This window comes from Sarcophilus harrisii, chromosome X, assembly GCF_902635505.1.
Source record: "Sarcophilus harrisii chromosome X, mSarHar1.11, whole genome shotgun sequence".
Lineage (NCBI taxonomy): Eukaryota > Metazoa > Chordata > Mammalia > Dasyuromorphia > Dasyuridae > Sarcophilus > Sarcophilus harrisii.
This window is the reverse complement of record NC_045432.1, coordinates 79797870-79859120: the sequence shown is the minus strand read 5'-3', so window position 1 is coordinate 79859120 and position 61251 is coordinate 79797870. Positions and strand designations below refer to the sequence as shown.

Below are 61251 nucleotides of genomic sequence, written 5' to 3'. Positions count from 1 at the left end.
CCTTTAAATACCAGCCGTCTTGTCCCTTCATTATCCTTTAAGTCCTACTTCCTGTTTCTGCTTTTGGATCCTAGGGACCAGGCTTTGCTGAGAGAACAGCACAGAACAGAGAGAACAAAACAGAAGAAATTCAAACACAACCACAGAGCACCCGTGTGGCCCAGCTAGCAGCTCAGACGGGCCAGACCAGCAGGAGGAAGGTAGTCACTAGAGCAGGGGAAACTGAGGCCCGATACTCCGTGGGAAGTGGGGGGTGGGGGAAGGCGCTGGCGCAGGTCTCCTCCTCTGCCCTGGGCACCTCCCTCTTGACCCCTCCTCCACATCTCCAGGCCAGCCCGAGAAGGGGGCAGAGGTACATCTGACCTAAAGGTTCTGCGCAGAGCCCGAGAGACTCCCGGGCCGGGGCTAGGGGACACACTAGCGGTAGAAAGCGCCAATTACCCGTCCTAATACCCGCAGAAATAACGCCTTTAGGCAGGACCCCCCGACCGGAGCCCCTCCCACAAGTTCCACGGCCCTCCTCGGGACCTGGGGGAGCCCATTCCTGGTGACCCCAAGAAGGGCTCCCGCTCTCTGGCCATGGCGGTTCCTCAAGAAAGTGCCCCTGGCCAGGGTATAAAATGCTGGGAAGCCTATTCATCGTGGGAGAACAGAGGGAATTCTGGGGGCTTCCCCTCTTGTCGGCCCACCCTCGGATGCCCTCTCTCCTCGACCCGGCCTTCGATCTGCCGTCTAAACTTTCCCGTGTACATGCTCAGAGCAGGCCAGCACCCAGTAAGACAGCACAGCGAGAGGTAGAAACCCTAGAGGAGAGAAACCCCTCCAGGCCCTCTAACCGCCAACCTCATAAGCATGACCAGAATCCCAGGAAAAGAGGACACAGCGAGCCCCCGAAGCAGGCATCATCCAGACCAAGAAATGACAGTGTCGGATCGTGCCCAGACCCCAAGCCAGGCTCCCGTGGACAGGCGAGAAGCCCTTCCAGGCCAAGCGCTCACCCGAGCCGAGAAGATCACCTTCTGGTGCCTGTGTTCCTATGCTTAAGGAAGGGGCCGGGTCCCGCGCCCTTGGGAGCTCGCCACACACCAGGGCCAGAGCTGCTGTAGCGGACCAGCAAGACGGAAGGGACGTCCTAAATGTCGGAGCTTTCTCTAGCACCAGAGCCCTCTTCAGTCACTCACAGGACAGAGCTCCCCAAACTTGGAAATATTCTTTCTTTGAAAGGGATCTCTTGCCCTTCCCAAACTGTCTTTCTCAGCATACAGGGGACCCGTTCTAGTAAGAAACAAGAAACACAGCTGAACCTTAGTGCCTTGAAACCACGAAGATCCCAGAAACATCAGTGCCCAGAAGTACCCCTTCTTCAACCCACAGAAGTCCCCTCCCTAATCACTACTAAAACCCGACTCCCTAGCTCATCCAGAAGCTCCCTCAGGAACCAAACACAAACTTCCCGAGATAAAAATACTCCCAGAAAACTTTCCAATTAAAGCAGCCCCCAACAGAAACCCCCAAATCTAAGTAAAAGAAACACCACAAAGAACAACTCCCAAACCCAACACTCCAAAACCTCAAACTACTACTCTACCTACCAACTACCAACATTATGCTATATGTAAGGAAAAATTCGCTACAAACTCAACAAAAATCGAGAAAAACAAACCAAAGAAACAAAAACACAAAAACTCCAAAGTCAAACACTTCAACCAAAACCTAAACATTAAAACTAAAGAAAAACCTTCTAAAACCCATTAAATCCAACGCCCTAAAACTACTAAGGCAGAAAATCAGCAAACTTTAACCTCAAATCCACAACTAAAACTCCAAAAAGTACTAGTTTCCCCTATGCCATACAGAAACTCCAAGTACCCATTATACCCGAATAATATCTCTAGAAACCACATATTGCCCCCCACCCCAACCAAACAAAGAAACCAGAAAGAACTACCTCTTCCCAACACTCAACCTCTGCCTTATTTCCATTACAGAAAAAACGTAGCAATTTTAACCTTATCCCAGAAAAGCCAAAACACTACTACAAACAACTCCCTAAAAGTAGAAACCTCCCTCTTCCGTCTCAATAAAAAAATAGTAAACTCCATAGTCGTAAAAACCCCTTCCTAACACTCAACTCCCCAAGCTCTCGCCCAGCTTGAAACCGCCAACCCCACTCTAGTACCCCACTAATCCTACTTTCTCTCTATAGCCCCACAGAAACGCCCCTCCACTTTACCTGGCAGAAAAGCAAAGAGAAAACAAAATCCAAATAAGAAACAGAAATAAAAACAAAATCACCACCCGTATATGAAAACACACCCTCCAAACACTAACCAAAAACAAAACACAAATTTCTCCAACTACTTTCAACCACTTCTTTACTATGTATAATTTCCCCACCTCATTTATAAGTAAACACATCACCCCACACAACTTCCTTTCTACATAAAATCATGAAAACATACAAACCATGCCCAGAAAAACTCTCAATAGCCCAGAAATTCTCAAAACACAACCTCCCTCCACACAACACCCAAAACTACCCTACAGAACACAACACAAAGTAGAGAACGAGAAAATTTGCTTTAAACACTCCAATTTCACAACCACCAGAAAACTCCAACCAGAAACAAAAGGCAAGCACTCACTTCTACCACCATCCCCATCAAGCCCCAAAAAACCCTATCCCTAAAACCAAACCCCAAAACAAAAGGCAAAAATACTCACCCCACCCCTTCCAAAACAACAAAAATCGCAAAACGCCCAGCAGCAGCAACAACCTCCCATCTCTCTCTCTCTCCCTCAGCAACTACTTCCTACCTCCTTTTCTCTGAAATTTTCTTGTTAGGTTTAGCGCATTCACCATCCCTTTGCAAATAAAACAAAAACAAAAAAAAAACAAGAAACCCTCAGGCAAGAAACATACCCCACCCAAACCTCTAAACACAGCAGCACACACCAGCAAAACCTAACCCCGCCATCTCACTCCCTTTCTAGCAGTAACCCGTAAACAAAAATCCTCATCAGAACACGCCACTGCCTGCACCCCTCCCATCCCACAATACCCCACCCCCCACGCCCAGCCAGTGCCTCTTGGGGCAAATGGGGGGGGGTTGGGGGAAGGCCTCGGTCGAGCCGGCATCCTCCCGAGGGCGGCCGTCGGCGGTGACCCTCGCTTCCCCAGAAGACCTCCCCCAACACACACCAGCAGCACAGCTCAGGGCCCAGCCGGTCCGCATCCCGGGGCCCGGCCCGGCTCCCCGCCGGGGCCGGCATCTCTCCCAGCACCAGGGGCCGGCCCGATCTCGAGGGGGGAGGGAGGGGCCGGGGGAGGAAGGCTGATGAAGGGAAGGAGGAGACAGGGGAGAGAGGAGCGGGACCCAAGCAGTGATGGCGAGAAGCATCCGCACACGGCTAGCGAGTCATGCTGCAGGGCACACACGGGCATGCTGGCCTCCAACACAGAAGGGCGGGTGCCCGGGAGGTGTGGGCGAGGGCACCAGGGGACCAGGGACGGGAGCAGGTGGAAGAGGAGGGGGAGGGAGAGGAGGGAGAAAGAGAGGAGGAGGGGGAGAAGGAAAGGGGAGGGAAGAGGAGGAGAGAAGGGAGGAGGGGGGAGAGAGGAAAGAGAAGAAAGAAAGAAAGAAAGAAAGAAAGAAAAACAAAAGAAAGAAAGAAAAAGAAAAAATAAAAGAAAAAAAGAAAAAGCCAAAAGAAAAGAAAAAGAAAAAGAAAGAAAGAAAAAGAAAGAAAAATAAAAAAAAAAACAAAAGAAAAAATAAAAAAGCCCCAATACCAAAACCACCCACCACCACTCCCTCACAACAACACATAAACATTCCAAACAAAAACATCATTTCCCGCTCCCTAAACCACCATGCCACAATACCATAACAATAAACCACACCAACCTCCGCTTGCCGTCTTCCACAAAAACACCGCTCGCCGCATTCCAAACCACCACCGCGCCACCAATAAAACACCAATACGCCACCACCGCCGTCCACTAAACACCAAAAACCCCTAACCCCGTAAGCCTTAACCGCCGCCACCGCTTACCACGCCGCCAAAAATCCCCACCACACCGCTTTCGCCGCTTAAACAACACGCGAAAAACACCTACGTCACAAAACGCCACCACACCCCACCACACTTTACTTTACACGCCCTAACCACCCCAAAAACCCACATACGCCCACCGCACCAGCAAAACACCCTCCAACTCTACTCACCAAAAAACACCCCAAACTCGCTTCCGCTTCGCAAAAAAGCTCCGCCAAAACCAAACGCCCGCCACCAAAACACAAAACCAAAACCACCACACCACCACCATTCAAACACTCCCGTCTCCACACCGCCCACATCCAAAACCGCCATTCACCACCGCACCGCACCACTCCAACCACCACTCCCACTTCGCCGCACCACCATCTGGTCCCTTTACGCCACTTTAAACACCACTATAACACGTCCATCCCAACAAATCTTTACCTTTAACGTCTGTTATCCGCACCACTTAAACCAAAACCGTCTAACCACCAACTAACCCCACCCCCATCGCGGCCAACCCCTTCCCCACCACACACCGCGAAAGCCCACCACCCGCACTCGCCCCGCCGCCTCCCACCACTCACATCACCACCACACCACCAAAACGCATTTCATCCCCATTCACAAAGCCACCGCTTTAAACCACTTTCCACCAGCTACCCCGCACCCATCGGCCCGCTCCGCCAAAAACACCACGCGCCGCAAAAAACAAGCCAAACGAAATACACAACAAAAACCGGCCATTTTCGCCCCCACCACCACACACACCACACACAAACACACCCCACCCACGCACACCACCACCCCACACACACACACATCGCCACACACACACACCAACGCGCTTAACCGCATCCACTACACACTTTCTACCCGCCGCCACTAACCTACCACCCACCGTCCACCACCCCCACCTCCCATTTTACCACCGCTCCCGCCCCGCTTACGCACCCCGCTTAACCGAAAGCCCAAAAACACAAACGCAACATCGCGGCAAAAATAAAAATGTATCGCCAAAACACTAACAAAACAACATATCATCCGAAAATACCGCCCAAAAACCAAAAAACACAACAAAACCAGCAAAAGCAAACAAACAAGCAACACGTAAAAACACTGCTTAACCACACAATCCCCATTCCGCATCACCGCACCCTCCAGCACAAACACTCATTCACGCTCCCTCCACCAAACGCTTCGCTTAACCCCCACCAACACCCACCCCATCCCAGCTCCCCACCGCCGCTTTCCATGCCGCACCACCACAACACCCCAACATCAACGCTTCACACCACCCGTCCAAACCGAAATAGCCGCTTTCGCAAAACGAAAAACCAAAATAAAAACTTCCACAGCAATACCACCACCAAACACAAAACCAATAACTTTCTTTAGTAACTCACCACCAGCACTGGCCGCAAAAACCACCGCAACACCTCTCACCAACGCTACACCAAACGCACCAACATCCGCCATGGCCGTAACACTTTACCGTGCTACCACCAACGCCACCACTCCACAGCAGCCCGCCATCACCACCCGCTTGCCACTTACCCACCACACACACCAACACCATAAAAACGAAACGCACCGCGCTAAGCAAAAGTCCCCACCATGCTCACCGTGCAAAACACACCACTTCCACCACACCCTCCCACAGCAAAACGAAAGAAAAACTTCAAAACCCATAACCCCGTACCAAAACGCCCGTCCACCACCATCCACTAACCTACCACCACCGCGAAAAAACATCCGTCTCCCTCCCTCCACTTTCACTTATCTTTCACGCCGCGAAAGTCACCACCACCAGTACCACCAGCTTCGCCATCGCCACGCCGCCCGCCGCCCCCACCGGCCACCACGCCCGCCCCACCGCCGCCGCCGCCACACCGCATCCGCCCGCATCGCTTCACCACCCACGCATCCGCCACCGCCGCCCGCCACGCATCCATCCGCCCGCTGTCACCATCCGCCCCGCTTCCCGCTTTACCCACCGCATCATCCACCGCCATTTCCACGCGCCATCACGCTTTATCCACCACCGCATCCGCCACCGCCCGCCGCCGCCCCATCCGCCCCGCATCATCCATCGCTATCCCCGCCACCGCATCCATCCACATCCGCACCGCCCATCACCCGCTCCATCCCGCTCCCGCTTTATCCACCACCGCCACATCCATCCGCATCATCCATCCGCTATCCCGCCACCGCATCCATCCACCATCCGCTTTCCCATCCCAGCATCCGCCACCGCATCCATCCATCCACTTCTCCACCACCGCATCATCCCCATCGCCAGCATCGCCATGTCCGCTTCATCGCTTACACTTCCATCCACCACGCCCGCATCCATCCCACCACCATTTCCATCCGCTGCTCCATCACGCGCCACCCGCATTTCGCCACACGCTCCATTTCCACGCCCCTTATCCCCGCATCCATCCATCAACATCCACATCGCTCCATCCCCATCCAGCACCGCCACCACCATCCACCCACCAGCATCCATCCCTTTATCCACCGCAGCATCCGCCACCACCGCCATCCATCCACCGCATCATCCCGCTCAACTATCGCCCGCATCCGCCACCCATCCGCACCACGCCCTTTATCCATCACCACCGCATCCATCCATCCCGCTATCCCCACACCGCATCCATCCGCTTCCCCGCTCCATACCCCACCCCACACCCCATCCACCACGCATCTATCCGCCATCACAACACGGCATCCATCCCGCCCGCCCGCCGCCCGCCGCTTCTCCGCCATCCCCACCGCACATCCATCCATCCCCACCACACCATCCATCCGCCCGCCCCACTTCCGCCACCACCATTTCGCTCGCTTGCTCCATCTACGCTTCTCCGCCACCGCATCCACCCATCCATTTCCCCATCCAGCATCCCCATCCCCGCCGCATCCATCTTCCAACTATACCACCATCCACCACTCCCCACCCCACTTCTCCAACATCGCTCCTCACCGCCACTTCCATCCACCGGATACCCATCTATCCATCCATCCGCTAGTCAAGATGGAAGTCTGCTGACCTCCAAATCACTCTGAGCCCACCATTTCCAAGCTGACCTTCCGTCTCCCAACAAGTCCGGGATGTTGGCCCACACCACGGGAGGGATGGAAGGCCATACCTGTTCACAAGTACCCGGTGCTCCGGAGGGCAGACACTACCCCACCCCTCCCACCTTGTGTACACTGTTTTCCAAGATGCTCCCAAAAGGGTCATATGATCTCCATGAGTGATGACTCCCGATTTCTAAATCTTGTCTTTTTCAATGATTCCAGTGCCGGATCTGAGTCTTCCCCTCCGGTCTCCCAACCCTTCCCATTAGTGTGGGTTGGCTCTGGGGTCTGGATGGTGTTTGCTCACTCGAGGTCATTTCCCAAAGGTGCCATCAGCCCTAGCCCACCATCCCCGGGCCTTGGGGCTGGCCGGGGACTCATCGGGGAAAGAGGCCGAGATGTGGCAGGCTGGGCGGCTACCATGGCGGCCCGCTTCTGGCCCCATCTAGCTCTCCCCTCGCTTCTGTGCACAAGAACCAGGTCTAGCCTTAACCAAGCCGTCAGCCCATGGCCACGGCTCAGGAAGGCATCACGAAATGTGACCATGAGATCCATCCACCGACAGAGCAGAGGACAGAAGCCAGTCTGCCTCTCATTCGGGGACCGCCACAGCCCCTGCTGGGCCAGGCCTCTCAGAACCTCCTGCCATGGGGGAGGGGTGCACCCTGCTCTGTAAGACTGAGCCTTGAGCCCTGTGGGCCTCTGCCCACCCTAGACTCACACAGGGCAGATCTCTACTCCCGCTTAAGAGGTTGTGGGGCAGGCCGAGGGCCATTCCTCAGCTGGGGAAGAAGATGGGCTTAGACTTCAGTCCTGGCTCTGAATTCTGCCCCAGACACAGTATGGTTCTAGCCAAGTCATTTAACCCTTCTGCCCCCTCCCTCCTTTGAAAAATATAAAGAGCTTGGGCTTGCCGGCTCCCCAAGGTTCAGCTTGAAATCTTTGATTCTACGGGCAAGGGAAAGACCCGAACGGGCCAAAGGTCTGGGCGTCGGGCTCAGTGACAACGGCCCCTTGGGGACCAGGTCCCGGGTCGCGTGTTCCGTGACTCTCACGTCTTCTGTGGAGCCCCGGCCCCCCGTCCCGCCCCAACAAACACAGAGCCTGAACACTCCCTTTGCAAAGAGGCGCTGTGTATTGGGTGCTGAGCCAGCCCCGGATGTCTGTATAAATAGCGTACAAAACCTGACAGTGCGGCAGCCTCATCTTAACAAAAATACTAAAAACTCATTAAAAATGGAGGCCGAGGAAGGGGCCAGGGCAGGGCGGGCAGCTCTTCGGGCGGCTTAGTAGCGTCCAAACATGTTGGTGTTGGGCTGAGGCTGGGTATCTGCAGAGATGAGAGATGATCAGGGCTGGGGCACCGGGGGGCAGAGGCTCAGAGGGCACAGGGGGCAGAGGATCAAGGGGGCATGGGGGGCAGAGGCTCGAGGGACACACGCTGGGGGGACATCGAGGGGGACAAAAACTTGGAGGGCACTGGGGGGGGGTCAGAAGCTCAGGGGACACCGGGAAGCACCAAGGGGGGGGATGCCTGACTTCTCCTCTCCCGCCCCCCCCCCCCCCAGGGGGCCTGCCCCTATAACCCAAGGCCAGGGCGGGATGGCTTACTGGAGAGCTGCTGCTGCAGTTGTCGGACCAGTGCCGCCGTCTGCTGCTGCTGCTGGGTCTGCTGGAGGCCCTGTCGCTGGAACTGAGGGGCGGCAGAGAGATGCCCATCACGCGTGTCCTCCCCGATCCTCCTGCTGCCCGGCACTTGGCACTCCCCGGCCTCTGGCCCACGCCTCCTCCCGAGCTTCCCCCCCGCTCCTCCCTGGCCCTGTCCCTGTCCCACTCACAATGGGCTGCATGCCCAGCCCGGGCGGCTGTCCCTGAGCCTGGGGCTGTGGCACGGCGGCTACCTGGGGCTGCGGCTGCGGCTGGGGCGGCGGGGGTGCAGCCTGCTGCTGTTGCTGCTGCTGCTGCTGCTGCTGCTGTTGCTGCTGCTGCTGCTGTTGCTGTTGCTGCTACAGGGATAGAGAGAGGGGCCATGATTGACACGGATTTGGGGGCTGAGGGGAGAGGGCCAAGTGAAAGGGAGTGGATGGGGAGCTGGGAGGAATCTCCATTTTGCCCTTCGCCGGGGCTTTCGAGAGTGCCTAACGAGTAGTTCCTTGGGGACTCCCTCTTCCCAGAACCCCTAGGGAGCCTAGCCAGGACCTACGGGCTAGTCTCTGAGCCTCAGAGCCCTGGCCTTGATTCATCCTGGCGGGTAGGACGGGGTAGAGAGAAGTTGCTAAGATCAAGGTCCCCACAGACTCAGCTGAAAGCCTAGGCCCGAGGCCAGCCCCAGTGCCCACTCACCCTCAGTATCTGCTGCTGCTGCTGCTGCTGCCGAATGTGGTACTGCTGTTGCTGTTGCTGCTGCTGTTGCTGTTGCTGCTGCTGCTGCTGTTGCTGTTGCTGCTGTTGCTGCTGCTGCTGCTGCTGCTCAGGCAGGATGGGGCTGGGTCGGACCCCAGCGGGGACCCCCTGAGCACTCAAGGGGGTCATGGTCCCCATCATGGATGTTTGCTGTAGTGACTGGTGGGCAAACCTGCAGGGCAGAGAGCCAAGGAGAGGAAAAGGCTATGGTCGCCTAGAGCCCAAAGGACTTCCAGGGTCATTTTATCCATCCCCCTGTCTCCCAGAAGCAGTCTTCCTGGCCTCACAGACAGAGCAGCCTCTTGCTCTTAAGAGACCTCCAGGGGGAGAGAGAGACTGCATTCTGGCACCTCTGCATTGTCTGCCCGAAGTCCACACAATTCTTCCCAGTGGCCGGCTGCAGCCAGTTTTGTGTCTGAGCTTTTGGGGGGGGGGGGGGCGTGGTAAGGAAAGCAGGCCTTGGGAGTAGAGGCCGTGCACACATGGGAAGGGACATTCATCGAGCCCTTTTCTGGGGCCTTTCCCCCACCCCTCCTCCCTCTCTCCTTTCCAGACTAAGAAGCAGGAAGTTTTCACTTCATTTCCAGCCCTCCATGTATGCTCTTTCTTTGGCTCTTCTTCCTTCTGCTTCTCCTCTGACTGCCCCCCCTCTAGGAGCCCCAGGCCATTAGCCTTTTGCTCTTGCCTCTGACCCTTTCACTCCCTTAGAGGACTCGGCTATTTCCCAGCCTTCAACAGTCATGCCTACAGCGACCAGTCCCAAATAGAGCCCCAGCCCTGCGGCATCAAGCTTGTGCACATACCCCGGTTTTTGACTCCCGGTTTCCCCCCAAATAACCCCCTATCCCCAACTTATTGGCCGGCCCTTCAGAGGCCTGCCAGTAGAAGCCAGTTCCCTCCTTCCCCCCTCCCAGGAGAGTGGGGCCAAGCTACAGGACGGCCAGGTTCACTGTTGGCCACAGGCCCTCTGGGGGTCCGGGCACTGACGTATGCCGGCAACAGGACTCAGAAACATCCAGAATGCTTTGGAAAAGGCAAAGCGAACCCAATGCAAGCGGTCACTGTCCGCCTCCGAGCAGCCGCCATTTCTGTTAACGGGCCTCCCGGGCCTGAAAGGTCCAGCTCTCCTCAGCTTTCAGCCGTCGAAGCCTTAGTGTCCTGTATAGTTCTCAAAATCAACTCTCCCTTTTCCATATCTGCTGCTGCCCCAACTAGTCCCGATTGTCATCCCTTCCCTTTGGGCTCAATATGGCAGCTTCCTAGAGCTTCCCCCCCACCCCCCCACCGGCCACTGCCATCCTCTTTTTCCCATCAGCCCTCTTATGCATTACTGCTGGCATATTAATGTTCCTAAATTACTTATTTCTTCAGGTCATCACCCTCATCAAAAACTTCTCATGGCTCCCTTTTTCCTCCTGGATCAGGTCCAAATATTCAAGGCTGGCCTTCAAGGCCTTCAATCAAGAGATCCCGGCTTTCTTAGTCCATCTCCCAACTCTCCCCAAGACAATCCCTACCTCCAATTTACAGCCAACTGCTCTGCTGCCCAAGGCCCCTCTCCCCACTTCGGCCTCCAGGGGGACGGCCACTCCCATCTCTGGATGATGACGCCCACCACCTCCTCCTCCATGCTGCCCTACTATCAGCCAGATGCCACCCGTCCTCTCCCTGTCAGCCCCCAGGCTGCTCCAGGCCACGTTACTGACGTAGCACGGAACACGGGAGAGAGCTCCGGGTCGGGAGGCCCAGCTGGGGTTGGCATCCCAGCCTCAGTGCCTATCTGCCAGCACGGCCCCGGGCAAGTCTCCTGACATAGCTGGACCTCAATTTCCTTGTCTCCTGGAGGCTCCCCTCTAGTACTTCCTTCATGCTGGGGAGCCCCAGTTCCCAGACTCTCGGCTTTTTCCTTCCCTGCACTGGCCGGACCCACAAGGTTCCTGGACTTTGTGGACCCTCACTGGGATCTAGCCACCAGACTTAGTGGGGGCAGAGGGTTCACTTGCTTTCCTGTGTCCTGTGAAGTTGGTCTTCTCGGACTCACTGAGGCTAGGGTCACTCTGAATCTACTCCTCTCTTTTGAGAGACAGTGTGGTACAGCATAAGGACCCGAAGGCTTGGAGTCAGGCTCCAATCCCGCCATGGTCCTCAGGGTGGCCATGGTCGAGAGGCTTCCTTCCCTTCTCAGGTCCACACTTTCTTCATCTGAAAAATGGGGCCCGGGACGCCTCCCTCTCTCCCAGATGCTCTGACAGCGATCAATGGGGACAGTCGTGGGGGTCGTTAGATTCCTGCCATCACAGTGGCAGCTTGGACCCGGTGCTGCTGCCCAATCCGAGGGTGACTGGCTCAAGGCCTCCCCACGCCCGCACTCCAGCTGGCCCCCTTTTCCTTTCCCTTTCCGATCCCAGAACATCCCCAGGGCTCTTGGGGCTGGGGGCCTGCTCCTGGGGGGAGTCCGGCCAACCTTCGAACTCCCCACCCAAAGGCACGTCCGGGTTGGTATCTTTGCCCTACTCTAGGTGGCGTGGCCTCTGAGGGCGGGGACTGGGCCGGAGTTGTGCCCGATCTCATCCCAGTGCTGACCTAGCAGCATACAGGCCTGGGTGGACACTGGCTTGCACATGCGCACACACACACACACACACACACACACACACACACACACCCTTGGCAGCTCTCTAAGTCAAGAAACTCTTGGGCCATCAGCAGACTGCATGACCCCGGAGGCCCCTTTGAACTCTCAGATCCTGGGGCCGGAGGGCACATGAAGTTTATTGGAACTTTAAGGCCCACGACCGATAGTCCCGAGACCGCACAATACACACGTTCCTAAGCCAAAAGGACCTCTGCCATCAGGGGTTCCCCCACCTTACCCGTTTTTTCCCGGCCCCTGGTTGGGAGCCCCCGTCAATCCCCTAGCTACCTTTGAGTGGTGGGCAGTCCGTGCCCATAGCCTGGGGCCTGCTGGTGCACATAGCCACTGGGCCTCTGCTGGAGGTGGCGGGCAGGGTCCACGAGAGTGGGGTTGGCGGCAGGATGAGGGCTCTGATAGGGCTGGCTGGAGTAGCTGGGGGGCACCATCGTGCCTGCCGGCCCGGTGTGCTGCTGCAGTCCGATGTGGGAACCATAGGGAGTGTAGCCCTGGAGAGGAGGGCGAGATGGGTCACGGCCCAGAAAACTCCCCACTCTTTGGTCCCCTGGCCCCTCCTTCTTCCTCCTGCCTTACCTGGGAGGCCTGCAGTGAGCCATAGGAGGAATTCGGGGTCATCTGGCGAACAGGTGGTTGGCCTAACATCCCCTGACTCTGGAAGGGGAAAGGACATGGAGCCTTGACCTGCTGCCCCTCCCCTTTCCCCACGGTTCAAGGTCCTGTCTGGATGGCGCTGGGATGGCTCGGGGCCTGTTCCAACGCCCTCCCCGGCCCACGGACGCCTCTCCCTCACGCCCCTCTCACCAGCTTGGCCTGGAGCTGCTGACGTAGGAGTTGGCCCTGCGGCACCGGAGGCTGCTGTTGCCTGTACACGGGAGTCTTGTAGGAAGGGTCGATGCTGATGACCCCAGTTATGGGTGAAGGCAGCACCCCCGAGTACGATGGCCGGGTCTGGAGCTTGGGTACTGGCATCCTTACTGGGCGATATGTGGTATCCAGGCGGGGGCCCCCTGGCAAGGAGAAGAGCACGAGGCTCGGACGTATGCCCAGGGCTCTACTGGGGGTGGTGGGAGCAAACCGCAGCGGCCGACCACTTGGGCTCTCTGGCCTTTGCCTTGGGCTCCAGGGCCAGGCGGCTCCCAATTCTGCCAAGGGCAGGCGGGGGGCGGCCAGACAGCCTGCCAAAAGGCCCCATTCGGCCAGCTGCCATCACCACCACCCCCGCCCCTCCGAGGCCAGCACTCACCCGCAGGCAGAGGCTGGTTCTGGGTGTAGAGTGTCACGGGTGTCTGAGGGTAGCCAAAGCGAGAGATGGAGCTCCCGGGGGCGTGATGCAAGAGATCAGTAGGTACCGGAACATAGGAGCCGCTGCGTCCTGGGCCCAGCCCGTAGTCCTGTACGTGGTGGGGGAGAAGAGAGAGGTGGGATGAGGGGATGGAGAAGAGTGAAGCCATGACACCAGATTGTTTCGTGACTTAAGTGCCCTCCTCGCCTCCCCAAAGATCCTGACCCCGGGCCCCCAGCCTGACCTCCGTCTTGTTGGCTGCCTGAGGACGCTTCTTGCTCTTGGGGGGCTTCTTCTTGCGCTCCTCTGTGCTGGGGGGAGCCGGCCCAGTCTTGTCAGGCTTGGGGGGCTCAGGGGCCTTCTTGTCTGGCTCCAGAAGGACCGGGGCAGGTGGCTCCTCATCCTCCGGGGGCAGTGGCAACGGCTCCAAGTAGTAGGACCGGGGCCGAGGTCGAAGATGGGTGTGATAGAGCAAGAGGCGCTGCTGCTCCTCCCCCCTCGCCACCCGCCGGTCCACACGCACTGTCCCGAACCAGCCCCAGGATAGAGGGGCTGAGGGTTTCAGTCCTTCAAAGAGATCCCAGGGTGAGATCTTCTGCTTGGTGGAGACTTGGAGGCCCTGCCCAGACAGAAAGAAAACCCGGGTGAAACCCCAGAAACTCAGGGCACACCAAGGGGCAGAAAGCCGGCGACTCCGGGAGAGGTGGACCTGAGGCTACAGAAGTGGGCGGAAGCAGATGAGAAAACGTTGTCTGCCCATAACGGGAACCTCTTGCTCTGTGGGCACTTAGGAACTGCCTGCTGAATGGAACATTCCCTTCCATCTTGTTAGATCTGGCCCAGAACCGGGCCGTCTACCTGGGCCGGCTACGGCGAGGGTTGGGACGCAACTCACCTCGAGCAAGGGAGTTTGTGTGGGCCACAGAGGGGGATGGAGAGGGTGCCCAGATGTGTGTGTGTGGGGGGGGGGAGTGGGAGAGGGAGGGCGGGGGGTGATTGCCGTTCCGAGCAAGCACTGAGGCCACTGGGAAAGTCGGCAAGAGTGTCCTGCTGAGGCCAAGGCCAGGCAGGGGCTCACGGCCAGGGCGGGTGGGCGCGTGAAAGGGAGTGGGACGTGCCTCCTTCTTGAAGATGGAATCAAAGCCGGCGATCTTATTGCCTTTGGTGTCAATAAGGGAGCCCTGTGGCTCGCAGGTGATGACGTCCCGCGTTTGCTTGGGCAGCGGCAGGAGTTGGCGGACCTTCTCCAGACTGTCTGACTGGCGTTCTCCCAGCTCCTTCTGCAGGCGCGAGAAAAGCCAGAAGGGCACGGGGTCAGGAAGCACCCGGCCCCCCAGAGCCGGACCCAATGGCTTGGGGCGCCACAGCCGAAGCCCAAGCCCAAGTTCCGGGTCCCCACTCACCCGTAATTTCTTCACCAGATTCATGTATGCCCGTTTGTTTTCCTCCATGCTTCCCTGAGAGATGCTGGACATGTCCGCGGCCAGTGTTCCATTGATCAGCACGCTCAGCATGTCCAGCACGGTGGTGAAGAGCTCGCTGTGGGAGGGGGCAGCACACGCACACGCACGACACATGCACGACACACGCACGACACACACCCACAGAGCCAGAGAAGGGGGGCACAGGGGCAGGGTTAGCACAAGGCCCCTGCCAGAATCGCTGCAGTACCACCGGGGGGTCCCAGAGTCAAGGTGTCCGTGGGAGTCAGAAGGGCCCCTCACTCTCTCCCGGCTCAGCCCTGGCACAGAGCAGCGGCTCAGAGGATGCCCGGGGGGCAATCGGGCCAGGCGGGCATCAGACCAGGGCCATTGGGTACAAGGGCCGGGACCGGGGGGAGCCATTACTTGTTGGACTGCATATCCACGGTGCCGCTGATGATGATCTCCAGGAGCAGGACTGCCCATTCAGTCGTCTGCTGGGTGCTTCTCTGGACTGTGTCAAACATGCCCCCGACCTGCCGGGCAAAAGCTGATTGAGATGGCGGGCCCTCCCTGGCGGTGGGTTTAAGGCACAGCATGAAGCCTCGACTCCACCCCAGCCTGGCTGTCCCGCCTTGAGAATAAGGGAGCGGGGTGGGTGGGGGGATGCGGGGGGGAGGGCCTAGCAGATGCCCAAGTAGCCTCACTGTGCCTTGCATCATGTGGGCAGCACCCGACCTGGGCTCAAGCCTGCCAGCCCCTGCCAAACTAGCCCGGTGTGCCAACCCACCCTCTACCCCACTTGGGGGCAACTTGTGTTCCGGTCTGCCAGGGCTCCTGCTCCCTCAGTGTGAGTCCCAGCCCCGAACCCTGGCCCCCAGAGCTCACCAGGTTAAGCCTCAGCTTCAGGGCCTCATGCATCAGCTGCTTGGGCTTGCAGTTATCCAAGTACTGGTCATCCCGCCAGTTGTTAACGATCTAAGAAAAAGCCAAGGAGAGCCCCGCCATTGTGGAACAAGCGGGCGGGCAGAGGCCACCCCCGGGAAGCACGCCACGCGCCCCCCTGCCCCTCAAGCTGCCCATGGACAGCTGGCTTGGGCCCGCTCTGTGTCAGCGTGCGTACCTGGTGCACCTGGCTATAGAGGGAGGTCAGGAGGCCCTCCCGCTGCTCATCTTGCCCTTTCAGACAAGTCAGCACCAGCGACAAGAAGGGCTGCTGGCTCAGCAGAGACATGCTAGTGGAAGAAACGGGGGACGAGGGAAGGACAAGGGAACAGAGGCGGCTGATGGGGCTCCTGGGGCTCCCTGGCACAGCTCCCTCCTCAGAGCTGCCGGGCCAGGTCTGTCCCTTCATCTTATCTCCCACCCAGCTGCCAGCCCTGGATCAGTTCCCTTTAATCTCCTCCAGCCCAGGGCCAGCCCTGGATCCCCCCACCCCCCCCCCGGTCACCCACTCACCTCTTCTGCTTCTGCCGATCCCGTTCCTTTCGGGAGGAGGAGCCCAGGTGCTGCCCCTTCTCCAGCTCTTCCCCGGCAGCTTTGAGCACGTGGCCTTGCACGGAGGTGGGCAGCTTGGCAATGAGCGGGGCCACTAGCCACACCCCAGAACGCTCCAGGGAGCTGGGGCGGGGGGAGGAAGGCAGATATGGCTGCGGTGGGTCGGGGCGAGAGGAACGTGGCGCACAGGGCCGGCAGGGATCCCCCTCCCCCCCCCGGGCAGCCGTGCCAGGATCTTCCTGGGGCGGTCTGGGGCCCGAAAGGCTTTTCCCCCACCTGAGTACAGGCTTAGCCTTGTTGTTGCTGGGGGGCACCGTGGTGGCGGGGCCTCCTGCGGCCGCCCCCGTCTCCGCCGACTGCTGGAAAACCTCAATGGTGGCCTTGGCAATGTTCTCCAGGAGGGAGTTCATCTCCTGGGGAGGACGAGGGGGATGGGAGGGCTACATAGCCAGCTGGAGGCGCAGGAGGGCAGATGGTGGGAGGTGATGGCAGGGGTGGAGGAGGAGGAGGGCAGATGGCAGGGTGGGGGACAGGACTCCATTGGAAATCCTGCCCTCCAGCATGTCCGTTTTCTCCACCGCCCCCCCCCTGCTCTCAGCCTGGCCTCCCCACTTAGATCACCAGGCCCCGAAGCTGACACGCCTCAGGCCCGAGCCCCACTCGTGCCCATCGGCCCCCGTTTCTGTCCTTTCCCCTCCCCCTTTACCTCTCCCAGACCAGAAGCCCTGGAGTTGCCTCCCCCACAGGTGAGGGCAGGAAGGGGGAAAGGGGCGCTCCATCACTCACATTGTTGGGAGTCTGTTTGATCATGAGCTGCAGCTCCAAGGAGGACTGCCGCATGGTCCACTGGTCCAGATTCTGCAAGACAGGCCCGGGCCCAGCCCCACACCCCGGCCTCATTAGCCTCGGGCCTCTTCCTTCCGAACCCGGGCCTCCCACCAGCCCTCCCGGGAGCCTCACCCCCCTTCAGTCACAAACTTCCAAGTCTCAAGGGCAACGTGGGGGGGTTGAAATCTGCCCTCGGTACTCACTCAGCTTTGTGAACGTTCGATCTAGCCTCAGTTTCCTCGTCGATGAATGGGGCCTACATAAAAACTACCAAACCTCATGGGCTTTTACTGAAGTCAGGCTATTATAAAACCCTCAAGTCGGACCCAAATGGCAGCTGTTCTTGGTAAAGGAACCCAGAGGAGTGATCTCTTCTGCCCCTTCAGATAGAACAGCAGTAAACAGATAAACCCAGCAGCGCCATGAGGAGGGGCCGAAAGCGGGCCAGGAGACCCAAGCTGCAATCCCCACTCTGACCGGTCACTTGACCTCTACGTGTCTCAAGTTTCCTCATTTGTAAAGTGGGGATAACACTTGCAGTCCTATCTCTGAGGGGGAACGCCGAGGAACTGGGTTGGGGTCAAACAGCGCATTCACTCCGGGCATCCCGTGGGGGATGTGCTGTGCCGGGCCCAGAGTAGAAAGGGGAGCTGGAAGTGTACTTATCACAGCCCAAATTTAAGCCACTGGGGTAGGGGTGGGGGCCCGGGTCCAGGGGATAGTACCAGCCCTGCCTGGACCAGGAACGGCCTGAGGCAGTGTGATCCTGGGCGAGCCACAGTAGCTCTGTGCCCACCTGAGCTTCCTCAAGTGGAGAATGGGGACAAGATGAATCAAAATCGGCATTCACTCCCATGGCTACTGTGTGTGTGTGTGTGTGATCCCTACCAGCCCCGTGTCTGAGGGCACAAATGGCCTCTGTGTAAGTGTGACACGTGGGACCTAAGGCCACACCAGAGCCCGCTCACTCACTGACCACCGTGGTCCCTCACGGAGGGGGTGCCGCTGAGCCCCATCGGGCCCCCACCCCGGCATGGACGTCCTCCTCAGGCCAGGTGAGCCGCTTGCCCCTCAGCCTCGCTCTGCCCCTCCCCTCGGCCCCCACTGGCCCTTCCGTTGCTTCCAGGGGCACGGCCCGCTCTCCTCGCCCAGCACCTCGGCTGCCCCTCTCCCCTACCTGGAGAATCCGCTTAATGCGCTGCCGCTGGGGGTTGTCCCCGTCCTCGTTGTCCAGAAGCCGATGTGGGTAGCAGATGAGCTGCATGAGGCGCTGGGCCTGGGCACTGCTCAGCACGGGGTCCTGGAGGTCATTGCTGTCTTCACACAGGGATTTGAGGCAGCGTTCTCCTACCCACTCCTGGAGGAGAAAAGTCAGGGGGTGGGGAGTGGGGGAAGAAATGGTCATGGGGGGCACGGAACAGAATGAGAAAAGAATGAGTCAAGAGGACGAACCGTCGGATGGGCCAAGGCCTAAAGGGTGGCACTGACCTGCTGGCAGATGCTGCGCAGGACGTACTTGGCGTAAACATCCAGACTGGCCGTCTCCACCGAGAAGCTTCGACCCCCGGGCCTCCGGCCACCCCCGCCCTCCTCCTCGGGAAGCTCGTCCGCCCCCCCTGCCAGGGTGAAGCCCGAGCCCTTCAGCTCTGCGTCTCCTAGGAACCCAGGGAGAGGAAGGAACAAAGGTGGTCAGGCCGGAACACGGGCAAAAGGAAGGGACGTCCCCTCCCCTTGACCTGCCCTGGCTCCCCTTCAGCCTCCCCAAAGTAGCTACCCTGCAGAACAGGCCTTCTCAACCAGGGACCCCAGCACTGATTTCAGAAAACTTTCCGATGAGCCGATTTCAATCAATGGGGCTTCTCTGTAATTCTACGGGTTTCATTTTATGATTTCCAAGAAGGCAAGAAGGCGGGTGCACGGCCCACCCCAAACCGACTGTCCGAGGGGGTCCGTGATGCACGTGCTGGGCTCTGGGAGTGCCAAGACCAGCCTCTGCGGCTCAGCTGGGCCCGTGGCCACACTCCCCACACCCCCCACGCCGCCCCTGGCCCCTACCGAGCACAAACACGGCCTTGAGCACGGCAAACACAGCGCCATCCACGATGCGGTTCTGGGAGGCCGCCAACAGGTGCCGATCGCAGGAGGAGCGGATCCCGACGGCGGGCTTGTCTGCGGAGAGAAGGCTAGTCAATCTGAGAAGCAGGGACCAACCAAGTACCCACTGTGTGCCAGGCCCTGAGAACATACAGAAATAAAACCAGGCCCTACCCTCAAGAACCTTAAGGTCTACCGGGGGGAGATGCCTAAGGGAGGCCAAATACGTGCCAGGGCAGTGGCAGAAGCTGGAGAATACCAATGGGTGGGGAAGGGCCACACCTTGGGCCTGGCAGAGCTGAGGAGTCCCAGGGCGGAGGGGGAGATAGCACATGCCACGGGGAAATGCCCAAAGAGGGGACTAATGGGAAATGGGCCTTGCAAAAGCAGAGTGGAAACTCGAGGGGTTCACATCAGGGGGATTGTTCAGTTGGTTTCCAGTAATTCTCTGTGACCTCTTATGGGGTTCTTCCAGCTAAGACACTGGAGGGGTCTGACATTTCCTTCCCTGGCTCATTTTACAGATGAGGAAACTGAGGCAGACAGGGGGAAGTGACTTGGCCAGCTAGTAAGTATCTGAGGCCAGATCTGAAAACAGTAACTCTTGACTCAAGACACAGCACTGTGTACCTCACACCAGGGAACACCCAGCCGCCCTCACGACAGGGAACGGGATGGAACAAAGGAACAAAGTCAGTGGGATGCGCCAGGATGCCATCCCCAAAGCGTTAGCTAGCAAAGCCCAGCAGTCGGGCCCACTTACTACCATCGGCCTGGCAGGGGTTGAGTTGAGGCGTCTTAAAAAGATGGAGCAGGATTCGGCAGGTGAGGCGGGCACCCGGTTCGGAGTCCTGTTCACTGCAAGCTGGTAGGACAAAGCAACACTGCACTGAGAAAAACGCCAGAGGGCCCCAACCGGAGGGGAGGGCTGGGGCCGCAGGCTGTGGAAGCAGGGCGGGGCGACGAAGGGCACGGGGAATCCAGGAGCCAGGAGGCTGGCTCCCGGGGGTTTGGCAGGAGAGGTCTGGCCTCGAAGGCTGTGGGGAGTGCCTCTGGCCTGCTTAGTTACCAGCATTGAGCAGTGAGGGGATGGCTGCACAGCGGATGAGGTCCTCTAGGAGCAGGCACTGCCGGGCGATGAGGATGGCAACAAAGGTGGCGAGGGAGTCGTGAAAGGACAGGTCGCTGACCTGGGAAAGGAAGGGGAGCTCAGTGATCCAAAGTGACGGAAGAGCCAGGCCCGGCTGGTTGCCCTGCTCTGGCCCCTCACCAGGCTTAGCTAAGCGCTCTCTCTAGGCCCCCATCAGGCTTAGCTAGTTGTCCCCTCAGGCCTGTCTAGTCACCCCTTCTGTCCTTCCCACCAGGCTTAGCTAGTCACCCCCTCTGCCCCTCCAGACTCACATCCACATTGCAGAGCAGGTCATTGAAGCCACAGGTGCCATTATTAGAGGAGCAGCACAAGGCCTTGAGTACCCCGAGCCACTCGGCACTCAGGGCCTTGCAGTAACCGGTCAGTTCGGCACACAGGATGGCAATGTCGTTCACCCTGGGGAAGAGGGGTGTTCCTTGAGAAAGGTCGGGGTTCCCCCTTCTTCCCCGAAGCGGCCCCCAAGCTCCCTATAATGGCTGAACGGGACGCCCCAGGCCCGGGCCATACCGGTCGGGGTCGTGGTGGCCCACGCAGACATGCATGAGGGCATTGCACACAAAGCTGTATCTGTTGGCGGGGTTCTCGCTGAGGCTCTTGCCCAGCCCGGTGTAGTAGGTGAAGGTGTGTGCCGCTGGGTTCTCCAGCGTGTCGATCATGAACTCAGGGGCCCACCGCATGTTCGACTCCGAGGGCTCCACATTGCAGTAGATGGTGTTCTTCACCTTGGAGCAAAAGTCACTGGGGGGGTAGGGGACAAGAAGAGGAGAGGAGAGCCAGGGTGAGGGAGACCTGGGAAAGAGAGGGATAGGGCCTGGGCCCAGGAAGGCCACCCCGGGCTGGACAGGTCCCCTCTCACCTGAAGAGCTCCCCAAACTTGCTCTTTAGGTGGCTGCAGGAAGTATACAGATCATACAGGTAGGCTAGGATGCAGCGCTCTGCGGAGGAGCCATCCGACCGGTTCATGCCGTGTTTCACCACTCCGCAAAGACTTATGGGAACGAGAGGGGAAAGCAGGGTTAGCTCACGGGAGCGCCCTGGCGTCGTGGCCCAGGGCGAGAGGCGAGGGGGCCCCCGGCCTGAGGACGGTCCCGATCCTCTCAGCTTACCCCTCGAAGACCTGCGCCATCTGGTCCTGGTTGAGGATGAGGCAGGCGTGGTAGTGCCTCAGCACGGCCACGATACACAGGCACAGGCTGGTGGTGTAGCTGCCCACGAGGTCGGAGGACTTGAGAAGCAGTTCTGCCTCCACCACACTCAGTTCGTTCAGCAACTGCCAATACAGGGCAGGGAGGAGTTGAGAGGAAGGCCCCGGCCACCCCGTCGATGCCCTATGCCCTCTCCTCAGACAGAGTCCGCCTGGGATCCTGGACTCCTCGGCCCGTGACTGCCATTCCCCAGTGACCGGGGACGCGGGGACCACCTCCAGGGGAGGCTTCTCCCTGGCGACCCTGTCGGGGAGAAGGTGGGGGGGGGGCCTTCGGCCCCTCCCTCTCCTCCCGTGGGGATTGTCACAAAGCATCAGGGGGAGGTGGCGTGGCAGCCTTGGAGCGAGAAGCCCAGGGTCCCAGTCCCGACTCTGCCATTCCCTTCCTAGCTGCGCGACCTCGGCCAGGTCCAGGGCCCGCGATCTGGAGCGAGATCGCCACCACCTACCTCAGTCGCTCGGGAGGAAAGTGCTTTGGCAAAGTTAAGAGCTGGGAGGAGCGAGAGCCACCCGGGCTCCCAGCGCTCTCCGTGCCTTGGACCTGGCCTGGCCTGCTGCATGTGACCTCTTGCCCTCCAGCCCGCCCGCCCCAACTCCCCACCTGGATAGCAAAGTCGATGAGGCCACTGATGCTGAGTGAATATTCCATGAGGTCGAAAATGAACTGTACGTGCTGTACCAGGGGCAGGTGGTATGACATGCCAAGGGCAAAGCTTGTGATCTGCTCCAGAACATTCCGGGAGACCTGGGGAGGGCAGGGCAATGAGGCTGAGCGGCTGAGCTGACAAGCACCGGGACACGGGGGGAGGCGCCAGGGAGCTTCGGCTTGCTCGAAAGAAAAGAAAAGAGGCAAAAGGAAGAGCCAGGAGGATGGAAATGAGTGTGAGGAGCAGGCCTCGAGGTGCCATGGCCCGGCCTGGGGCCCATACCTGCGCCGTGACTTGGTGCTGATCATAATGGGACAGGTGCTGAAACTTGGAGAAGATGTCCTCTGCTGTGGGAAAGGCTTCGGGCCGACTCCGTCTCCTCTTCTGCCCGTCTTCCCCGCCTGGGAGGAGAAGGGACAGACAGTCATGGGGCGGAACACAGCCCAAGGGAGGCCCTGGGCCGCATCCGGGGCCTGTTTTGGATACGGCAGACACCAGAAACGTTGACGGCCGAGAGGTCGGGCGATGGCTTTCGAGGAACGGGTGCTAATGGAAGGACACGAAAGAGGTCACAATGGAAGAAATATGATCAATAGCCATCTTAAAAAAAAAAAAAAAAAAAGAATTGACCAATCTGAGAACCACAGAGGGTCCTCAAGTATCCCCTCCCATCCCCTGACCAAGCGCAGCCAACGGGGCAGAGGTAGGCCAGCTCATGGTGGGAGGGGCCGCAGGAAGGTGCAATGGCAGAGACTTGATTGTTCTGGAAGACAATTGGAGAGTGGGCAAGAGAAACTGCCAACTGACCCACCCCATCATGACTCGAGAGAGACGGCCTTCTGGGGAGGCCCGGAGCGGACAAGTGTCCCATCTGTGATCAGAGGGAGCCACAGAAAGACCGGGAGCCACTGAAGGAGAAGTGACCGGGTCACCGGAATGGAATGGAATATACCCATGGGATGAGTGAGAAGGAATGAGGAGAACTCCGAGGCACACGGGAGGATCGGAACAGATCAAGAACAGGGCCAAGGAAGCCGAGGCCAGAGCACATCACGCGCCAGGAGAGGGACAAAGTAAAAAGGCAAGCTGTTCCACAGCTGCCCCCCAGCAGACCTCCCTGCCAGCTAGTTGAAGGACAGCCTCCCACAAACAACATACAATCTAACTATTCCTGCTTTCTCAAAGGGAACTTTGGAAGGGAGCCGAGGAGATGTAGCGACTGGGTCCTGAGAAAATGCAGTGCTCTGCCTTTTGGAGGTTATTTGTTTCTATTTGTCTCTAATCACAAGAAAAATGAATAGACAGGGAGGCAACAGCCTCCAGGAAATGTACTCCTCTGAGGGGAACCTTCTGTCCTGAACCTCCCCAAGGACCCAACTGTTCCTCCTAGGGACTCAACAACCTCCCAGATTCCAAACTTCTCCCAGGGATCCAACTGAACCTTTTAGGGATATAGCTGAACCTCCCAGAGACCCAACTAAACCTCCTGGGGATATAGCTGAAGCTCCCAGGGACCAGCTTCTCCTCTCAAAGACCCAACTGAACCTCCTAGGGATATAGCTGAACCTCCCAGGGACCCAATTGAACCTCTTAGGGATATAGCTGAACCTGCCAGAGACCCAGCTTCCCCTCCCAGGGACCCAACTGAACCTCCTAGGGACCAGCTTCTCCTCTTAGGGACTCAACTAAATCTCCCAGGACCCAGCTTCTCCTCTCAGGGACTCAACCGAACCTCCCAGGGACCCAACTAAACCTCCTGGGGATATAGCTGAACCTCCCAGAGACCCAACTGAACCTCCTAGGGACCAGCTTCTCTTCTTAGGGACTCAACTAAATATCCCAGGACCCAGCTTCTCCTCTCAGGGACTCAACCGAACCTCCCAGGGACCCAACCGAACCTCCCAGGGACCCAACTAAACCTCCTGGGGATATAGCTGAACCTCCCAGAGACCCAACTGAACCTCCTAGGGACCAGCTTCTCCTCTCAGGGACCCAATTGAACCTCCCAGGGACCCAACTAAATCTCCTAGGGATATAGCTGAACCTCCCAGAGACCCAATTGAACCTCTCAGGGACCCAACTGAGCCTCCTAGGGACCAGCTTCTCCTCTCAGGGACTCAACCGAACCTCCCAGGGACCCAACTGAACCTCCCAGGGACCCAACTAAACCTCCTGGGGATATAGCTGAACCTCCCAGAGATCCAACTGAACCTCCTAGGGACCAGCTTCTCCTCTCAGGGACCCAATTGAACCTCCCAGGGACCCAACTAAATCTCCTAGGGATATAGCTGAACCTCCCAGAGACCCAACTAAACCTCCTGGGGATATAGCTGAAGCTCCCAGGGACCAGCTTCTCCTCAAGGACCCAACTGAACCTCCTAGGGATATAGCTGAACCTCCCAGGGACCCAATTGAACCTCTTAGGGATATAGCTGAACCTCCCAGAGACCCAACTGAACCTCCCAGGGACCCAACTGAACTTCTTAGGGATATAGCTGAACCTGCCAGAGACCCAGCTTCTCCTCCCAGGGACCCAAATGAACCTCTTAGGGACCCAACTGAACCTCCTAGGGACCAGCTTCTCCTCTTAGGGACTCAACTAAATCTCCCAGGACCCAGCTTCTCCTCTCAGGGACTCAACCGAACCTCCCAGGGACCCAACCGAACCTCCCAGGGACCCAACTAAACCTCCTGGGGATATAGCTGAACCTCCCAGAGACCCAACTGAACCTCCCAGGAACCCAACTGAACCTCCCAGGGACCCAGCTTCTCTTCTCAAGGAACCAGCTAAACAGGGCAATGAGAAGGGATGTTTCAGGGGGCCTGCAGCTCTTCCTGAAGGTTCTTAATGAGGAGCCCTGACCCCAAGAGGTCCCCGTCTTGGGGAAGATGACGAAGCAAGCTGCTTCAAGGGCCTTGCCACCTCGCTCACCCGTCTCTGCCGTGCCCTTGCGATTCAGCACTTTCAGGATATCCTTGGTAATCTTCTTGATGGCGTGGCGGGCATCATCTCTCTGCTTTCCCACCCCGAACAGGACCACCAGTCGCTGGTTGCACTCGTGGCTGCATGACTCCTCCTGCACGGTCCCAAAAGTCCAGTCAGACTCACCCAACCCGGCCCTGAGGCCACCCTCGATCACGGCCAAGCTCTTCCCTACCCAGCCCACCCCCGGGCACACAAGGAGACCAGCAGGAGGTAGCAGGCAAGTACCTGGGGGATGGGGAAGTGGGTAGCATACTGCACGTGGCGTGGCTGCTCATAGAGGATGCCCAAGGTGCCCTCCACTTTCTCCTTCAGTAGTGGTTTCATCTCTTTTTCACCATCTGGTTTCTCAGGGGATGGGCTGCCTTTCCCTTCACAGTGCATTGTGGGAGAGAACATCTGAGGAAAGATGAGAGCACACATCTGGAGATGAGGAGGAAGGCCTGGGGAGAGAGAAAAGCCAGGCGTAGGGGAAGAAGAGCGGAGGAGCGGACCCCGCCACGACCAGAGCCCGACTTACCGGGAAGTCGGGCTTCTCCATGTCCTCAAAGAGTGTGCTGGATCCAGGGTCGATGTCCATAGACTCGGAGAGTCCGGGATCCTGAGGACACGAGCAGATGCAGCCCGTGAGGGTGAACACTTCCTTACCGCCCTGCTTCCAGGGGCACGTGCCCAGGTTCCAGGGGCAGCAGCCAAGGCCACGAAGCACGGGAGAGCCCACTCACCTCTAGCTTGCTGCTGCTACTGCCTTCGGTGTCCTTCCGTTCGGGGTCATCCGGGGGGTCATCGAAGGGAGAGGGCGGGCGGGGCCCCGGGGCTCCAAAGGCCAGGTCGCCTCGGGAGATGAGGGTGCAGGTGTAGATGTTGTGGGAGAAGACATCATGGCGGATCAGCTCACAGAACAGGAGCACCAGGTTGAAGAACTCCCCCTTCTCCTTCGCTTTGGATCAGCTGCAGAGAAGAAGGGGTGGAGGAGGAGGCCCAAGGAAGAGGGAAGGGGAAACAGGGGCAGAGGCACCCGGGGGCCCCCCGGTGCCGTTGGATCCACATCCAACAGGGAGAGTTCGGGTCACCGGACAGCCGGGCCCTTTCGGGATTCAACATTCCCCACATGGGTCTTTTCAAGGAAATTTTTAGTAATTCTGCATGCAGGATTAAACACAAATGGGTTTCTATTTGATAGATAGGGAAACTGAGGCAGACAGAGCTAAAGTCATTTGCCCAGGGTCCAAGATTCCCATGGTAAAATGAACTAGGATTCATTCCGCCTGGGGTTATCCATTGAACCCCCAGGCCCTAAATGTGCCTGCAGACAACACAGCTGTCTTCTCAGGGTGTCCCTTGACAGTTTGCCAGGCCCAGCCAAATACTGGGGAGGCCCAGGCCCTGGTCCCAGAGGCCGAGCATGTTATGGGGGGGAGGGAGTGCGGGGCAACCATCCTTACTCAGCATGGGCGCCTGCGTGTCCAAGAACTGCAGCAGGACATCCTGGAAGATGGGAGCAGTCGGGGCAGACAGGGAGCCTGACGAGATGGAGCCCTTCTCGTCCACCGCCTCAGTCTCTCCACAGCGCTGCCAGGGGAGGTGAGAGGGAAGGGATCTTTGGAGCCCCAGTTCTCACCCTCAACTCAGACTCCCCCCACAATTCGATTCGGCCTCCACCTTGCAGTTCTGCTCTCTTCCCCTGGCTCTCTCTGACCTGCATTATTCCTTTATCCTAGGCTCCCCCCTCACCTCAGCTCCCTCCCACTGGGTCCCCTCCCCTGGGCCCCCCAACTCCAGCTCTGATTAATCTTTGCCCTCTTAGACTTTCACCACTGACTCCAACTCGGGCCCAACTCCCTCGCCCTCAGCCAGTCTCGTTCTGTCTCTTTCCTCCCTTCTGACCTCTGCCTCGATCTCGGCCTGTCTCTTCTCCAAGAGCTTGGCGACGACCATGGCCCGGTGGCGGCCAGAACGCTTGCAGCTGACGGCCCATTCACACAGAAGCGCCACCACAGCATCGTCATCGGGGGAGATCTGGGAACGGGGGAGCCAGAGCCAGAAAGAGGAGAGAAAGAAGGAAGGGAACGCTCATGAAGCACCTGCTATGCATTGGGCACCACGCTAAGGTCTTCACTGGTCTCCTCACAGGAACCTCACAACAACCCAAGCAGTGGGCACTGTGATGACCCCGTTTTACAGTTGAGGAAACTGAGGCAAACCGAGTGACTAGATCACACAGCTAGCAGATGGCTGGGAACCAAATTTAGGTTCCTGCCTCGAGGCCCCACGCCACCCAGCTGCCAGACAGAGAAGAGTCAGCGGTCGGCACCAGTTTAGGGCCGGTAACATCGAGTCTGCAGACAAACAGCAGCCAGTTTCACGGCTCACCACTCCATTCATCCCTCTGTGGTCCAGGCCCCCTCAAGCCCCGGCTCCTGGCTGCCTACCTCGTGGCCGTCTTTACTGGGCCCTAATCCAAAGATGCGATTACACAGAGAGTCCAGGGAGTTGCTGAAATCGGAACGCTCAAAGCTGTGGCTGTCCAGCACTTCCAAAGTGTGAAGCACACGGCCTATGGTGAACCCTGCAAAGGAGGCGGTGGATTGAAGGGGCGGCCCCCCACACTGTGTGTCCCCACCCACTCGGGCACCAACCACACACCAAGGGACCTACCTGCCGTCGTCTCTTGGCATTTATCAAAGGACCAGCGAACTTCAACGGCCTGGCCCCGCTCCTTGATCTGCTGTTCGATTTCTCGTAATTTTGCCCGGACCTGCACCAAGAGAGAGGCGGCGGTGGACATGGAAGCCACGGCTCTCCAGACGGCCAAGAGGAGCAGCGCCGGGAGGGGCTGCTGGCAGGGAGGGTGGTGTCTCCCCCAGAGCCCACGCTACCAGTTAGTTAGAGTACCTGCTGAGTGAAGGCCGAGTTGCCACCGGGCATGGGCAAGTTGGAGGGAGCGATGGGCAGGTGGTCAAGAGGCGAGCCAGTCTTAATCCTGCTGTCGGTCAGTGAGTAGTGCCAGACGAGGGCGCTGGGGCAGCAGAGTAGGATGCTCTGGGAGACAAGCCGATGGAAAGGGCCAGTTACTGGGAGTCTCTTTTTGAGAAAAGCCCAAACCTGTCAGGATCCTGCCCGGCACCAGTCCTGCCACCTCCAATATGGAGAGTGGGCAGTTGAGCAGGGGGAGGCCTCCTTTCCTCCTCTACCCTCCCCCCACCCCCCACCCCCACTATATTCCTTTGGCTTGGGCCCCAGGACACCAATCTGGGCTGGAGGCCCGACTCCCGACCCCAGTGAGACATGCGACCCTAGCCACCCCCCAGAGGCAGCCCCTGAAGGCTCGCCACGGTTCGGCACTCACCTGAAGGATGCAGCTGAGCCCAAAAACCAGAGGGCGATGCTGGGGACACTGGAGCAATTCCCCGAAAGGTGTGGAGGGTTGGCTGCCGGCTGGGGGCTGAGGAGCAGGGGTCGGGGGCAATGTGCCACCGGGCTGAGTGGCGAGCACGTGGCCAGGGTGGCCGCTCACACCATCTAGCTGGAGGGCCAGTCTCCGAGTACAAAAATAGGCAAGCCGTCGAGAGAGGTACGCAGACTGAACAAACTCCCCCGAGTACTGTGGAGAGGACATGGTGCTTGGAATCACCCGAGTCCGGGCCCCTCCCTTCAGCCCGACCCCTCGCACCCAAGGCCTCTAGCTTCCATCCTACTGCCGAATCTCAGGCTCTGGGGGCTCACCCGTAGCAACAGAGGCAGCAAGAGCTTAAGCAGCTCATCCTCTCCAGGCCGGATTTTCTCAAAACACTCAAGGACCCAAGTCAGGAATTCATGCCGGTCCAGCATCCCATCCTGAAAGTATGGGGACAGGAGGAACGTCAGGGGGAAGGGATCAGCAGAATGGGACAGCCTGGGATTTCAAGGCAATCACAGCCAGCACCAAGTGCAACCTGGCTCCCTACTGAGCCGTGCTAGGCTCAGGCTAGGCCCGGGGGCCCCCGCAACACTTAGTCCATCCCATTTCCTGCTACCTGGAACATGAACATGGCCAGCTTCTCATTGTAGTCCCACTGCCGAAGGGCTGTCTCCACCTCGTGGGGGAGGGACCCTGAGGCAGAAACGCAGCTTCCAGGCCCTGGACGGTAGAACTCGGCCATCTTCTGCAGCTGCTCCCACAGATACTTGGTGATGATCTGGGTCCATTCTGGAAGCGGGATGGATAAAGGGACATTTGGAGTCAAGAAAGCCAGGTGGGGAGGTTGGGGGGGAGTTGTCATAAAGGGGCGGGAGGGGGTGCCTATGCCCTGACTTTGGCTTTACTCACCCATGAAGGGGTCAATGACATGCTTCTTCTTGACCTTGGTCTCGGTGATTGCCGCATAGTAGGCACAAGTCATCTTGATGAGCCAGGCAGCCCTCATCACGGGTACCGTGTACTTGGCCAAATAGCCAAACACTTCCTCCTTCTTCCCAAAGATGGGCACCTATGTGTGGATGCCAAAGTGACTGAGAATCCTAATGCTGCTGCTATGGAAGCCATTCTCCAGTCAACAGAATTGAGTCCCTCTGCTTTTGGGACTAGCTACAAAATCAGAGGCTATCCCTTCTTTCAAGGCCTTCCCGTGTTCTCTTAGGGGACATACAATAATAATAACAGGCTTATCAGAGAAGGGAGCACCAAGGACACACAGAACATGGCCACACAGTGTGCCCGTGGAGCGGGCTCTGAAGGACACAAGAGATTCCTAGGGAGCACCTTTGGGCCTGGGGAACTGGCTATGCATAAAGGGCAGGAAGACAGGAGATAGGTTGACGAGTGGGAGAAAAGGCAGAGGAGGCTAGTTTGGTGGCAACAAAGAGGACGGGAAGGGAAGCAGTGGGAATAGGAGCGGGGCCCCGAGTCAGCCCGGGACAAGGCGGGAACGGCAAGGGGGAGGGGTGGGAAGGGAGCCGGCAGCTGGGAGCCAGGCCTACAGGGCCCTAGAAAGCAAGGCCTCACCTTTTTGGCTAAGTGTGTGAGTGGTTTGGTGCCAGCCAAGTCTGTGAACCATGCGTGGATGGCACTCTGGGACCGAGCGGTGACCAGCCAAAAGTTATCTTTCTGATTCACCTGGGGCTTTCGGCGCCCCGTATCTGGAAGAGTGTTACAGCGAAGCTTCTCTGCGATGATGCTGCTGAAGTTGGAGCTGATCTGAGGGGGGAGGGAGAAGGAAGCACTTGGTCCAGAGGGCCCCTGGCCAGCCCCCTTTGGCAGATGGGGCAGCGGGCATACTTCAGTGCAGCCCACTTCTCCCAGGGGCCAGTGTTCCCCACCACTCCAGCTACCACCCCTCCTTTCTTTGGAGGCCAGTGGGAATGGGTTTGAAATCACCTGGGGAGGTTAGCTGGGAGAGCTGGCTGGCTAGGGGGTGTCCCTGGGAGAAATGGTTGGGGGGCTAAATGGTTTGCTGGGGGGACTCCCTCTAGGGCTAGAGGCAAGGGGGGGGAGGCTAAGTGAGAACTTACTGGGAGGGATTAGCTGAGAAGAACTAAGTGGGGGGGGGAACTAAGCTGAGGAGAACCAAGTGGGGGGGACTAGTTGAGGAGAAATAAGTGGGGGGCCTAGCTGAGGAGAACTAAGGGGGGGGATTAGCTAAGAATTAAGTAGGGGAATTAGCTGAGGAGAACTAAGTGGGGGACTAGCTGAGAATTGAGTAGGAAGGGAACAGTTGAGGAGAACTAAGTGGGGGGAATAACTGGAGAATTAAGTGGGGGGACTAAGAACTAAGTTGGGGGGGCTAGCTGAATCCTAAGTACTGAGAATTAGCTGAGGAGAACTAAGTGGGAGGAGAAGACTAGTTGAGAACTAAGTGGAGAGGACAAGTTGAGGAGAACTAAGGGGATTAGCTGAGGAGAACTAGGTGGGAGGGGCCTAGTTGGGGAGAATTAAAGAGGAGGACTAGTTGAGAACTAAGTGGGGAGGACTAGTTGGGGAGAACTAAGGGGACTAGCTGAGGAGAACCAAGTGGGAGGGGACTAACAGAGGAGAATTAAGTGAGGACTAGTTGAAGAGAACTAAGTGGGGGGGGGGGCGGGGAGGGAACCAGCAGCGGAGCTCGTTAGGGGCTCGGGAGGCAGCGGCGGGGTATGGGCGTGGGGGGGGGGGAGGTGCCGATCGAGCCCCTCCCAGCCCCGCGGCTCACCTTGGCCGGATTGAAGTTGACATTCTTGGCGCTGCCGTGCTCATCCCCGGACACGGCGGGCTGGTTGTTGAAGCCTTGTTTCACGTTCAGGGCGGTCAGCTCGTCCTGAGGGAGCAGGGGGGCCCTTGAGCTATCGGCGCTCCGGCTCCGGCGGGGGGGGGGGCCTCGCTGTCAGTTGGTGACAGTTAACGGCCGGCCGGCCGCCGGTCCCCAACTCTCCTGGGGGAGGGGGGCCCGGCCGGCCAACTTTGGCGGGGCGCCGCGGGCAGGGCCCGCGGCATCCTCCCGGACCCGGCGGACTAGGGACGGCGGAGGGCCCCCCCCCCCATCGCCCTCGGGTCCCCTCCCCTCCTCCTTTCTCCCTCCCTTCCCCTCCCCCTTCCTCTCCTCAGCCCCCTCCCCTCCCCCCCCCGCCCCCGGGCCGAGCCGGGCCGGGCCGCGCGCACCTCCTTCTGTTTGGGGTCCTGAGGGTAGACGTCGGGCGGGCCCAGCCGCGGCCGCTTCAGTGGCCGGTGCTCGTAGCTCAGGATGCCGAAGGCCGCCATCTTGGCCGGTAGCCCCAAGCAGCAGCGGCGCCGGCTGGGCCCGGCCCGGAGTGAGGAAAGCGAACGAGAGACGACTGAGGGCCGAGAGCGGAAGGGGGCGGGGGCAGGGGCGGGCGAGGGCGGGGAGGGGGCGGGCCCACAGCGGAGGCGGGTCAAGAGGCGGGCCCATGCTCTTGGGGGCGGAGCCGGAAGCGGGCCAGCGGTCTGGGCCGGCCAAGCCGGAGAGCAGCTTGGGATCCCGGAGCCACGTGCGCCTGGTCGGTCGCTCCCGGCCCCCGTACCCCCACCCCAGTCGCCCGCACCCCCTTCCCTCGGTTCCTTCGGCCGTCCGGCCTTCCACCTCCTCGCCCGCCTGTCCGAGGGCACCTACCTGTTCTCTACCGGCCACTCGCCGGCCCTCCCGAGCCGCTTCACAATTTCCTCACCTGCCTAACACGGCCCGGGGCGGAGGCCAGGGGCGAGTGCCTCCGGGGCTGCTACGCGCCCCGCTTAACCCCGTTACCCAGGAGCCCCACTTATGCTCTCACTGATACCACAGGGTCCTCATTGGCTAACGACCCAAGGGACCTCAGAGGTCACTAAGGGCACCGCCTCATTTTACGCATGCTCTTTTCTACTTTCCATTCCAGGAGTCCCTGCTCCGTGCTCAAAGTGTCCTCCCATCCCACCCCGCCCATCCCCCGTCAGGCGCCTTCCTAGCTCGACGGATTAAACGGAACAATAAACAGTCCCTGCCCTCAGGAAGTTTATGATTTAATAAGACACTGGAGATGCCTAGAGAAGCATTTGTGAGGCGAGTTAGAAAACGGTTGAAGAGGGAGGGAGTGACCGAAATTTTCCGGACGGAGGACTCCGGTCTAAGTAGGAACCTAGGTCAAAGGATCCATCATCGATCGCTCTAGCCGTCCCGAAGCGCACTAGATCCCAGGCTGAGTGGCGTACTATAAATGCTATGGGGGATCCAGCTCTCCTGGAGGGGGAGGGGGGGGGGCACAGAGCCCAGCCGAGCTCCGGAGCAGCGCTCCTAGAGGAGACGTCCTCAGACACAAACTATCCGCAAAGTTGATAGAAAGTATCGATGGCGAGCCATCCATGTAATGGAAAGAGTCAGGGACACCTGCCTTCGAGTCTAGCTTCAAACACTGCCTGAGGCTGTGCGACCTTGGGCACGTCATCGCGACCTCTGCCTCCCTCTGTTTCCTCAGCTGTAAAACGGGAATAATAATAACAGCGCCTCGCACCCGAGGTGGTTGTGAGGACCCAGTGCCAGTTGTAAAGTGCCTGGCGCGTGAAAAGCGCTCTATAGGACAGTAACTGCCGCGGGCCAGAGGCGCTCAAGCCGCCGCCGGTTCGGGTTTGAGTTCGGAAGGGGCTTAAAGGGGAAGGCAGAAAGGGAAAGGGAGCACGGGGAACCGGGGCAGGCCACAGAAGGTCCGGCCCGATGGTCCGGAAAGGGAGAGGTTTGCAGTCTTGCGGGTAGTTTTGCTCGAGGGTCTCTCTCCACCCCGACCCCTCGCTCGTGTCCCTCTCCACCCCCACCCCCCACCGTCTCTATTTTGTTCCCAGATCCTCTAGGAGAGAAGGAGGGAGGGAGGGAGGGAGGCCGCGGGGCCGGGGGGCGGGGAGATGAGGGAGCGAGCATCTGCACTTCACTATATTATTATCTCCCTGGCTCTCTCCAGTCGCCCAGGAGGCGAATGTACCTCGTGCGAAAAGAAAACCCGTCCAAACAATGTCAATAAATCAAAAGAAGGTCCTGCGTAGCAAAGGCAAGTGAGCCGGGCTTCCTGTTCAAAGGCCAGAGCGGAGGACCGGACTTCTGTCTAAAAACGGAGGCGGGAGCCGGAGAGACGATCGGCCGGCGGCTCCGTGGGCGAGCAACGGGCAGCACCTTTCGGGGCCCAGCGGGGGCTTAAGCGCCGAGAAGGAGACAAAGAAGGGCGAAAGCAGCGTTTGCCCTCGAGGAACTCCCTGCTTAAGTTAAAGCCTCCGAAGGGAAGGGCAGGGCTTTCAAAGGCCGCCGAGCCGGCCGCCGTTTTGTTTTGCTTTCTTTCCCAGAGGCAATAGAGACCTACCGGCCGAGCTCGGGGAGAAAGGAAGAGATTTGCTTAAACCCAGGCTTTGGGCCTGACTCGGGCAGCTCGGAGCGGGGAGCGAGCAGAGCCTGAACAACTCTTTCAGCCTTATTAAGCAAGGCCGTGTCAGCGTGGAGCTGGAGGGAGAGGAGGCCGGGGGGGGTGGGTGGGGAGGTTTATTTGAACAGACTTGGACGCTAATTATAAATGGACTGGGGCAGGGGGGGAGAAGGGGAGCGGGGAAGAGGCAGGCCCGGCTGAAACTCGAACAATAGCGAACGTTTCGAGGGCATCGGGGTGGCTAGGTGGCGCTGCTGTTGGGCCGCTGTCAAGAAGACAAATTCAAACCTGGTCTCAGACACTTCCTAGCTGTAGGCGCTTTACCCCGTTTGACTCAGTTTCCTCATCTGGGAACTGAGCCGGAAAAAGAAATTCAAATCACTCCCCTGTCTCTGGCAGGAAAATCCCCAGAGGGCTGGAGCCGAGTCCGATGCCATGGAAAAAGACTCAACAACCAAACCGGGACGGAAAAGAAAGGGACAGAACCAGAAAGGGATAATTAAAAAAAAGAAAGAAAGAAAGAAAACAAAAGGACACTCATACACTGTACACCTTTCTGGAGAACAAGTTGCAACCATACTATAAAATTGTGCATAATCTCAGCGCTCCTAATACTATTACGTCTCTATCACAAATACTATAATGTAGTATAGACCTATAATACTAGGTCCATATCATAAAGAGATCAAAAAAGGGGGGTAAGAACCCAGCAATTCAAAACTATTTATAGCGACTCTTTCACTGGTGGCCAAGAATTGGAAACTGAGGAGCTGGCCATTAATTGGGGAATAACTCAAACCGGTCGTGGTATATGATTTCGAAGAGATACTGTTTTACTAGAAGAAATGAGTAGCTTTCTGTTATTGTCTGCTTGCATTTGGGTTTTTCTTCCCAGGTTATTTTTTACCTTCTTTCTAAATCCATTTTTTCTTGAGCAGCCAAACAACTGTATTAACATGGATACATATATTGTATTTACCATATTTTACACGGATGGGACTACCTGCCATCTAGGGGAGGGGGGGAGGAAGGAGGGGGAAAGTTGGAACAGAAGGTTTGGCGAGGGTCAATGCTGGAAAATTACCCATGCGTATGTTTTGTCAATAAAAAGCTATTAAAAAAAATGATGAGTAGGATGGCTTCAGGAAAACATGGGGAAGTTGATATAAATTGATACAAAGGTAAGCAGAGCCAGGAAACATTGTACACAGTAATGGCGATATAATAACAATCCAACTGTGAATGTTTTAGTTAATCTGATTGACACAATGATCCAAAACGATTCCAAAGGATACAAAGTGAAAAATGCTACCCCCTTCCGGACACAGAACTATTGAACTCTGAGTGGGGACAAGCATATTTTTCTACTTTTTTTTTGCCTTTTCTTTTCTTTTCTTTTTTCAACATGGCCAATCTAGAAATAGGTTTTGCATGATCTCACCCGCATAATTGAGCTCACTTTTTTTGTCTTGGAGCTGGATGGGGAGGGACAGGAAGAAGGGAAAGAATTTGGAACTCAGGGGGAAAAATTGTTCAAAGTAAATAAATTATAAACAAATTTTAAAAATTGGGGGAAGGCATTTCTGGGAAGGGCATGTCAATCAATTGATTTGTGATCTCATTCACTGTCCTCGGAATCTCCCAGACCAAACACGTCCTGGATCTGTGGTGTCCCCCTTGCCATCACAATGTAAATTCCTTGAGGGCTGTTGTCTCTTTGGCACTTAGCACAGTACCTGGCGCACAGTAGGTGCTGGACTATAAGTAAAAGTACTTAGAGTACTTTTTTTCATTCACTCGTTTATAAATGTAGATGGGGACTAAGGGATGTGGGAGTCCCAAGAATCGGGGATGGTTTGTGAACAATCAGGAACAGGTTGAATCTGGAATACACCAAGGGTAGTGAAGAAATAGGTGGGAACCACATTGTGAATTTACCCATGAATTCTGGGTAAAGAATTGCTTCAGTCAGCAAGCTAAGGTTAGCTCCTGAACGTTTCTGAGTAGGGTAAGAAAATGGTTACATCTTGCACGAATGTTTGTGGCAGCCCTTTTTGTAGTGGCTAGAAACTGGAAACTGAATGGATGCCCATCAGTTGGAGAATGGCTGAATAAATTGTGGTCTATGAATAGTATGGAATATTACTGTTCTGTAAGAAAGGACCAACAGGAGGATTTCAGAAAGGCCTGGAGAGACTCACATGTACTGATGCTGAGTGAAATGAGCAGGACCAGGAGATCATTATAGACTTCAACAACAATACTAGATGATGACCAGTTCTGATGGACCAGGCCATCCTCGGCAACGAGATCAACCAAATCATTTCCAATGGAGCAGGAATGAACTGAACCAGCTACGCCCAGAGAAAGAACTCTGGGAGATGACTAAAAACCATTACATGGAATTCCCAGTCCCTCTATTTATGCCCACCTGCATTTTGGATTTCCTTCACAAGCTAATTGTACAATATTTCAGAGTCTGATTCTTTTTGTACAGCAAAATAACGGTTTGGTCATGTAGACTTATTGTGTATCTAATTTATATTTTAATATATTTAACATCTACTGGTCATCCTGCCATCTAGGGGAGGGGGTGAGGGGTAAGAGGTGAAAAATTGGAACAAGAGGTTTGGCAATTGTTAACGCTGTAAAGTTACCCATGCATATAACCTGTAAATAAAAGGCTATTAAATAAAAAAAGAAAGAAAGAAAATGGTCACATCTGTAAGAAGACTCTCTTGGCAGTTCTGTGGAGAATAGATTGACCAGGGTGGAGAACACAGACAGGGAGACGACTTTGGAGACTATTCCGATAATCCAGGAATGAATGGAAAGAAGAGGACAGATGTAAGAGGCATTAAAGTGGTGAAATTCATAAGCTTCTTAGATAACTGATGGAAGAAGGCAAGACAGGAGGGAAAGAGAACCAAAGTCCAACAGGCATTTTGGTCATGAAGAAATGGATTGAGAGGGAGCAAAAGGGAGCTGGAGCGATCTGAACTGGGGACTTAGCTGAGCGGGGGTGACACTTGAACTTATGGAAACTGGAGTTCCAATAACAGTCCACCAACCCCACTAAGGAAGGGAAAGGGAGTTTGAGGGATCACTCCTTTCTCTAAAAGTCCCAGGACATCCCCATTGCCACTCAGTAAACCAGAAATGGAAACTGAAAAGGAGTTATGTGGTAGGGAGGGTTAGCTCTACCTAAGAACAGCGTGGAAGCAAGTTTGCTTGGGAAGAAAGACTATGTCATTGGTTTGGAATAGATAATATAGAAATGTGTTTAAAAGGATTGCCCATATTTAACTTCGATCAGATTGCTTGCTGTCTTGGGGAGGGAGGGAGGAAGGAAGGAAGGGAAGGAAGGAGGGAAATTTGGGACACAGTTTTCAAAAAAATCAATGTTGATCTGAGTGGCTGCCCATCAATTGGGGAATGGCTGAATTAAATGATGGTCTCTGAATGTTATAGAACATTATTGTTCTATAAGAAACACCCAGCAGGAGGATTTCAGAGAGGCTGGAGAGACTTACAGGGACTGATGCTGAGGGAAATGACCAGAACCAGGAGATCATTGTACATGGCAACAACAAGACTGTAGGATGGTCAATTCTGAAGGACGTGGTTCTCTTCAACATTGAGATGATTCAAACCATTTCCACTTGTTCAGTGATAAAGAGAGCCATCTACACCGAAAGAGAGAACCATGGGAACAGAGGGTGGAACACAGTACAGCATTCTCACTCTCTCCCTTATTATTTGCTTGCATTTTTTCTTTCTCAGTTTTTCTTTTTCTCCCTTCTTGATCTGATTTTTCTTACGCAACCGGATGGCTGTGTGAATATGATTACACATATTGGATCTGGCATGTGTTTCGGCATATTTGGCATGTATTGGACTGCCTGCCAGATGTGGGAAGGGATGGGGGGAAGAAGGGGAAAACTGGTGGCAGGGGATTGCGCAGGGGTCAATGTTGGAAAAATTACCCATGCATATGATTTGTGAATAAAAAGCTTTAATAATAATAATAATAATAATAATAAAAAGAAACAATCAGGAGGATGACCTCAGAGAGGCCTAGAGAGAGACTTATATGAACTGATGCTGAGTGAAGTGAGCAGAACCAGGAGATCATTGCCCACGGCAACAAGACTATACCGTGATCAAATATGAGGGACGTGGCTCTCTTTCACAATGAAATGATTCAGACCAGTTCCAATGATCTTGTGATAGAAAAGAGCCATTTGCACCAGAGAGAGGACTGTGGGAAGTGGTTCACAACAGAGCATTTTCACTCTTTTTGTCGTTGTTTGCTCACGTTTTATTTTCTTTTTCATTTTTTTCTGGTCTGATTTGATTTTTCTTGTGCAGCAAGATAATTGTATAAATATGTATGCAGATATTGGATTTCACATATATTTCTACCGTGTTTAACATAAAAAATGAATATTGACAATTATCTTTACGTGTATTTGGAAAAAATAAAATACTATTATTTGAAATATATAAACTGGAAAAATTGGCAACTTCTGTAAATGGGTATGGCCGTTAGGCAGCTGAAAGTTTAAGACCGGAGGGAGCTCGGGGGAAGAGGTCAGACAGTTCAGAGATAGCTATTTGGGAATTAACTACATTGAAAAAGGAAATGGCTCCAGTGTCTTAGCCAAGAAAACCCTGAATGGGGTCACAGAGTAGTTCACTACTAAAAATCAACTGAGCATTTCTATGCAATATATAGTATGAGCGGCTAGGTGGCACTGCAGTGGATGGAGTGCTGGCAGGCCTGGAGTCAGAAAGGCCTAAATTCCAATTTGACCTCAGATACTTCCTACCTGTGTGACCCTGAGCAAATCACTTCAGCCTGTCTGCCTCAGTTTCCTCATCTGTCCAATGAGCTGGAGAAGGGAATGGCAAACCGCTCTAGGATCTTTGCTGAGAAGACCCCAAATAGGGTCATAAAAAGTCAGGACTAAATGACTGAAAAACAACATAGGAGAAAACACTGCACTTGAAGTTAAAGGGCTTGAATTTGAATCTCAATAAGCATTGTGGCTCTGGATAAGTCACTTACTTTCACTGGTGCTTAGGCCAGAGGCCAGAGGCTTCATCTGTAAAAATGAATTTCGGAGTGCTTATTCTGTGCCCAGCACAGTGCTGGAGACTCCCCCCCCCCCCCAAAAAAAAAAAAGTTAAAAAATATGGCCCTGGGGCAGCTAAGTGGTGCAGTGGATAGAGCACCAGCCCTGAAGTCAGGCGGACCCGAGTTCAAATCTGACCTCAGACACTTAACACTTCCTGGCTGTGGGACCCTGGGCAAGTCACTTAACCCCAATGGCCTCAGCAAAGTAAATAAATAAAAACAAAATAGGAAAAAATATGGTCCCTGCTGTCAAAGAGCTCACATACTAATAGGGGAGACAGCATGCAAAAAAAAAAATCATACCTAATAATACCTCCCATTTAGATAGCATTTTCTGTGTCTAGCATCTGCTAAGTCCTTTACAATTATTATTCATTTGATCCTCACAACAACTCTGGGAAGTAGGTGCTGTTATAATTTCCACTTTAAAGATGAGGAAACTGAGGCAGAAGGAGAGACTTGCGGGGGGGTGGAGGGAGGGGGGCGTCACACAGCGCAAAAGTGTCTGAGATTGGGTTAGAGCTCCTAACTCCAGGCCCAGCACTCTATCCAGTGTGCCACCTCATTTCCCCTTAAGCAAGAGGGAGAGGCAATCTCGGAAGGGGCTAGAAGACTGGGAAGAGCCTCCTGCAGAAGGTGTAGTTTGCGTTGTCTTGAAGGAAGCCGGGGAATCTGGGAGAAACCCAAGAGGGAGAACGTTTCAGGGACAGTGCTCCCCGGGAAAGTTGCACAAAGGGGAGAAGGCATTGACTTGGGGAAAAGCCAGCTGATGGGGAAATGGTGAGGAGTCACTGGCACATGGCTAGCGAGGCTTCCTGAGCAGCAGGGCCCCAGTTGAGATTGTAGCTAGCAGAGAGCAACGGCCAAAGGCCTCGGTTTGGGAAGCAGGAGGCTTGAGTGCCACCTGCGACACCAATCTGATCGCAATCGACATCTCTAAATCTTAGGGAGGCGCGGCTAGATAAGGACCGTGAAAGTTCATCAGGTATTGAGATGGAGGAGGAGTGGAGGGACAGACGGGTGGAAGGATGGATGGAACGGAGCCAGGAGTGGCTTAGTGACCTAAAAGGAACAGGTGAGATCCAGGGACCCAAGGAACAGGTGAGATCCAGGGACCCAAGGAACAGGTGAGATCCAGGGACCCAAGGAACAGGTGAGATCCAGGGACCCAAGGAACAGATGAGATCCAGGGACCCAAGTTGCTGTGGAAGGCAGAGCAGGTTTCAGGGTACCGGCTTCAGCCAGGCCCTTTGTCTTTATGGGGTTGGGGGTCCATTTTTCCACAATCCAGCCAGAGACGGGACTGGGTCCCTGACTGCCAAACCAATTCTAGTCTCTCTTGATAGCGTGCCCCGGCCACCTCCTCCCCTCCTACTCTTCCGGGGGAAGGTTTCTGTGACACAGTTCTCCAACTCTGGGTCACTCTGCAGGGTCCTATTGTAGAGGTAAGCGAGGCCCTCAGGTTATTTCCACCGGAAGCTGTAATAGGAGGAAGTGGGTGGGTGGTGAGGGGCCCTGAGCTTCTGATGAAGAGAGAATGAAAGTGAAGTTCAGATTTCAGTCAAAACAGTCAGCCAGCCTGAGAATGCTGCTGTTCCTGGTACTGCAGGGGGTGGCCGTGGGCTTGGGCACCCCCGCTCCCCAGAGGAGCCAGGACCCTGTGGCTGGTGAGGAGGGCTGGGACCCGGACGAGGTAGAAGAGAGATGGAAAGAGAAGGGAGGGGAATCAGAGCCAGGTACCCCAACTGGATGGGCCTACGAGCTTCCAGGGGATGGAGGCGGGGCAAGATGGGCAGAAAGGAGCCCCTTTCCCCGGACACTCTCCCACTCTGGCGGTTGCTTGGGTTTCCCCTCTTTGATTCCAACCTCGATTTCTTCCTGATGTCCCCAGCCCACACACCCCTCCCCAAGGTAGAGTGCTGGGTCTTCAATGTGGAATTTATGAATTGTACCTGGGACAGTAGCTCTGGACCCCAGTCTACCAACCTGACCCTCTACTACTGGTATGAAGGGAGACGGGGATGAGAGAGGGAGGCGGGGGAGAAGAGGATGATCCGGGAGCCGGGGCCTCGTGGGAGACGGTGACGCTGGGGAGCGGCCTCCCAGTTGGCCCAGAGGAGTCCGGTTCGGCCGAGGGGGCTGTGGCGTCCCGAGCCTCACGCTTGGTTTCCCTCAGGTACAGGGGTCCACCCAAGGAGTGTAGCCGGTACTTGTTTACCGGGGCCCTCACTTCGGGCTGTTGGTTTGGCAGCAAGGATATTAAGCTCTATGACAACTTCAATGTGGAACTCCGGGCTCCCGGTAGACATTTCAAGCAGGAAATGAAACTTCAGGATTTGGGTATGAGGGCAGGGGAGAGGGGGGTTGGAAGCAGGCTTGGGGGAGAGTGGCTATTTCTTTTTTTCCTATAATGCTCTAGGAACTGGCGTGGGGAAGAGAGAGTGGTTCACAAGGGATCAGGGCCAGCTATAAAGAGGGACAAGGTCACTAGGGGAATGGGAGGGTAACTTGATCCCATCTACATGCCCTTCCGCCAGTGATCCCTTGGGCTCCTGACAACTTGACAGTGTACAGTGAGAATGACTCACAGCTGGAGCTCCACTGGACCAGCAGTTACAAGGCTACGTGCCTGCAGCACCTGGTACAATATAGGAGTAACATTGACTCCGATTGGATGGTGAGTACAGGGGTTGGTGGGAGGGGGGCCGCGAGGGTGGTCATTGAGCCCGTTAATTCGCCCCCCCTCGCCTCTCCCCGGCTTCCAGCTCTTCTTCCGTCTGTCCTCAGGCCCCACGCCATGCCTCGTAATGTGGGAGGTTGGGCCCTGAATGGCCATTAGAGGAGCCACAGCTGGGGGTTAGTCTGGGACAAAGTCATCCGGACGGCCCCTGGACAGAGAGGGGGGGGCGAGGAAAGGAAAGTAGGGACCCCGGCACCCAGAGGCCGAGACTTCCTAAGGGAGAGGGGAGGCGGCACGGCCCATGGGAACGAGCGCCAATTCTGGAGGCGGAGGGGCCTGCCCTCCGATCCTCATCCTCCAGATTTGAGCAAGCCCCTTCCCTTCTCTGCCTTTCGGTTTCCTCGTCAGGAAGACCACAGGGCCGGCCCAGACACTCCACTCACAGCTCCTCCACTGTGGCCACTCACAGCTCCTCCACTGTGGCTCTCAATTTCCTGTTCTGGGAACTTATCACAATAGACTGGGTGCAGAGAGAGGGAGCTGAGGAAGGGGCTGCTCACTAGGGGGCATCCTCCCCTTGGCGCTCCTCTCCTTTCTGCCCTCATTTCTCCGGCCTCTTCCCCCCCCCCAGGAACAGTATGTACACCAGAGGCAGCAGTTCGGCTTGCCCAGTGTAGACGAGCACAAACTTTACAAGTTCCGGGTCCGAAGCCGCTTCAGTCCTTACTGTGGCAATGCCCAGCAGTGGAGTCAGTGGAGCCCCACGGTCCTCTGGGGGGGCAGAAGTCCAAGGGGTAAAGCTCTCTCTCCCTCTACCCCCTAACCCCTGTCCTCTTCCCTTGGCCACATCCTCCGACCTTGTCCCGGGCTGTGCTGACAAATCCCCATCTTGGTGTGGGAGGGCGGTACGGAGGGAGCTGGGGGGGGGGAGGAGGGCTCAGGGCCCCTGATGGGAGTTGTCCCATGAGCACCCTCCCTGGGGTGTCTTAGAGCAGCCCTCCCTGCCCGTGCTGGAGACCGTGCTGGTGTTCCTCAGCCTTCTGATCGGCTTCATCTTTCTCATGACCATGCTCACGCGGCTGGAGCGGTGAGGCCTGGGGAGGGGTCGGGGGAGGGGGGGAGGGCACAGCTGGAAAGAGGTCCCTGGCAGCTGGGCCAGCTCCTGGAAGGGGGGGCTCGATCGCACAGGTCCTGCCTGGGCTTGTTGCCCAAGGGGCCCTTGGAAGCAGGACCTTGACGCTCCCGCCCTTCATCTGTCCCCTCCCAGGGTGTGGGTGATCCTGATGCCCCGAATCCCCAACCTCAAGAACTTTGATGATTTGTTTACCACGCACCAGGGGAACTTCTCGGTGAGAACACACACAGGCTGCTCCTGTGCACATAGAAAACAACTCTGTGTGTGTACATGTGTGTTGTGTACATGAGTTGTGTATTGTGCATGTGTGTTTGTGTATGTGTGTTGTGTATGTGTACATGTTGTTGTTATTGTACATTGTGTTGTTATTGTACACGTGTGTTTGTATACGTGTTATGTATGTGTACACGTATGTTGTTATTGTACACGTGTGTTTGTGTACGTGTGTTGTGTATGTGTACATGTGTGTTGTTATTGTACTGTGATGTTATGGTACATTGTGTTGTTATTGTACACGTGTGTTTGTGTACGTGTGTTGTGTACATGTGCATGTGTGGTGTGTGTGTGTGTGTGTGCATGTGTGTGCTGAGGGTGACCACGCTAGCTGGCAAATGTGGCCCAGCTACTAGGGGTGGGGGCCCAGAGGAGCCCAGTGAATCTGGGAGTGGGGACTGGAATAACCTGGAGGCTCCCCGCCCCCCCCTCAGCTGTGAGAACCTTCTCTGTGCTCCCCTCACCCTCCGCCCCATCCCACAAGCTGACCTCTGACCCCGGCGACTCTCTGCTCTTAGACTTGGAGCGGTGTGTCCAAGGGGCTGGCCGAAAGTCTGCAGCCGGACTACAGCGAGAAGCTCTGTCACGTGAGCGAGCTCCCCCCAAAGGCGGGAGCCCAAGCCGAAGGGCCCGGGGGCTCCCCCCGCAGCCAGCACGGCCCTTATTGGGCCCCTCCGCCAAGCTACAGCCCGGACCCCGAACCCTGAGGCGGGACTCGCAGACCCCAGTGGTCACCGGCCAGGCTCTGGCCTGGGGAGGATGCTCTTTCCCTCCTCCTGCCGCGTCCCCTTTTTGGGAGCCGCCCTCTGTCCTGGCTGTCCTGAACACCCCCCCCCCCCAGCTCTTGCTCTAGGGGTTCTACCTCTCTCCTCCCTGCTATTCCTGGATCAATAAAAAAATCATAATAAAGTTTCAGTTCATGAGAAACAGGAATGTTTGTGGTTGGTGTACGTGGGTGGAGGGGGACATGGGAGGGCGGGGGGGGGGGGGGGGGAGAGACACCGACCGGGCCCAGACCAGAGGACAAGTTGTGCTCCCAGGCGGTGAAGATTAATGGGACGGGGGTGGGGGGAGTGGGTCCAAAGGGACGCTTCTCTTGGAGGCTTTTCTGGCCGCTCCGGGAGCCAGCCTCCAGCCAGCCCTGATCTCAGCCCCCACCCGAGTTGCTCCCCTGTCAATCAGAGCACAGGAGCACACATGCCCTGTCTCATCATCTCTGCCTGACCTCATAATCACTGGGAGCCCCGGGCCCCACCCATGATCCTGCTGCTTAACCACCAGGGCCTCCACTAGCCAGCCCACCTCTGCCCCTGGCCAGTTTTGGGTGTCTATCTGCATCCCGATATTCTGCTCCCTGCCCCTGCCCGTGTCCCGCAGACGTGAGGTTCTGTATGGATCTTCGGCCCCTTGTGGCACGTGGAAAGTCAGGCTAAAAAACATGTTCATTTGCATCAAACATGGAGGTAAGGGGCGGGAACCGGGGGGCGAACCCCAGGAGCCTGCCAGGGGCCTGCAAGGAGAGGCCCTGACAGTCCCTTAGCTAGAGCTCAGAGGGCCCCACAACTTTCTCGGGGATTCCCAACCATCCGAGCTTCCCCACAGTCTTGGATGCTTTCTCTAAGTTAGGGGAGGGCAGCCCGGTCTCGCTCCCATACTCGGGAGGCCTAGTGTCCTGCTGTCCCATGGCCGGCAAAGGGACTTGAGTGTGCGCAGGGCCGAAGCCCGTGAGCTCAGCTCCATCTTCCTCCCGCCTCCTGGGCTCAGTCTCCCCCCTTTCCCCCCCCCCCCCCGCCCCAGGGCTCACATATCTTTGCCGCCCCTGTGTGTGTTCCAGATAACCAGCAATTTCTGGTCAACACCAACTGCTCAATCTTGCTATTGCTGCATTATATCCGAAATAAAGTGGGTCTGTCGGATACAGGTAAGGGGTCGGCAGCTGGGGCCGGGCACTGGACAGAAATCCCTTCAGACCCATCCCGACCCGACCCCGGGCCCCGCAGGGAGCCCCTCTTTGCCCCGTGATCCCCGCTCCTTCGTCCCCCCTCTGAAGTCTCCCTGGGGTCTTCCCGCAGAACTCATTGACCTTTGTGACGAGGCTGGGACTCTGAAACTATTGTTTCTGGTAAAGTTTCCGGGGGAATCAGCCACCAAGTTCTTCCAACCCAGGACCTCCTACTACGTTTGCAAAGTGGAACGTGGGTTACCAGGTAGAACCTTGATGGTAGTCCCCAGACAGATTAAAGTTCCCCTCCCCCCCCAGGGCCCTCTCTACCATCTGCCCTGGGCCCATCCCCCAGAGGCCTAATCCAGAACGTGGCCCCAGAGCCGAAGGAGCTCCGCATGGAGTTTCCGGTGGGATCTCTGCGGCTCTTGAGCCGGGCCCCCACTGCTCCGGCCGTGTTTCTCCATCGGGATTTAGACCAGATGACCTTGGGACTCCTCTCCGGCTCTCAGCTCGGGGTGCTTTGATGCAGGGGACCTCAAGAGGGTCCTCCCTACTCCCACTCCAGCCCCCATCTTGAGGAGAAGCCATAAATTTGGGAGGCTTCTGGACCAAGAGGGAAAAGGGGGAGGGGATTCCAAAGGAGTCCAAGGCGTTTGAGAGCTTGGCTGGGCTAGGGCTTCCTTGGGGGCTAGCTCAGACCTCTCTTTGCAGGGACCCGAAATGAAAATTCCTACAGAGCCTTTGTGCCCCTGGTGAAGGAGCCAGAGCAAGAGTTATTGGGTATGAAGCGTGATGGGGCGAGGAGGGCGGCACGGGATGAGGATCTGAACAGCGGGGAGAGAGGGGGTGTGCTGAGGACAAGGGGAGGAGTTGCACGGGGGTCCAAGAAGAGGACTAAGGCCAGGCTCCCTGTAGACACCGATGTTCTAAAATACTTGAACAGCCCCCAGACCCCTCCTAAGGGCACCCAGGTCCCAGGGACACAGCTGCAGTTCAGGAAGGGACCCCGGGGGAAGAGTTAGGCCATGCTAAGTGCCTCGAAGGTCGAAGGGGGAGCCTGGCCGGAGGAGTTAATGGACCGAACCGGCTATTTCTCTGGGTGTTGCGCGCTAGGGCCCACGTGGGCCAGCTCCCCAACCTTCGGCGTTGCCATTTTTTCTCCCTCTCTGCCCCCTTTGCATCCCCATTCTCATGGTTATGGGCAAGGCCACGTCTGACGGTCGCTGGGTCGCCGCCACGTGGGCCTCTGCCCCTGTTCCTGGGCGGTAATTAGAGAAAGCCAGGGTTCAGATGTGTTCCCAACAGTTTTGCTGGCGCTGGACAGTGAGGCTACTGTCCATTCCGGGCCAAGGTGGAGAAGGTCCAATGACAGAGGGCACCTGCTAGGCTGGATAGGGCATCACTGAGTCCTAGTGACCAGAAGGAGGGTAGGACATCTCATTGAGCCGGGCGCTCAAGTTTCGTTTCCCGGGCTCAGATGCCCTTAAATCACAGTGTGACTATCTGGAAAAGAGTCGAATAAAGATGCTCCGTGGTCAGGACGCTAAGAAAATCACTCCTATAGACTCTTACATGAACATTCAGGTGAGACTCACCAGCCCCGCTTACCCACAACCCTTCCCCTGAGCCCTGCCCCCGGGGCCTGCTGGCCACGGCCCTTCTGGCCTGCACCTCCTTTCCGAGCCAAGCCGGGCCCTTCCCTGTGCTCCCACAGCCATTTTCTCCGGTGGAGAGCATCCCCCTTCGTGGTCAGGCTTAATCACCGCTTCCCCCTCCCCATCTAGACCAAAAATATAGGACGGATGGGAACGCCGGGAACGGTCGAAGAAGAGACAGCCACTCGAAGGGGAGGTTCTTCACTTACCAAGACTAAACCTGAAGCTGCTGGAAAGAAAGATAAACATCGTTAAGTTAATCAATAAAGGGTGGAGTGGAGGGTAGCATAGAGAGGCCTCGGCATCGGGCCTTCCTTGCTAACTTGGTACTGGCCGGGCGTGTGACAAGTTCGTGTTCTTGTGGAATGAGACCTGGGGGCTCATGGTGGGGCTGTGAGCTCCATAATGCGTCTGATGCGGGAGGTGGGGGCCGTGGGAATAGACATTGAGTGTACCATACAAGGCAGCCCAAAGTCCCACTCTCCTGTGCCCCGGGCGAGACCACATTTATAGCAGGCCCAGGTTCAGTTCTGTCAGGCACCCTTTAAGAAGGGCCAGTGGCAATCAACATCCAGAAAGGGGAGATCAAGGCGGTCGAGGGACCTGCCATAACATCCTTGGGGAGGGCCAGCCGAAGGACCACGGCCGTTGACCTTGGGAAGGACGTGTTGAAATTGTTTTCAGAGGGGGGGTTTGAGGAAACTTTGTACCCAATGGAAAAGTTTCTGAAGCTCCCCCCATGGCCGGTCCTTAAACCCCCCGGATAAAGGGCCTTAAAGGCTTTCCCCCCCGGGGAGGGCAAGGGCCCCAGGGGGAGGGAGGGGGGAACCCCAAGGGTTCGGGGGGGGGGGCCCCCTTTAGGGCCCCTTCCCCCCTTCCCTGGTTCCATTTCCCCCCCCCCCTCTCCCCAAACGCAAAATTGCCCACTCTTGGGGAAAACCCATTTTTATATTTATTTATTTTTTTTTATTTTCCATTTATTTTTTATTCTCCATTTATTTAAAATTTTAACCCAACACTTGGGACCCCAAACCCAAACTGGGAAAAGGGGGAAGATGGGGCCCCGAGGAAAAGGGCTTGGAAAACCCCAAACCCCAAATCGGGGTTTTCGGGGCCCCCTTCCCCGCCTCCGGGGGGTTTTGGGCCCGGGGGCGGGGGGGTTGGGCCCCCGGGGGAGCGGAAACCCCTCCCCCCGGGGGGTTTCCCCCCCCCCCCCCCCCCCTCTCCTTCCCCAAAAGGGGGCCCCCAAACCCCCCCCCCCCCCAAATTCTTTCCCCCAAAAATCCCTTTCCCCTTCCCCCCACCCCCCTTAAACCCCCCCAAAAAACCCTTTTCCTTTTTTCCCTTTTTACAAAAAACCCCTAACCCCCACTCCAAAAGCCCCCGGCCCCACCGGGTTTCCCCTTTTCCCGGGCCCCCCTCCCCTTCACTTCCCTCCCTTGCCTCCCCCCCCCCGTTCACCAACCCAAGGGGGCTCCCCCAAACGGAATGCAGCCGGGCCCCAAAGCGCCCCCGCTGGGGGCTTCCCACAAATCTTTCTTTCCCCAGTACCACCCGCCCCGGGCAAACCCCCCCCCCCAAAACCCCCCCCCCAAAAAAACCCCCCAGCCCCGTGGGGAAAGGGCCCCCCCAAAAAGGGGCCGCCCCAAAAAAAAAACCCCCCCCCCAAAAAACCCCCCACCCCAACCACCCATTTCAGGGTCCCGCCCCGGGAAAAAAACCCGGGAAAAACCAAACAATTTCCCCCCGAGGGGACTCAATCAAAACCTGGCAAAAAAAAAAAAGAAAAAAACCTCCCCCTTTAAAACCCCAAAACCCCCAAAAAACAAAAAAACCCCCGCCCCCCCCCCCCCCCCACCCCCCCCCCCCCCCCTCCCCCCCCCCCGCCCCCCTTTGGGGACCTGGGGCCCCAACCCCGGGGGGGAAAAACTGGAAAGGGGCCGGAAAAACTCCAACCCCCAAACCCCCATCCCCCCCCATTCCCCCATCCAAATTTCCTGGCGGCCGCCAAAATTTGAGCCCCTTGTCCGAAAACGAAACCCCCGCCCAAAACCCCCAAAGGGCCACCCCGCCCAAGGGGCCCCGGGAACCGGCAAAGGGCCCACCCCTGAAGGCGGGGGCCCAAAATGGGACCCGTAAAGGGGAAAAAAAAAAAAAATTTTAAAAAAAACCCCCCCAAACCTCCTAAAACCCAACCCGGGGCCCCCACGCCCCAAAAAACCCCAAAAAGGAAAAAAAACCCAAACCCCAAAACCCCCCCCCAAAACCCAGACCCCCCCCCCCCCGCCCAAAACCCCCCAAAAAATCGGGCAAAACCCTCCCCAAATTCCCCTAACCCCCCGCCATGCCCAACCCCCGGCCCCCCCGGGCCCGAAAAGCCCCCTTTAAACTCCTCCCGCGGGCCCCCCCGCCCCCCCCCTAGCCCCCATCCACCAAATTTTCCCCCAGGGACCCAGAAACCCGCCAAAAAAATTTCCACCAAAATTTTCCAACCCCCCAAAAAAGTTCATCCCCCAACTCCCCACGCCACCCAAAAGCCCCCGCCAAATTTCCCCCCGCCAAACCCGCCCAACCCCTCCTTCCCCCCCCCCCTCCCCAGCAACCCCACCCAAAACCCCCCCCACTCCACTGGCCCCCCCCCTTCCAAAACGAGCAGACCGGGCCCACAATTTTGAACCCGGGCCCCGGCCCCCTTTTCTTCAAACGAAACCCCCCCAACCCCCCCCGCCCCCCCCACCCCAAATCCCCAGAAATCAACCCCACCCCAAACCCCCCCCCAAAAAACCCACCCCAAAACTGCAAAAGGGAAAAATTTGGGGCCCCAAAAAAGGGCCCCCCAAACAAGCCCAAAATCCCAAAACCCAAAAACCCCCCCAAAATCCCCAACCCCCCGAGAAAAAAAACAAAGCCCCCCCACCCACGAAGAAAAACCTCCCCAAAAAAACCCGGGAAGCCCGGGGAAAAAACCCGCCCCCAAACCCCCCCACCAGCCCCCACGCACTGAACGCCCACAAAAAAAAAAAAAAGGGAAAAAAAAACCCCCCCCGCCCAACCCCCCCCCCACTACCCCCAAACCCCTTTTGCCAACCCTCTACCAGAAAGAAAAAAAACAAAAAAAAAAAAAAAAAAAAAAAAAAAAAAAAAAAAAAAAAAAAAAAAAAAAAAAAAGAAAAAAAAAAAAAAAAAAAAAAAAAAAAAAAAAAAAAAAAAAAAAAAAAAAAAAAAAAAAAAAAAAAAAAAAAAAAAAAAAACAAAAAAAAAAAAAAAAAAAAAAAAAAAAAAAAAATAAAAAGAAAGAAAAAAAAAAAAAAAAAAAAAAAAAAAAAAAAAAAAAAAAGGGAAAAAAAAAAAGGGAAACCCAAAGGGGAAAAGGAAATAAAAACCCACGGCCCAAATTTAAAAAAAAAACCCGGGAAAAGGGAAAAAAACAAAAAAAAACCCCAAAAAAAAGGGGGAAAAAAAGGGGAAAACAGGGAAAGGGGAAAAAGGGGGGGAGGCCCAGGGGGAAAAAAGAAAAAAAAGGGGGAAAACAAAAAAAAGGGGAGGGAGCCCCGAAAAGGCCCGGGAGGGGCCCCCCAAAGGGGGGGAGGGGTTTTGGGGAGGGGAAAAAGGGGGGAAGGCCCTTTAGGAAAAGGAAAGAAGGGGGGGGGGCCCGGGGGGGAGGGGGCCCCAAAGAGGGGGGAAAAAGGGCACTTCGGGTTGGGGCCCCCCTGCAAATTTCCCCACCTCCCTTTTATTAAACCGGGTTTTTTTTGGCCGCTCCTCCCTCCGATTAAGGAACCCGGCCGGGGACCACCCCCTAGGCCCTCACACATCCCCCCAGGCCCCCCAAGAAATTTACCTTACTTCAGGCTTTCCCCAAAATTTGGGCCCTTGAGGGGCCCCCCCTTTTCCTCCAGGCTGGGTCCCTTTTTCCCCTGGGGCTAGCCCTTTCCCTCTTCTTCCCCGGGGGGCCCCTTTCTTCTTTCCTCCGGGGGCGGGCCCCTTTCCCTTTTTTTTCCGGGTTCCTCCCTCCTTCCCCTGGGGCTGGGCCCTTTCCCATTCTTCCTCCTGGGAGGGCCCCCCTTTTTCCTCCGGGGCCACCCCCCTATTCTTCCCTCCCTGGGTTCCCTTCCCACTTCTTTCCCCGGGCTCCCTTTCCCCCCCCTTTTCCCTTTGGGTTGGCCCCTTCCCTACCTTCCTCGGGGGGCCCCCCTTCCTCCTTGGGATTGGGGTTCCCTTTTTTCCCTTTGGGCGGGCCCTCCCTCTTCTTCCTGGGTTGAGCCCTTCCCACTTCCCTTGGGGGGGCCCTTTCCCACCTTTCCCCCTTTGGGCCTTCCCCCTACTTCTTCCCCCTGGGTGAGCCCTTTCCTACTTCCCTCCCTTTTGGGCCCTTTCCCTCTTCTTCCCCCCCCCTTCCCACTTCTTCCGGGGGATTCCCCTCTTCTTCCCCTAGGTTGAGCCCTTCCCCTACTTCTTCCCCCTGGGGCTGAGCCCTTCCCCTACTTCTTCCTCCCTTTGGTGGGTCTGTCCAGCTGCACAACAAAGGCCAAATGGGAGCCATTTCCCACATCTCGGCCGATTGGCTAATTTTGCTCTCCTGGGTGATGGGGAGGGGAGAGGGAGAGATCCCTGGAGTTCCATCAGTTCCTAGGTGCCCCATCCCAGCTCTGCCAATACTGATGTCAAGACTGGGAGTCAAGGATTAAGAGGGTCTTCCCACGACCCCTCTCCAAGTCAGTTTCATCCGGGTCTAATCCAATTCTCTCACTTGGCAGTTGGGGAAAGTGAGGCAAGTGGGGAAGAGGGGAGGAGAAGGAACTTGCTTAGTTTTCCACTTCATAGGGAAGTGCCCACTGGAGCTGAGAGAAGCCTGGAGAGGGCTTCCATGACCTTGACCTTGACCTGTATACACAGTATCCTGGACTTCACCCAGCAGACTTGAACCCCCAACTTGGTGAGGAGTCCTAAAGCTCTCGGTGGCTCACTTTCCTCCTCTGTAAAAATCACAGGAGGACTTGCAGAAACTCAGGGGTCCCGCAGAGCAGCCTTTTCCTCTTCCAACCCTTTCTAGGTAGCCAAAATGATGGGCTCGATTTTACAGATAAGGAAACTGAGGCTCAAAGAGGGGCCCTTTCCCAGGCTTCCAGAGGGAGAAAGCCTCAGAGCTGGGCCTTGCGGGCACTGGGGATTAAAACTAGGCAAGTTCCCTACAGCTCCAAGCATCTGAAATTCTGTTGCCCCGGGACATGGAGACTCCGGGTGTGGGGGAGGGGCCCAGAAGGGCTCCACGCCGGAGGCCTGTTCCCCTAGCCTTCAGCCTGCCTCATGACTGCTTGCTTCACTGATGAGAGGTTTTTTTTCTTTTTTTTTTTTTTTTTTTTTTTTTTTTTACTTTTTTTCCCATGTTCCTTTTGGGGACACTAGGGTGAGGGCACCAGTGCTGCCATGGCCACCCTGATACTGACTGACGTCATCTGAGAAAACCCCCCCTCCCACCTCCTCAGCCAGGCTGGGCTCTTAGCAACACGCACCACAAAGCTGAAGATTCTGGGTGAGGGCAGAATGAACCCTGGGCCAGCCACCAGACCCCTCTGGCCTCTCGGCCCAGCCATTCCTCCCCCCCCCCCCCCCCCGGCTCTCCCAAGAGCCAGCCGCCTGAGGAGGCCGCGGCCTGACCCTCCGCGTGGCCCCAGAAACACACGTCTCCTCCAAAGCGGGCACGGGCAGCCTGATCCCCCGGGATCCCGTGGGACCCTCCCGGGCTCCAGCCTGGGGGAACCTAGTGGTGGGACCGGCCGACCCGGGGTCGGGGAAAGCTGAGTTCCAGCCCCAGGTGACACTCAGCTGGCTGACTGGGGGCCCATGGCTGGGCCTCCTGGACCTGAGCTCGCTCATGTGTCGGAGGGCCACCACCCCGGGGTGTCCACGTCATGGAGCTGCTGTGATGTTCCCAGGAGCTCACGCTGGTGAGGAGCTCAGGAAATGGCACTTATCCTTATGATCAAATTGGGTGGCAGCCAAAGAAGCCAGTTTCAGCCCCCCCTCCCCATCTGTGCCCCCCCCCCAGGGGCTCAACCTTCCTATGGCAGGTGGAGTGGCAGGGCCATCCTGGACTGGGAGCCCCTCACCCCCCAGCTGGAGAAAGAGAAACCCCTTCAAGCCTGAGCAGTCAGCAACCAGTGGCCCTTCCCAGACTCCACGGCAGGTCATGTGAGAAGAGCAGTGATCTGTTTTGGGGGTGCAGGCTAGGCTACCTGGGGGGGGGGCTGGTTGGCCAAGCCAGTGCTTGCAGCACTGATCAGCCTTGCACTGAGTAGGCCTTCAACCTTAGGGACCCGACCTGAGTCTCTATGCCCGGGGGCTGGTGATTAGGCTGCCCTTTGTGCCAGCTGCAGGTGCAGGCTGCTACAGCTGGTTGGGAAGGGGGGGCATCCAGGCAAACGCCTGCGATGGTGGCAGTGACAGCAGCAGCAGCGGTGAGAACCTTGGAGAAATCCACCCCACCCCACTCCCCCCACCTCCCCCCCGCCCCCCTCTTTCAGGGCTACAGCCCAATTAAGCCTCGGGAGCCTCAGTTTCCAGGCCTTCTCCAGGGAGGTGCCCCCCCCATTCTTTATGAGGGGGAACCCTGCTGCTCAACCCCTTCCCCCGTCATCCTGTACTGATGCTAAGATACCGCGCCTCAAGGCAACAGCCTAGAATTTGAGACCTACAAGGGCCCTTCCCCAGCATCGCCCGGATGAATGGGCGGCGAGCCCCTCCGCTGCCGGGCCCAGGACAGTTCAGGCAGAGGCCCGGCCGGGCGGCAGCCCCGGGCACAACAGGTGGTGCCCGCAGTGCCGCCTCCCCGGGGGCTCTAGGGGCCGCGATCATTGCCTGCCCGGCCCCCTCGGGCCCCTGCTCTGCCGAGCCCCCGGACGGATTTCCCTCTCTGCCACCTCCCCCCTCCCCCCGTCTCAGGCCCCTCCCCACCGGGCCAAAGAGCTCTGCAGCAGCACGTCCCCACCGAGGCAGCGGCAGCGGCGGCAGCGGCGGCGGCGGCGGCGGGCAGGAGGAGGGCAGGGCAGGGCAGGGGAGGGGAGGGGACGGCAGGGGAGGGGACGGCAGGCAAGGAGAGGGGAGGGCAGCGCAGGGCAGCCGTCGCCCCCGTCCGCCCGGCTTTGCCCGCCTGTCAGGGGCTGCGAGGCAGGGAGGGATGTGGACGCCCTCCCCGTCGGTCCGGTGCGGCACGGGGGCCAGGACTGGCTGCGCACACGGCGGCGGGGGTGGGGGTGGGGGGGTGAGTGTGGGGGGGGGGTGGAGAGGAGAAGGCGAGGGAGGAGAAGCGGGTGGGGGTGGGGGGACGGGGACGCACTACCTTCCATCCGGCGGAGCTGTTGCTGTCGCCCTTGTCCTTGAAGTAAGGCACGGAGCGGACCATCCACTCGTAGATCTGGGCCAGTGTCAGCCGCTTCTCGGGGGCGCTCTCGATGGCCTGGCTAATGAGCTCGGCGTACGACTGGTTCCCCCAGGCGTTCCGGCGGGAGCCACCCTTGGCGGGCCCCGTGGCGGCAGCGGCGGCGACGACGGCGCGGCGGTGGCGGTGGCAGTGGGGCGGCAGCCTGACGGGGCCCCTAGGCGCCGGCGGCTCGGAGGCCCCGCCGGTGGTCCAGGCGGCGGCCGCGGCGGCGGCAGCGGCGGCGGCAGTAGCAGCACGGCGGCGGCGGCGCCCCGCTAGGCCCCTCGCGCCCCAGAGTCGCGGCTCACGGGGAAGGGCCATTGCCGAAGCAGGGCTGGCTCTGGGGCTCGAAATCGGGGTCGACGTCCAGCGCGCGCGCCGTCCCCGGCCCGGGCTCCCCATCCCGCTGGCCGCCGGGCTCCATGCGTGGTGGGGCTGGCCTCGCTCGGGGGGCTCAGCACTCCGGGGGGCCGGCCCGGGGGGCGGCGGCAGGGGCGAAGGGGCCCGGGCTCCCGGCCCATCCCTCCTCCTCCTCCTGCTCCTGCTCCTGCTCCCGCTCCTCCTCTTCCTCCCCTCGGCGGATCGGTGGCTCCGGCCGGCTGGCCGGCCACGAGGGGGGCGCCTGCTGCCTCTGCCGCTTCTGCTGCCCCTGCTGCCCCGGCTGCCCCGGCTGCCTCTGCTGCCTCTGCTGCTGTGGCGGCGGCGGCGGCGCCCCGGGGGCTCCTCCCCAGACGTGCCTGCAAGGCTGCTAGTCCCTGGAGTCTGCCCGGGCCCGGGCCACTCGCCAGCCTCTCTTCCCTGCCGCCGCCGCCGCCGCCTCCTCCTCCCCGGGGCACCGAGTCACGCGGCGGCTCTTTCCCCCTCCCCGGCCGCCCCACTCCCCTCCCCGCCCGCCCGCGCCGGCCCGCCCGGCCGGCCCTCCCTCGGCCCCTCCGCCCCGGACCCGCCCCTGATCACCCGCGCCCCAGCCCCCCCTTTTGTTTGATCCCACAAGCACCCCCAGCCCACGTCTTTTTACCACTGCCGGGGGCCCTTCGCGCATGCTCTCTCCCGGACTCCTCCCGGGTGCTAGGGACGGCGTACTACAATTCCCAGCGTGCCCCAGGGCCACGGTCCGGCCGGGCCCGCCCCGCCCCGCTGCTCCTCGCCCTCCCCTCCCTGCCAGTCCTAGCCTAACTGGGCCGGACGGGCAGCTGCGGAGGAGGCCAGCTCCGCAGGAAACCTCCCGTGTGCTTGGGCGGCCTCCCCTCCTCCCCCCCTTCAGCCTCGCTTCAGAGGTGCGGGAGCTGCCAAGGGTGGACTGACGAGTTAGGATGCTCGAGTCCATTCCTTTCATTTGGCAGGCAGGGAAACTGAGGCTCCGAGGGCCGGAGCCACTCTCCCAGAGTCAAACAGAGGCTCGAGGACTCATGGGTAGAAGCGGGCTTTGAGCCCAGCGCCCTTGTCTCCAACCCCTTGGCCCTATGGCACTCATGGAAGTGCCAGCTGCTCGTGTCCCAAGAATGGCCGTGCTCTTGCGGCCACTTGGCCCGGCTGGCTCTGTCAGGAAAGAACTTAAAGAGGGCCCTCGGCCATCGTCCAGGGGCCCCACTCCTTCAGGGGACTTGAGGCTGAGGCAGGCCCAGAGTCATTCTGTGACTTGCTTGGAAGTGGCAGCTTAGCCACCTGCAAATGCAAAGCTGGTGGGCTCCCTGTTCCAGGAAGCCGTGATTGCTTCCAAGCCTCACCGTCTAGGAGCCCTCAGCCAAGCCACCGACTCCCCGGAGCTTCGCCTTCTTCCCTCCCACCCCACTGACCTCCAAGCGCTCATTCACTGCCAAATACAGCAAGGCTACATTTTGTTAGGACCCAAAAGACATCCAAACCACACAAACCAAACTCCCCAAATCCCATTGTCATTTCTCAATCACTGACAGAAAGGGGGGCTGGAACCCTTATCTCAGAGGCTTCAGACTCTGGGCTGCTGAGCTTGGAGAGCCATGTATATGGGTCCCTTGGGCATCCCTTCATCCAAGTCTTCCCTTCTTTATTCAGGTCCTTGTTACAGTATTTGTCTTCTTGATGGCTCAGACATAGTCCAAGATAATTCCGTCATTCCTCAGCCAATATTTCCTTTCCAGGGTTTTGTTATCCCAAATAACACCCCGGCAAACTTTGGGACGGCTGGGGGGGGGGGGGAGGAGGTGACCACCCAATAGCTTTTGTTGCAGAGTTCCAAATGGTTTTCCAGAAACAATGATAGTGTCCAGCTCCTCCACGTTGTGAAACTTCAGGAAGTAGTTTACCTTCTGGGGTGCCTCAACTTCTTCACTACTCAGCTTTCAGACCTTCCCGTGACCTTATCGTGGTCTCTATAAGACCCCCAGCAGCCTCTCATTGGACAGATCCCATAGTCTTTGTTCCGGTCTTCATCCATTTTTGACTTCCCTGTAGCACTTAGCAGTTTCAATTGTTCCTTCTCCCAGATCTCCTCCCTGACTCTGACTAGGAGTCCCCCCCCCCAACTCCTAGTTCACTTCCTATTGCTCTTTCATGGGTTGCCAAGCCTTCCTTAAGTTGGTTCTTCCCCAAGAGTCTTCTCCTCTCTTGATATTTCCTCCTGGGTGACCTCCTTCACTTCCATGAGCCCACAGCAATGCTCTGACCTCACTTCAGATTCAACTTCATCTCCAGCTATCCAAAGCTGGAGCCATGTCTACCTGGATGTCCCACCTATACCGCAAATTTGGCCCCCCTGACACCAGGCTGAGCATCTTTCCCTAGACACCCGAGGCTACTCAATATTTTTTTTTTTATGGGAGCCATCCATATTCAAACTGTTATACAGGTTGGCGTCCCACAATGCTCGTTGCCAACCACTTGTATTCATCCATTCACACAGACTCTCGGGGTTGGAAGAGACCTCAGAAGCCATCGAGTCCCATGTTGTCACCCAGAACCTACAATCTGACCTTCAAATGGTCATCCAGCCTCTGCTTGAAGAGCCCCAGGGAAGGGGGGCTCCATCAACTCCTGAGACAGCCACCCACTTGGGGACAGCATTGATTGGGAGGAAGTTTCTCCTGACCTCCAGCCTAAATCGCTTCTTTTCAACTTCCCCCCTCTGTCCACTGGGCCAAGGAGAACAAAACCGATCCCTCTTCCACATGAGAGCCCTTCAGATACTTGAAGAGAGCTCCCGTGTTGCCTCTGCGTCTTCTCCAGGCCAATAGATCCCTTTTGTTTGTTCAGTTGCGTTCAGTCTCGGCCCCATTTGAGGTTTCCTGGGCAAAGATACTGAAGTGCTTAGCCATTTCCTTCACCTCATTTTACAGATGAGGAAACTGAGGTAAACAGAGTTAAGTGACTTGCCCATATTAATAAACATCCGAGTGTCTTACTTACTGAGTGTCTTACTACATTGTATTGTCTGAGACCAATCAGATTTGAACTCATGAAGATGAGTCTTCCTGATTCCAAACCCAGTTCTCGATCCACCATGCTACCACCTAGCTGCCCCACTTCCTTCTACCAATACAGCGTGGACTCGAGGTCCTTCCCCATCCTGGTTGTTCTCCTCAAAAAACTTGCCGTTTTATCAATGTCCTACCTAAAACATAGTACCCAGAACCGAAGACTTGAGCTACTCCATTTGGGGCCGGCCGGAGCACTCTGTCATCCAGTGTTCTAGCTTTGTGACATCTGCAAATTTGATGAGCCTGCCATCTGTGCCTTTACCAAGAAGAATAAAACACAGAGAGCCCTCCATGGAGCACTCTACTGTAGATCTCTTTCCATAACATATCGCCATTAATAATAACTGTTCTTTGCCTCTGGCTACTCAACTAGCTCCCAAATTCAAGTCTTGTGTAGCCCACTTATCTCCCTTTTCCTCTGGAATAGCATGAGAAAGTTGGTCAAGTGCTCTGCTGAAATATAGGCAATTATATCGGCCCCCATTCTACCAATTTCCTCACCACTGAGAAAAGGTTATAAGGTTAATCTGCCATGACCTAATCTTGGGGGCTTTGGGGGATCACTGCTTCTTTTTGTAGATGGTCACTAGCTAGCCTTATAATGATGAATGTGTTGGGATGCCCACCGGCATGTAATATTCTGACTCCATTCTCCTTCCTTCTGTTGAAACTTACCTTTCTGCCATCCTCCCACCCTCTGCCGAGGTCTATAATTTCTCACTGACCAGTAGCTGGCTTAGCAATCATATCTGTCAAGTCTTTCAGCAACCTGGGCTGGTCCCTTGCTATCTATTGCTTTACTTATCTTGAGCATCAACTCCCTCTTAGCCATTTTTGTTCTGTCTTTTCCAGTGCAAAGATCCTTCTTGGGTCTCTCTCTCTCTCTCTCTCTCTCTCTCTCTCTCTCTCTCTCTCTTTGTCTCTCCTGTCTCTCTCTGTGTCTCTCTGTCTCTCTGTCTCTCTCTCTCTCCCCCAATTTTTAACACATTTTTTATTTGTCTTTTCTCTTTCATCAGTTATTGCCATCTCGGCCACTACAAGCAGTAATTCCCCCCTCCACATTTCCCTGATGGTCCTATCTCCCCCCCCCACTAAACATTTTGAAAAAGACCACTGGCTCACTCTTGAGTGCTATGCTTAGTTTTCCACACTCTGAGCTGTGAATCCAGCCAGAGCGATTCCTACGGAGTCCTGACTTTCAGCTTCTGCACACGACTCTTGAAAACCCGAGTTCCTTGGTGCATTTCTTGTCTATCAGGAAGCTTTTATCACTGTCCTGGTGAAAGTTGATAAGGATCAGGAACTCAGGTGGGGGCCGTGGGAGTGGCCAGAGGGGGATCTGTTGATGCTGCTTGATATGAAATCACCAAAGACAGTACAACTAAAAAGTCCTGGAACTGGAGGCATGAACTGGTCAGACTGGGCAGTACTTGAAAGCACACTGGGAGCAAATCAGAGCTGCAATCTTGTTGCGGTTGAAGACAGTAACCATGTCAAGAGACATGCTTGAGAGAGCTAGCTAATAAGTAAGAGTGGTTAGGATGCTGAGTACTCCCGGCTGGGGTCTGGCCATACCAAATTAGAATGGACATTTCTCCAGTGGTCTAAACTTTGCAAAGGCTCTACCTTATCGCAATCTCCTGAAGGACAGAATGCAAGGATTATCTTTATTTTACAGATGAATAAAAGGTTCAGGAAGGTCAAGTGACCTGGCAAGGAACACACCACCGGGAAGGGGTCTGGATTGGGAACCAGAGAACTGGTATGGAAATCCTCATTTGGCCACTTAGCACCTACTTGGGTCCGGGCCCTACCTGTAACATGAGGGGCTTGGAGTTCCCTACTTCTAAGATTTCTCCCAGCTCTAAATCAATGTTCCTCAGTGGCTGGGGCAGGACCATAGATTTAAAACAAGGAACACTGAAGAGCACTTCACTATGGAAGATTTGAAAGCAGCTCTCCTGGCTCCCCACCTAGCATGCTAGCCACTCTACCGCTCATGAAAAGAATCATTACTTTGGCTGGTTTTTAAAACTTGATTTTTTTTATTTAGGAATCCATCTACCAAAGGAAAGTCAGGAATCATATGAGCAAAATGACAAAACACTTTCCACGCAAATAAAGTCAGATTTAAATAACTGGAAAAAATTAAGTGCTCTTGGATAGGCCGAGAGAATATAATCAAGATGACGATACTCCCTAAACTAATCTATTTATTTAGTGTTATACCAATCCGACTCCCAAGAAACTATCTTAATGACTTAGAAAAAAATAACAACAAAATTCATCTGGAAGAACCAAAGGTCAAGACTTTCAAGGGAACTAATGAGAGAAAATCCAATGAAGGTGGCCTAGCTCTTCCTGATCTAAAACTATATTATAAGGCAGCGGTCACCAAAACCATTTGGTGGCTAAGAAATAGATTAGTTGATCAGTGGAACAGGTTAAGTTCACAGGACAAAACAGTCAATGACTATAGCAATCTAGTGTTTGACAAACCCAAAGATCCCAATTTGGGGGATAAGAATTCATTATTTGACAAAAACTGCTGGGATAACTGGAAAATAGTATGGCAGAAATTGGGCACGGACCCACACTTAACATCCTACACCAAGATAAGATCAAAACGGGTCCATGATTTAGGCATAAAGAATGAGATTATAAATAAATTAGAGGAACATAGAATAGTTTACCTCTAAGACTTATGGAGGAGGAAGGAATTTGTGACCAAAGAAGAACTAAAGATCATTACTGATCCCAAAATAGACTTTTGATTATATTAAATTGAAAAGTTTTTGGACAAACAAAACTAATGCAGACAAGATTAGAAGGGAAGCAACAAACTGGGAAAACATTTTTTACAGTTAAAGGTTCTGATGAAGGCCTCTTCTCCAAAATATATAGAGAGTTGACTTTAATTTATAAGAAATCAAGCCATTCTCCAATTGATAAATGGTCAAAGGAAAACAATTTTCGAATGAAATTGAAACTATTTCCACCCATAAAAAGAGTGTTCCAAGCAATTTATCGAGAAAACAAATTAAGAAACCCTGAGATACTACTCCCCTGCGACTGGCTAAGATGACAGGAAAAAATAATGCAATGTTGAGGGGATGCGGAAAACTGACACTGAATTGTCGGTTGATTGGAAAGATCCCACCATTCTGAGAGCAACTGAATTATGCCCAAAAGTTATCAATCTGTGTACACCCTTTGATCCTAGTTACTGGGCTTATACCCCAAAGAGATACTAACGAAGGGAAAGGGACCTGTCTGTGCCAAAATGTTTGTGGCAGCCCTGTTTGTAGTGGCCAGAAACTGGAAAATGAATGGCTGCCCATCCATTGGAGAATGGTTGGGTAAATCGTGGTATATGAATGTTATGGAATATTATTGTTCTGTAAGAAATGA

General features: G+C 56.4%; 4 protein-coding genes across 8 annotated transcripts; 3 read left to right on the top strand and 1 right to left on the bottom strand.

Annotated features, from left to right (window-relative positions):
• The first annotated feature begins 5521 nt into the window (after positions 1-5521).
• On the top strand, positions 5522-7096 carry LOC116420368 (extensin-like). Its single transcript, XM_031945084.1, has one exon. The coding sequence runs from the start codon at positions 5522-5524 to the stop codon at positions 7094-7096; it is 1575 nt and encodes a 524-aa protein (XP_031800944.1).
• Positions 7097-8222: 1126 nt separating this feature from the next.
• Positions 8223-32111, bottom strand: MED12 (mediator complex subunit 12). 2 transcript variants are annotated; one of them, XM_031944792.1, is made up of 44 exons: positions 31904-32111; positions 31458-31562; positions 30275-30466; positions 29600-29759; positions 29307-29479; positions 29017-29127; positions 28640-28894; positions 28186-28332; positions 27949-28048; positions 27723-27859; positions 27178-27309; positions 26727-26862; positions 26016-26230; positions 25811-25891; positions 25519-25689; positions 25240-25384; positions 22590-22708; positions 22262-22405; positions 21563-21726; positions 21313-21444; positions 20964-21194; positions 20708-20852; positions 20376-20496; positions 20070-20171; positions 19268-19381; positions 18701-18867; positions 18390-18569; positions 17171-17242; positions 16661-16797; positions 16346-16507; positions 16011-16122; positions 15776-15865; positions 15314-15423; positions 14870-15005; positions 14585-14746; positions 13711-14085; positions 13428-13575; positions 12986-13191; positions 12758-12835; positions 12455-12672; positions 9472-9703; positions 9030-9134; positions 8740-8821; positions 8223-8458 (listed from the first exon to the last, which is right to left on the bottom strand). In XM_031944792.1, the coding sequence occupies exons 1-44, from the start codon at positions 32000-32002 to the stop codon at positions 8415-8417; spliced, it is 6447 nt and encodes a 2148-aa protein (XP_031800652.1). In that variant the 5' UTR covers positions 32003-32111; the 3' UTR covers positions 8223-8414. The 2 variants fall into 2 exon arrangements, with proteins under 2 accessions (XP_031800652.1, XP_031800651.1); XM_031944791.1 differs by having other exon boundaries at positions 8967-9113.
• Positions 32112-40790: 8679 nt separating this feature from the next.
• Positions 40791-44292, top strand: IL2RG (interleukin 2 receptor subunit gamma). 3 transcript variants are annotated; one of them, XM_031944788.1, is made up of 8 exons: positions 40791-41013; positions 41169-41280; positions 41454-41617; positions 41815-41954; positions 42589-42751; positions 42953-43044; positions 43225-43306; positions 43884-44292. In XM_031944788.1, the coding sequence occupies exons 1-7, from the start codon at positions 40815-40817 to the stop codon at positions 43270-43272; spliced, it is 918 nt and encodes a 305-aa protein (XP_031800648.1). In that variant the 5' UTR covers positions 40791-40814; the 3' UTR covers positions 43273-43306; positions 43884-44292. The 3 variants fall into 3 exon arrangements, with proteins under 3 accessions (XP_031800648.1, XP_031800647.1, XP_012408851.1); XM_031944787.1 differs by having other exon boundaries at positions 40792-41013; positions 42948-43044; XM_012553397.3 differs by having other exon boundaries at positions 40793-40944; positions 42948-43044.
• Positions 44293-44628: 336 nt separating this feature from the next.
• Positions 44629-47312, top strand: CXHXorf65 (chromosome X CXorf65 homolog). 2 transcript variants are annotated; one of them, XM_031944790.1, is made up of 6 exons: positions 44629-44828; positions 45200-45286; positions 45438-45572; positions 46022-46090; positions 46788-46894; positions 47095-47312. In XM_031944790.1, the coding sequence occupies exons 1-6, from the start codon at positions 44804-44806 to the stop codon at positions 47218-47220; spliced, it is 549 nt and encodes a 182-aa protein (XP_031800650.1). In that variant the 5' UTR covers positions 44629-44803; the 3' UTR covers positions 47221-47312. The 2 variants fall into 2 exon arrangements, with proteins under 2 accessions (XP_031800650.1, XP_031800649.1); XM_031944789.1 differs by lacking the exon at positions 45200-45286 and having other exon boundaries at positions 44638-44828.
• The last annotated feature ends 13939 nt before the right edge of the window (positions 47313-61251 follow it).

Bases quoted from the DNA above. Each gene is read 5' to 3' on its own strand.
- LOC116420368 (XM_031945084.1), top strand. From the start codon at position 5,522: ATGGCCGTAACACTTTACCGTGCTACCACCAACGCCACCACTCCACAG.
- CXHXorf65 (XM_031944790.1), top strand. From the start codon at position 44,804: ATGTTCATTTGCATCAAACATGGAG. The intron at 44,829-45,199 runs GTAAGGGGCGGG...TGTGTGTTCCAG, and splicing joins CATTTGCATCAAACATGGAG to ATAACCAGCAATTTCTGGTC. The intron at 46,091-46,787 runs GTATGAAGCGTG...TCCCGGGCTCAG, and splicing joins GCCAGAGCAAGAGTTATTGG to ATGCCCTTAAATCACAGTGT.
- IL2RG (XM_031944787.1), top strand. From the start codon at position 40,815: ATGAAAGTGAAGTTCAGATTTCAGTCAAAACAGTCAGCCAGCCTGAGA. The intron at 42,752-42,947 runs GTAAAGCTCTCT...GGGGTGTCTTAG, and splicing joins GGGGGGCAGAAGTCCAAGGG to AGCAGCCCTCCCTGCCCGTG. The intron at 43,045-43,224 runs GTGAGGCCTGGG...GTCCCCTCCCAG, and splicing joins ATGCTCACGCGGCTGGAGCG to GGTGTGGGTGATCCTGATGC.
- MED12 (XM_031944791.1), bottom strand. From the start codon at position 32,002: ATGGCGGCCTTCGGCATCCTGAGCTACGAGCACCGGCCACTGAAGCGG. The intron at 28,333-28,639 runs GTGAGTGCCGAA...CTTGTCTCCCAG, and splicing joins GGCTCAGCTGCATCCTTCAG to AGCATCCTACTCTGCTGCCC. The intron at 20,497-20,707 runs GTGAGTCTGGAG...TTCCTTTCCCAG, and splicing joins ACCTGCTCTGCAATGTGGAT to GTCAGCGACCTGTCCTTTCA.